Consider the following 72,089-nt stretch of genomic DNA (forward strand, 5'->3'; position numbering starts at 1 on the left):
ACCACGCTCTCGGCGAAGCAAAAGCATTGTGCGCAAAACAAAGAAATCAAATGGCCGGTTTTCTTCGGAATTTATGGCTCCGAAAACGTCCGCATTGATACACGACACTGTGGCCTTTTCTATAGGCGGCCATCCTTTCCTGCCTTTCGCCACTTCCCCAAGCAAAAATGAATTCTCGCGCCGGGGCGGCGCGGCGCGCGTTGCCTTACATAAAGAAAGCCGGCCGCGCCATAAATATCTCGCCGAATTGTCTTTCCATCGGGCGGTCGCTGGCTGCCAGCCCAGCCACGGGAGCGCAATCATAATTTATAATTTCCACGCGTCGCCCAATAATGAAGCATTTATACAAGCGGCTGCATTAAACGACCACAATTCCTGGAGCCCACCCGACCGCTCGCCACTGCATTTACATGAACGGCGGTGGCGGCGGTCGCGGAGCTGGTTCGAATAAACACTGCCAATTAATCACGCGGCATATAATGTGTTGCGCCACAATTAACATTCGCGCAGCTTCTGGCGACATTATTACGGCCCGGACGACGCATCCGCGCCGGGCCCGCGGCCAGACAATGCCCCGCGGGGGGATAAAGTAGTGCCTCCGCCTCTGGCGCTCTGGCGGACGTTCCGACTCTGGTAATGGCCTTCGGCGGCCGCCGCTGAGTGACGCGCCGCAGCGCCGGGGAAGTCCCGGCCGGCTGCCCGCACTGCTGCCAACCTCCACCTGTGTGACAGAGCTCAGCAGCGTGACTTAGGCCGGTATTACACTCTCAAATTTCTTTGTCAAAGAATTGATCAAAGATGTGATCAAATATCCCATCAAATATATTTGACAAAGATCTCTGACGTAGCGCTAGGAGGGGTATTACACGGTCATCATAGTTTTCGTGTCAAAGTTCAAGATGGCTGACAACAACTTGTTACACTCCTGGAAACTGAAATAAGAACACCGTGAATTCATTGTCCCAGGAAGGGGAAACTTTATTGACACATTCCTGGGGCCACATACATCACATGATCACACTGACAGAACCACAGGCACATAGACACAGGCAACAGAGCATGCGCAATGTCGGCACTAGTGCAGTGTATAGCTACCTTTCGCAGCAATGCAGGCTGCTATTCTCCCATGGAGACGATCGTAGAGATGCTGGATGTAGTCCTGTGGAACGGCTTGCCATGCCATTTCCACCTGGCGCCTCAGTTGGACCAGCGTTCGTGCTGGACGTGCAGACCGCGTGAGACGACGCTTCATCCAGTCCCAAACATGCTCAATGGGGGACAGATCGGGAAATCTTGCTGGCCAGGGTAGTTGACTTACACCTTCTAGAGCACGTTGGGTGGCACGGGATACATGCGGACGTGCATTGTCCTGTTGGAACAGCAAGTTCCCTTGCCGGTCTAGGAATGGTAGAACGATTGGTTCGATGACGGTTTGGATGTACCGTGCACTATTCAGTGTCCCCTCGACGATCACCAGAGGTGTACGGCCAGTGTAGGTGATCGCTCCCCACACCATGATGCCGGGTGTTGGCCCTGTGTGCCTCGGTCGTATGCAGTCCTGATTGTGGCGCTCATCTGCACGGCGCCAAACACGCATACGACCATCATTGGCACCAAGGCAGAAGCGACTCTCATCGCTGAAGACGACACGTCTCCATTCGTCCCTCCATTCACGACTGTCGCGACACCACTGGAGGCGGGCTGCACGATGTTGGGGCGTGAGCGGAAGTCGGCCTAACGGTGTGCGTGACCGTAGCCCAGCTTCATGGAGACGGTTGCGAATGGTCCTCGCCGATACCCCAGGAGCAACAGTGTCCCTAATTTGCTGGGAAGTGGCGGTGCGGTCCCCTACGGCACTGCGTAGGATCCTACGGTCTTGGCGTGCATCCGTGCGTCGCTGCGGTCCGGTCCCAGGTCGACGGGCACGTGCACCTTCCGCCGACCACTGGCGACAACATCGATGTACTGTGGAGACCTCACGCCCCACGTGTTGAGCAATTCGGCGGTACGTCCACCCGGCTTGCCTCATGCCCACTATACGCCCTCGCTCAAAGTCCGTCAACTGCACATACGGTTCACGTCCACGCTGTCGCGGCATGCTACCAGTGTTAAAGACTGCGATGGAGCTCCGTATGTCACGGCAAACTGGCTGATACTGACGGCGGCGGTGCACAAATGCTGCGCAGCTAGCGCCATTCGACGGCCAACACCGCGGTTCCTGGTGTGTCCGCTGTGCCGTGCGTGTGATCATTGCTTGTACAGCCCTCTCGCAGTGTCCGGAGCAAGTATGGTGGGTCTGACACACCGGTGTCAATGTGTTCTTTTTTCTATTTCCAGGACTCTATTAACCGCAGCAGTTGCATGTACCACAATTGCACTGTGTGCACGTGCGGAAGAGAAGCGGGGGGGGGGGGGGGGGGGGGGGGGCGAGGAAACATGCCTGGGTGAAGCAAAAAAAAATAATTGTTGAAATGGCTCTGAGCACTATGGGAGTACGGGACTTAACTACCCTAGACCTTAGAACTACTTAATCCTGAGGACATCACACACATCCATGCCCGAGGCAGGATTCGAACCTGTGACCGTAGCGGTCGTGCAGTTCCAAACTGTAGCGCCGAGAACCGCTCGGCCACTCCGGCCTGCCTGGGTGAAGCCGTGGGTTTTACGACGGCATGATAAAAGCATTCAACAAAGCTTCTTACGTGAGCTTATAGTGGAGGACGTCAAGTTGTACATCAATTACTGAAGAATGGATGAGCATACATTTCTGTAGGTGCTCAATGAAGTGTATCCTCATATCACAAAGCTCAATATTCACTTAAGAAGTGCTACATCTGCAGAAGACAGGCTCACTGTAACACTCCGATTCCTAGCTACAGGAGAGGGTTGGGTTGGGCTAGGTTAGGTTAGGTCAGGTCAGGTCTCCAAGCTCCTTAATCTATTTTTGTATTCAGCGTGCCTCGCGTTGTAAAGCGCCTCATCAGCTTCATACATCTCTATTAATTTTGTAGTTGGTGGCACACACCAATTGTATTTACTGGCAATATTTATAAAAGCACTACGGACGACAGAATGCTGCAGCGATGCTAGCGCTACATGTGGTAACACGTCACAGTGCAGTGAACAGAAGACAAGCGACTTCTTTGATCAAATCTACAGCGAGGCCCTAGATTTGATCAAATATTGGACGACATTTGACCAAGTTCCCTATTACACCCACAAATATCTTTGACAAAGATATTGGACAAAGAAATTTTACAAAGAAATTTGATAGTGTAATACCGGCCCTACCAATAATGCTCACAACTTAGTAAACAGTCTGGCCAGGCAACCGAAGACAGCAAAACGAAAGCTGAAATTTTAAATTTAGCATTTGAGAAATCTTTCATTTAGGAGAATCGTACAAACATACCGCCGTTTGAGTTTCGTACAGATTCCCGTATGGAGGACATAGTGATAGACATCCCTGGGGTAGTGAAGCAGCTGAATGGGTTGAAAATAAATAAATCTCCAGGTCGTGATGGGATTCCAATTCGGTTTTACAGAGAGTACTCTACTGCATTGGCTCTTTACTTAGTTTGCATTTATCGCGAATCTCGTACCCAACGTAAAGTCCCGAGCTACTGGAAAAAAGCACAGGTGACGCCTGTGTATAAGAAGGGTAGAAGGACGGCTCCTCAAAATTACAGACCAATATCCTTAACATCGGTTTGTTACAGGATTCTCGAACATATTCTCAGTTCGAATATAATGAATTTCCTTGAGACAGAGAATTTGCTGTCCATGCATCAGCAGGGCTTTAGAAAGCATCGCTCCTGCGAAACGCAACTCGCCCTTTTTTTCATATCATATCTTGCGAACCATGGATGAAGGGTATCAGACGGATGCCATATTCCTTGACTTCCGGAAAGCGTTTGACTTGGTGTGCCCCACTGCAGAATCCTAACTAAAGTACGAGCATATGGGGTTGGTTCCCAAATATGTGAGTGTCTCGAAGACTTCTTAAGTAATAGAACCCAGTACGTTGTCCTTGATGGTGAGTGTTCATCGGTGTGGTGTCACCGCCAGACACCACACTAGGTAGGTGGTAGCCTTTAAATTGGCCGCGGTCCGTTAGTATACCTCGGACCCGCGTGTCGCCATTATCAGTGATTGCAGACCGAGCGCCGCCACACGGCAGGTCAAGTCTAGAGAGACTCCCTAGCACTCGCCCCAGTTGTACAGCCGACTTTGCTACCGATGGTTCACTGTCTACATACGCTCTCATTTGCAGAGAGGACAGTTTAGCATAGCTTTCAGCTACGTCATTTGCCACGACCTAGCAAGGCGCCATATTCAGTCACTATAATTACTTCAAGAATGTATTCTGAACTTATAGTATTGTGAATCATGTACCGCCAAGAGCGACGTTCATCATTAATGGATTAAAGTTAAGTATGAAACTAATTACGTCCGCTTTCTGAATTCTCATTCCTTGTCATGTTCCAGACCTCACGTTAGTATAGTTCTTCCCTCCTCACGCCAGCCTGTGTGAGCTAAACCGCGTGCATTTCGGCCTCCACTCGTAACACGGTGTTGGCTCTTCTGCTAACACAAAAATCGGAGGTTAGGGTATCATCTGGAGTGCCCCAGAGATGTGTGATAGGTCCGCTGTTGTTTTCTATCTACATAAATGATCTTTTGGATAGGGTGGATAGCAACGTGCAGCTGTTTGCTGACGATGCTGTGGTGTACGGGAAGGTCTCGACGTTGAGTGACTGTAGGAGGATACAAGATGACTTGGACAGGATTTGTGATTGGTGTAAATAATGGCAGCTAACTCTAAATATAGATAAATGTAAATTAATGCAGATGAATAGGAAAAAGAATCCTGTAATGTTTGAATACTCCATTAGTAGTGTAGTCACGTCGATTCAAATATTTGGGCGTAACATTGCAGAGCGATATGAAGTGGGACAAGCATGTAATGGTAGTTATGGGGAAGGCGGATAGTCGTCTTCGGTTCATTGCTAGAATTTTGGGAAGATGTGGTTCGTCTGTAGAGGAGACCGCTTATAAAACACTAATACGACCTATTCTTGAGTACTGCTCGAGCGTTTGGGATCCCTATCAGGTCAGATTGAGGGAGGACATAGAAGCAATTCAGAGGCGGGCTGCTAGATTTGTTACTGGTAGGTCTGATAATCACGCGAATGTTACGGAAATGCTTCAGGAACTCGGGTGGAAGTCTCTAGAGGAAAGGAGGCATTCTTTTCGTGAATCGCTGCTGAGGAAATTTAGAGAACCAGCATTTGATGCTGACTGCAGTACGATTTTACTGCCGCCAACTTATATTTCGAGGAAAGACCACAAAGATAAGAGAGATTAGGGCTCGTACAGAGGCCTATAGGCAGTCATTTTTTTCCCTCGTTCTGTTTGGGTGTGGAACAGGGAGAGAAGATGCTAGTTGTGGTACGAGGTACCCTCCGCCACGCACCGTATGATGGATTGCGGGGTATGTATGTAGATGTAGATGTAAAGGTATCAATATATATACGAGGGTTGCACAGAAATTAATGCACCACGTTTTTTCCTCCAACACATTCTTTATTGAAAACAATGAGAATTAGACAAACGAAAGAATGGTGTTTTATTTACACACCCTATTTTTTCACGTAATCTCCATCCTGATCTACGGTCTTCCTCCAGAGCGAAACAAGGCCGTGTATGCCCTGTCGGTACCAATCCTTGTCCTGGTGGCGAAGCCAGGGCTTCACTGTGTGAATCACCTCATCGTCCTCAAATTTTCTTCACAGATGCAGCGCCAACTGCCCAGTCGTAATGCGTCTGTCGTCGCGGAAGACATCATCAGGCAACATGTCAGATATGACAGCCGTGCATGGTCTCCCCGACTGCTACAAATCGCGGAGCTCCGCCGAACCGCCTTCTAATGGCCTCATCCTCCGTGCGCAGCGACTAACTGTACTTCTGTCGACAGCAGGTGCTCCACACACTTTGCCCAATCGTTTCTGAATATTCCTCACAGTTTCTTTCACTGCTGTGAAAAATTCAATGACGCCACGTTGCTTGTAACGTTACATCAGCCACAGACGCCATTTTGAAACTATCCTGCAGCTATTCTTTCTGTCGGATGTGACGAAAACTTGACGCGCCCACTCAGGAGACATCAAATAATACATAGACAATGTTTAGCATTCGTAGCATTGTTTTCGGCTGAGTAGGCAACGGCCTGGCCGCAGTGGATACACTGGTTCCCGTGAGATCACCAAAGTTAAGCGCTGTCGGGCGTGGTCGGCATTTGGATGGGTTACCATCCAGGCCGCTATGCGCTGTTGCCATTTTTCGGGGTGCACTCAGCTTCGTGATGCTAATTGAGGAGCTACTCGATCGGATAGTAGCGGCTTCGGTCAAGAATACCATCATAACGACCAGGATAGCGGTGTGCTGACCCTACGCCCTTCCTATCCGCATCCTCCACTGAGGATGACACGGCGGTCGGATGGTCCTGGTAGGCCACTCGTGGCCTGAAGACGGAGAGTTTGCGGCTGAGAAAAAAAATGCGGTGCATTACTTTCTGGACGACCCTTACATATGATGGGTGATAAGCAATAATTACTTCAGAAGTGAGTAAATACGGTACATTACCAGCTACAGTCAGGGAATGATATCACAATTTTTTCAACAGACTGGCGTATTTATGTAAATAACCTTGACTCATGAAAAATGTATGATCACGTGAACTTAGATATATTCGAAGCTTAAATGGCGTAACAAAAAGTTCCGATAAATGAGAGTTCGATTTAATGGAAGTTTGATCATGGTGGAATCAGGAAAAAGTCGAAATAAGAATCTAATTTAAAAACGGTATTGTAAATTAAATGACATTGTGTTTTCGGTAGTTTTAAAAGAACAACGCCGTTTGCTTGATGCACCTCATTTCTTCTATCCACTGGTTTCACATACGCATCACTGCTGTAGCAGCATGCCCTATAGTGCTTTCAAACGCTCCGTTCTTCCAACGATCTACAGTAAATTACTGCTACAAGATGAGCAAGCCATTTAATGTAATATAGTCAGAACTGAATGGGTATTGCGTCAGTTTCAGTGGTCATTACTCCAGCTAATAATTTTAATCGATTTCTCTCTCCGCGTGTACCTCTGCAGCTGAGCTCCCACCGTGTCACATTGTAATGCGGTCCCTCTTGGCTCAGTTCCCGGCACTAACAGTGATTTCCCCATAATGGGCTGGAACGACTGTAGTCAGCGTCGTAAGGGTAGCTGAGGGAGTTACTTGAAAGTAAGTAGTGGCTACCAGGATCGGGAAGCTGGGAAGCTGGGAAGCTAGTAACGACTAGGGGAGCTGTTGGCTGACCAAATTCCCCCCATACTGCGACCAAATGACGCCATTGGTAGAAGATGGCACGGTGACCGGTCAGCATCGAGTGGTCTTTAGGGCCCGATCACCTAGTTCACTTTCGCATTTGTGACACACTAAAAGAAGAAGTGCAGTATTATCATCTACTGGAAAACCACCGCTCTTTTTTCGTTCTTTCTCTGGAGCCACAGTAAAGTAAAATTTTCGAAAGGATATTTCCGCCATTTCGGCCTTCGGCGATTTTCATGTGTTACAACGTCATTTCAAGTGAACTGAAGCTTACACCTGTGTTCTGGACATCTAAACAATTAGTTGACGTATCTAGATGTGTATTTTTCGACGATGACTTGTGTTTCACATTACTCGGACGATTTCTGACGTTGTAATACTTGGAAATGGCGTAAGAGTGAAATACAGACATTTAAATAAATAAACACATTATATACTGTCAAATAGCGGAAATATCGTTTTCAAAATTCTGGAAAACAGTTTGAGAGAACATCCAATTTGGTATCAGTATGATGTATGAGCGAAAGGGCAAACGACTTTTGTCCATTTCCTGACTTTACGTTAAGATCGGACTTCGTTTGGATTCTTAGCCATTTCAGTAGTAAGATACAACGTTAGAGTCTTTGCTTATTGACTGTTTGAAATTTATTTATTCGTTCTTCACAGTTACAGTTTGGGTATGTAGTAAGAGATACACAATGTGATCAAAAGTATCCGGACAACTGGCTGAAATGACTTACAAGTTCGTGGCGCCCTCTGTCGATAATGCTGGAATTCAGTATGGTGTTGGCCCACCCTTAGCCTTGATGACAGCTTCCACTCTCGCAGGCATTCCTTCAATCAGGTGCTGAGAGGTTTCTTGGAGAATGGCAGCCCATTCTTCACGGAATGCTGCACTAAGGAGAGGTATCGATGTCGGTCGGTGAGGCCTGGTACGAAGTCGGCGTTCCAAAACATCCCAAAGGTGTTCTGTAGGATTCAGGCCAGGACCCTGTGCAGGCCAGTCCATTACAGGAATGTTATTGTCGTGTAACCACTCAGCCACAGGCCGTGCACTATGAACAGGTACTCGATTGTCCTGAAAGATTCTAACGCCATCCACAAATTGGTCTTCAACAGTGAGAAGCAAGAAGGTGCTTAAAACATCAATGTAGGCCTGTGCTGCGATAGTGCCATGCAAAACAACAAGGGGTGCAAGCCCCCTCCATGAAAAACACGACCGCTCCATAACACCACCGCCTCCGAATTTTACTGTTGGCACTACATACGCTGGCAGATCACGTTCACCGGGCATTCCCCACACCCACACCCTGCCATCGGATCGCCACATTGTGTACCGTGATTCGTCACTCCACACAACGTTCTTCCACTGTTCGATCGTCCAATGTTTACGCTCCTTACATCAAGCGAGGCGTCGTTTGGCATTTACCGGCCCGCGGAGCGCTCCATTCTGCGCTCTCAAGATATCTAATGGCTACTGAGGTCGCTGATATGGAGTACCTTGCAGCACAATGCACCTAATATGAAAAACATATTTTTTTGGCGGTGTCTGGATACTTTTGATCACATAGTGTGTAAGATGGCTATAATTTTGCACCTTATAAGCACTCATCGACATACTTTGCCGTGATTTACAAACGGAATTATGTATCATTTGATAGGTTGTACATCGTATATATGAACCATTAAAGAAGACTGACATTGTCACGTATATCTTGTAAATAGTTGTTAATGCTTATTGCATGAAAGGTGACGGAGTGTCTTTATTATCAAATCGGCGTAATGAATGATTGCCTATACTATTAGAGGTTGGAACGCCAGTGGAAATGAAACGGCAGGCGTAACTCAAGCCCTGGGTGGATAAGCGCTCACAGGTGTGTTGGTCCTGCTTGACACAAGAAGTAGCCAAGACGGACGGTCGGGGCATAGGTATGGTACAGAGTCAAATACTTCTGGGAATTCGAGAAATATTGCACTGACTGCGTTGATCCACGGGTTCCAGCACGTCATGTGACAAAAGTGCGAGTTGGGTTTCACGTGATCGATGACAAAACTGCGTTGATCGACATACCTGAGCCCGTTGCTTACCGGAAAAACATCGGACGCTGTAGTTTATAACACCCCAACGACCTTCTTAAAGTCGATTAAGACAGAATATCGTAATATGAAGTAGGGAAGAGTTATCTTGGCAAATACGACATCTTTTCCGATAAGCTAACACCAAGAAGTTTTGATAACAAGAACATTATACATCACTGAGAGTTTTTGTTATGAAAAGAAGAGGAAGAAACCTCAGATTTAATTAATGGACAAATATCCAAGTAATAATTGCAATTAATATCTTAAAAAAGTCCAAGGTGATGTTAGTCAGAGATAACTATTATGTGGAAGAGAGTTGTAAGCGCAACGAAGAAATTCAGTGCGCCTACAATACTCTTGCTGGCTCTCGTCCTGTAAAGACGTGCGAGAACAATTCTTGTCTTAGTTATTGAGAGTACGGAACACGACGAGATTGTTTTGCATTCAGAAGTGTTTCTTGCGTGACGTGATCACGAACTTCGGAAACTGATTTTCTAAGCAGAGACAGGAACTGATAGACACGTTTAACCGTGCATACGGGTTAATTGAACTTTGTTGACGAAACTATTGAATATTGGACTTGACTTTCAAGTATTTGCCGGCCGCGGTGGTGTCGCGGTTCTAGGCGCGCAATCCGGAACCGTGCGACTGCTACGGTCGCAGGTTCGAATCCTGCCTCGGGCATGGATGTGTGTGATGTCCTTAGGTTAATTAGGTTTAAGTAGTTCTAAGTTCTAGGGGACTAATGACCACAGCAGTTGAGTCACATGGTGCTCAGAGCCACGTGAACCATTTTTTTTTCAAGTAGTTGGAACTAAAAGAAGAGTGGATAATATATCAAAGGACTACACTCAATTAGTCTCGAGTAGGACACAATTACACGACATTACAAAGATAATACAATTACGCTGAAGAGTCAAGTTGTAATTGTCAAGAAACTTAATTTTAATAGAACTGACTTTACCAAACAACTGTGTGTGCGTGTGGTGCGAAAGTTATAAAGTATTTAGTGGCGAAGGAACAACAAACTGTTCGTTCCAAGTGAAATATCTAGCGTAGACTACATTATTAAGTGATTTAATCAATGATAGTTAACCAACGACTTTTGAGGAGGGACGTTTTAATCTGGATATCAAAATACCTACTTCATTAATTGAAAAAAGAACTTTTGAACATTTTTTTACGTTACGGGGTAGGTTCACTCAGACGTGATCAAAGAGTATCTGTGGATCTCGCTTCTTACAGGTTCAACAACTCCATAGCAACGAGCCGACAACGTACGAGAAGACTGGTAATTACAATGCTTCCTCGCAATTAGTAGTGTGTACGATGCGGATGAGATAAGATTTAACAACATCTGAATATCCGGCCAATGAATCATTCAGTCTTAAATCAGAAGAAGCATCCATCGTACGAGTTCGCATTTCTGTCTCTTCCGTTCACCAACTGGGACCTACGTCATCGCGCATCGTGTCTCAGCTCCACTGCGGGAGCTGTGGCAGTAGCAGCTCCACGGCGTCGACAATATCAGCACGCGGTTGGAGTGCGGTGACGCCACAAGTTTCGTTGCCTCAGCACCAAACTGTACATTTGCGACCAGAGGTTATCTCGAAACTTTTTCTGAATTCGATGTCCTTACCCTGTTCTGACCCTGCTGCTTTTCTCCGCCCTGAGTGATGGGTGAAATTACGACGTTATTTCGAAAATCCAGCCAGCCTCTGTGGCCGAACGGTTCTAGGCGCTTCAGTCCGTAACCGCGCTGCTGCTACTGCCGCATGTTCAAATCCTGCCTCGGGCATGGATGTGTGTGATGTCCTTAGGTTAGCTGGGTTTAAGTAGTTCTAAGTGTAGGGGGCTGATGACCTCAGATGTTAAGTCCCGTAGTGCTTAGAGCCTTTTCTTTCAGAAATTCGCCCGGCGAGTGTCGCCCTAACCGCCGTCTGCTTCACGTCTGCTGTGCAGCGAGCTACCTTAATTTAAGTATTAACTGTATTTTTCTTACTTGTTACTTCTTCTTCTGCCTGTTTTTGCTTTTAGGAAGCTTTAATAGTCGAGTGCTATTAAGTGTTCCATAGATCTCGTGTTTGTTTTGAGTACAGTCAGAGAGTCCCTTTAGTCAGCCATAGTGCTAGTAGTGCTAGTGTTTGTTTTGAATACAGTCCAGAGACAGGTAGTGCTATTTTCCTTGTTTTCTACAAGAAGTGGTTAGCAATCACAGTTTAGTCAATAATCAACCGCCTTTAGTGAATTAGCAGTCTATTTAAAAGTTTATTAACACTCTATAGTAAATTGATTTCTTAGGATGGATAGGATGTGTGGCTGCTGTGTACGGACGCAGGAGGAGCTGGCCACTCTTCGCGAACAGCTGAGCGTGTTGATGGCCGAGGTCAGCCGTCTTCAGGCTGCTGCCTCGGAGTGTAGCGGCAGTGGGGAGTCTGGTGCGTCGCAAGGTACACCCCAGGTGTTACATGCTTCACCCACTGTCCCTGCTGTCGAGACATCTTCGCGGGTACCGGGCGTGGTTGGGCCACCCTCTCCCCAAGGGGAGTGGCGGGTTCAGCGGCGCACGAGGCGGAGGGTCAATGTGGAGGCTGGCCGTGTGGCATCGCCCGCTCTGCCTGTGAGTGGACATTTGGCTGCTCCTTCAGCAAGGTCCGAGCAGGCACACGGGGGGAGGGGTTTATTAGTTATTGGGAGCTCCAACGTTAGGCGGGTGATGGAGCCCCTTAGGGAAATAGCGGAAAGGTCAGGGAAGAAGGCCAGTGTTCACTCTGTCTGCTTGCCGGGGGGTCTCATCCAAGATGTGGAGGAGGCCCTACCGGCGGCGATAGAGAGCACTTGGTGCACCCGACTGCAAATTGTTGCTCATGTCGGCACCAATGACTCCTGCCGTCTGGGTTCAGAGGTCATCCTCAGTTCGTACAGGCGGTTGGCGGAGTTGGTGAAGGCGGAAAGCCTCGCTCGCGGGGTGGAATCAGAGCTAACTATTTGTAGTATCGTTCCCAGAACCGATCGCGGTCCTCTGGTTTGGAGCCGAGTGGAAGGCTTAAACCAGAGCCTCAGACGATTCTGCGGAGAGCTGGGGTGCAAATTTCTCGACCTCCGCTATCGGGTGGAGAAATGTAGGGTCCCCCTGAATAGGTCAGGCGTGCGCTACACGCCGGAAGCGGCTACGAGGGTAGCGGAGTACGTGTGGAGTGCACATGGGGTTTTTTTAGGTTAGAGAATTCCCTCCCTAGGCCCGACAAGACGCCTCCTGAGACGCGGCAAGGCAGGAATAGGCAAAATGCAACAAGGAATAACAATATTAATGTGCTTATAGTAAACTGCAGGAGCGTCTATAGAAAGGTCCCAGAACTGCTCTCATTAATAAACGGTCACAACGCCCATATAGTACTAGGAACAGAAAGTTGGCTGAAACCAGATGTAAACAGTAATGAAATCCTAAACTCTGATTGGAATGTATACCGCAGAGATAGGCTGGACAGTGAAGGGGGAGGCGTGTTTATAGCGATAAGAAGTGCAATAGTATCGAAGGAAATTGACGGAGATTCGAATTGTGAAATGATTTGGGTGAAGGTCACGGTTAAAGCAGGCTCAGACATGGTAATTGGATGTCTCTATAGGCCCCCGGGCTCAGCAGCTGTTGTGGCTCAGCACCTGAAGAATAAATTTGGAAAATATTTCGAGTAGATTTCCCCACCATGTTATAGTTCTGGGTGGAGATTTTAATTTGCCGGATATAGACTGGGAGACTCAAACGTTCATAACGGGTGGCAGGGACAAAGAATCCAGTGAAATATTTTTAAGTGCTTTATCTGAAAACTACCTTGAGCAGTTAAACAGAAAACCGACTCGTGGCGATAACATATTAGACCTTCTGGTGACAAACAGACCCGAACTATTTGAATCAGTTAATGCAGAACAGGGAATCAGCGATCATAAAGCGGTTACTGCATTTATGATTTCAGCCGTAAATAGAAATATTATAAAAGGTAGGAAGATTTTTATGTTTAGCAAAAGTGACAAAAAGCACATTTCAGAGTACTTGGTGGCTCAACACAAAAGTTTTGTCTCAAGTACAGACAGTGTTGAGGATCAGTGGACAAAGTTCAAAACCATGGTACAATATGCGTTAGATGAGTATGTGCCAAGCAAGATCGTAAGAGATGGGAAAGAGCCACCGTGGTACAACAACCGAGTTAGAAAACTGCTGCGGAAGCAAAGGGAACTTCACAGCAAACATAAACATAGCCAAAGCCTTGCAGACAAACAAAAATTACGCGAAGCGAAATGCAGTGTGAGGAGGGCTATGCGAGAGGCTTTCAATGAATTCGAAAGTAAAGTTCTATGTACTGACTTGGCAGAAAATCCTAAGAAATTTTGGTCCTATGTCAAAGCGGTAGGTGGATCAAAACAAAATGTCCAGACACTCTGTGACCAAAATGGTACTGAAACAGAGGATGACAGACTAAAGGCCGAATTACTAAATGTCTTCTTCCAAAGCTGTTTCACAGAGGAAGACTGCACTGTGCTTCCTTCTCTAGATTGTCGCACAGTTGACAAAATGGTAGATATCGAAGTAGACGACAGAGGGATAGAGAAACAATTAAAATTGCTCAAAAGAGGAAAGGCCGCTGGTCCTGATGGAATACCAGTTCGATTTTACACAGAGTACGCGAAGGAACTTGCCCCCCTTCTTGCAGCGGTGTACCGTAGGTCTCTGGAAGAGCGAAGCGTTCCAAAGGATTGGAAAAGGGCACAGGTCATCCCCGTTTTCAAGAAGGGACGTCGAACAGATGTGCAGAACTATAGACCTATATCTCTAACGTCGATCACTTGTAGAATTTTGGAACACGTATTATGTTCGAGTATAATGTCTTTTCTGGAGACTAGAAATCTACTCTGTAGGAATCAGCATGGGTTTCGAAAAAGACGGTCGTGTGAAACCCAGCTCGCGCTATTCGTCCACGAGACTCAGAGGGCCTTAGACACGGGTTCACAGGTAGATGCCGTGTTTCTTGACTTCCGCAATGCGTTTGACACAGTCCCCCACAGTCGTTTAATGAACAAAGTAAGAGCATACGGACTATCAGATCAATTGTATGATTGGATTGAGGAGTTCCTAGATAACAGAACGCAGCATGTCATTCTCAATGGAGAGAAGTCTTCCGAAGTAAGAGTGATTTCAGGTGTGCCGCAGGGGAGTGTCATAGGACCGTTGCTATTCACAATATACATATATGACCTGGTGGATGACATCGGAAGTTCACTGAGGCTTTTTGCAGATGATGCTGTGGTGTATCGAGAGGTTGCAACAATGGAAAATTGTACTGAAATGCAGGAGGATCTGCAGCGAATTGACGCATGGTGCACGGGATGGCAATTGAATCTCAATGTAGACAAGTGCAATGTGATGCGAATACATAGAAAGATAGGTCCCTTATCATTTAGCTACAAAATAGCAGGGCAGCAACTGGAAGCAGTTAATTCCATAAATTATCTGGGAGTACTCATTATGAGTGATTTAAAATGGAATGATCATATAAAGTTGATCGTCGGTAAAGCAGATGCCAGACTGAGATTCATTGGAAGAATCCACCCTCCGCCACACACCGTCAGGTGGCTTGCGGAGTATGGATGTAGATATAGATGTAGACTAGTTTCGGGATGACGGCCAGTCTGGATGTGGTTTTTAGGCGGTTTCCCACACCCTACTAGGTGAAGATCACGGTGATAACCACGTCTCACCTCAGTTACACGTATTTACAAAAATTTTCGTTCACTCTCACTTGAGTACCACTACTTCCAGAGAGCTGGGTACACATATTACGTCCAAGGGGATAACGGGCTAGCAACAGAAAGGGCAGCCAGCTACACCTTAAGCTAATCATGCCAGAACCGTTCGAAACCATACCGACCCTTCGCAGATGTGTGACAAAGGCAGAAGAAAAAGGGAGCTAATGTTACCCCCTTGGCACTGGAATGTGCAATCTCGCATACTAAAGGAGTGTCAGTAAAAATACTAAGGACATCTCTGAAATGACAATAATCACATCAAGCGGCGCTGTGAGGACCTGGAATCGATCGATGCCTGATTGGATTACATCGTCACCACTGAACCGTGTGCGGCTCGCGTTCTTGCTGTTCTTAACTTTGTGTCTTGTAATAGCGGAAGTGGCGTCTCGTTTCCTTCTTGTGTTAATGGCGCCACTGAGTTTGCTGGTACTGTTTGTCCGCAAATAGCAGCAGCAAAATGGTTCAAATGGCTCTGAGCACTATGGGACTTAACATCTATGGTCATCAGTCCTCCAGAACTTAGAACTACTTAAACGTAACCAACCTAAGGAGATCACACAACACCCCGTCATCACGAGGCAAAGGTAGCAGCATAAGTTGTCGATAGCCAGTACTTTGGTTCTATCTTTGGTGCGACCGGTTGTATTTCTGGGGTTGTCGTGTGTGCCGGGCAGATGGGCTTCGGACAGAGCAGTGAGGAGGTCCTCAGCGCCAGGGCACACCGCGACCACTGGCGGCGAGCAGGCACTGTCGGACCGAGGGGCTGTAGCCGACGACCGAACCCAGGACGTTTGAAGTTGAGTGACCTGTGTCCAGTACTGAAACCTCCACTGTTTGAGATCTCCCTGTTGTTTGTGTGTTGCTGCTCCCAGGGCTGATGAGACCAACCGCAACAAGTGGAGTCTGTCAGGTTGATGCAAGCTATTAATCGCCTTCTACTGTTTGATATTAGTTTGAACTTGGTGTTATTATTGGTGAAGTGCAACCAGCGGTATCTTAGGCCGGTTGCACACACGGCGGATTTTTTCCGCCGCGGGCAGTTGACCGTCGCCACTCGCAGAACTCTAGCGTTTACACACACGACGGTAAAATCTCCGACGTCAGTAGCTTACGTGTTGCAGGCTATTCGCTTTGCGGTGCGCTTGGACATCTAAACGAGTCAGGCAGTTTTTTACTGGCAGTGCTCGTTCACGATCAAACCAGTTCACACAAGTTTACTACTTTATTTGAAGTATTTGTTGCTTTTAAGCACACGTTGTCGTCTGAAATGAACAGAGTGCGAATTATAAGTTTATTGTTATTACGTCGTCGAATGAAAGGGAAAAGATATAATCGATTAATTTGCGTGCATCCAAGTAATGAAAGAAGAAGGGAGGCTGGAGCTTTCTACAGGTTGTTTGAAGAGTTGAGGCAGGATGACACGAAATTCTTCAATTATTTCAGAATGTCGGTGTCTACCTTTGACAGGCTCCATGGGGGTTGAAAGATACTATTCAGCGGAAAAATACCAAAATGAGAAATTGTATTCAGCCTGTAGAAATGCTGGCAGTAACACTGATGTAAGTTTGGGATAATCATATTCAAACTAGTTTTAAAGTAATGGAATTCAATGATAAAATTCCGAAGAAAGATACAAAACATCTAAATTACCAAAACTATAAATAAACAAACACACATTAGTACACAATGTAGTATTAGAAATTGGTGTCCATTGTAGTGGACGAATTCATTATCTATGTCTAGATTACTCACGTCTGCGAGAAGAAAACAGTTAACAACTGTGAACACCACGACTCGACTCTATTCACACTGAACAAAACTGCTGTCGACGGTAGTAAAACCGGTACGTGTGTAAGTGTGCATTTGGTCAAGGGCGCCACTACTTTGGCCGTGGCAGTAGAATTGCCGTCGGCTCCAGTGGCAGCCGGCGGTCACACAGCTACCGCCGACGTCAGATCGCTCGTTTCTTCTTCCGCTTAACGTGCAAGCTCTGACTTACTCCTGTGCACCACTGCGGGAACGGCGGCGACGGTCAATTGACCGCTGCGGAAAAATCCGCCGTGTGTGCAACCTGCCTTACTTCCTAGTGGCCGCTAACGCCCCAGTTACCTACCCTAGAGGTTAGCGTAATTTGCGGCAATGTACTTTTCCTCGTCTTGCCCATGCTGTCCGGCATGGCGTGTAATTTGACAGCTTCCTCGGTTGGGGTATGGATAATTGTTTTCCTTGTCTACCTTGGTTATAGTGGTTCCTTCTGCCTTTTGGTGGTTTAAACACTGGGCTCTGGAGACGCAGTGCTGTCTGACACTTCGCCTTCCACTGAATTATTCCATCGTTGTACTGGTTATCCGGCGTTAGGTGGATTTGGTAAGAAGGTTGATCGGCGTTTAAACCGTCTCCATTTTGAGTTGCACTCCTCAGGTGAACATCAGTCTTGGCTGCCAGTCTCACCGCTTACACAGCTGTAGCCACCTTGCTCAGGTCGATCCAGGGAGCCCTGTCTGTGGATCACTCCGTCTTACTTGGTCAAGTTGTCATAATTGATTAAAATTGACCTTAATGCTTTAACGTGTAATTGCTTTCCTCATTTGTAATTCAGGCCTTAAGTCGTTAATTGTTTGTAAAATTGCTTGTGGCTTTCAGCCGATATATAATTTTCAATTCTGTCTTGATGAGGCCTTCAGCTGTCACTATAGTTTGTTCAGATTATTTTAAAAAAGGGTTTTAGTATTTTTAACGTGTAATTGCCGTCCTCACTTGTAATTCAGGTCTTCAGCCGTTGAGTATCCTGAAATTGCTTGTGGCCTTGAGCCGTTGATTGTGTGTAACATTGCTTGTGGCCTTCAGCCGATAAATAACTTGCAATTCTTTCTTAATATGGCCTTCAGCTGTTACTATAGCTTTTTACAGTTTTTGATTGTTTAAGAAGAAAATATCTTAGTATTTCTTAACGTATAACTGCCTTCCTCACTTGTAATTGAGGCCTTCAGCTGTTGAATACCCTTAAGTTGCTTGTGGCCTTGAGCCGACAAATAATTATGAATTCTTTCTTAGTAAGGCCTTCAGTTGTCAGTGTGGTAAATTCCTTTAAAATGATTGTTGAAAATTATTTCCTCAAATAAAGTGTATGTGTTTACTGTAGCCAACGGTAGCTGATGACGGCTCCATCCACAATCGTTGCTTTATCCTGCCTCTCCCTGACTACCAGGTCACAACCACTTTCTGTTCAAACGAAATACCGAAGCGAATGAGCGCTTACAGACCGCGTGAGCTGACTCCGAAAAGACTGTCTGTCAAGCGCCAGTGTCAGGGTTGAATTGCCCGGATCTCCAGCATTCGACCGTGGAGCGTCTGCATCTCTCCCGTTCGGCAGCAGAGTTGTACATCCGAATCTCTTACCGGTCTGTCGTAGAGTGCCGAGGAACTTTTCTTAATTCTCCTGCCATAGTCCCCACGAAAGAAAATGCGCGCCAAACACTCAGATCGGCCGATCACAACCTGAATCAAATGGTTCAAATGGCTCTGAGTACCATGGGACTTAACATCTGAGGTCATCAGTCCCCTATAACTTAGAACTACTTAAACCTAACTAACCTAAGGGCAGCAAACACATCCATGCCCGAGGCAGGATTCGAACCTGGGACCGTAGTGGTCTCGCGGTTCCAGACTAGAGCTGCTCGGCTACACCGGCCGGCCAACCTGGATCTTCTTGTTGCCTAACAAACCAGATGAAGTTCTTCTTCCGTAATCCTTTCGCCTCGTCTGTATTCGAGAGAAGTATGCGCCAACAATATCAACAGCCAATGAAGCTCGTAAATCGTTTTCCCCCAACGAGAGAAGAGATAATCGTGCACGCGTTCTCCTCATCTTAGATAATTTCAAAACAGCCAGATAGAAGCGACGCTGGGAACGGAAAGCCGCATGTCCCATAACTAACTAACACACACGGGGCTATCACGTCACCTGTCTAATTAAATGGCGGGGAGCTGCTGCTCGCAAAGTCGCTGTGTCAAGAAATTCTCGAGCGTGACTGATTCAAGCGGACCTCAGTCATGTCGCGTCCAGGTGCGTTGCCTTTCAGCAGCCGCCTTAACAATGTTGACGGAGATGTGCGGAGAATTCTTCCTTCTAATGACGCTTTTGTCCCCGAAGCATTACGTGTACAAAGACAAGAGTCTTCTAAATTAACCTGCCAAACTCTGTCTCGCTACACAGTTCAAATTTTCATTGCTTACGTGAAATTGATATTGCCCCTGCCTTGTCGCATAAAGAAGAGGCTGGAATAAGGACGCTACCTACTTGTTTGCTACAATTATTTCTAAGCAAAGAAAGCTTCAAATATGAATTTTTTCTTACCTTGGTCGCGTGTACTTACAGGGTTACTAATTTCGACAGTATTAAGGTGCCATCTTCAGATCCACAGTGTACAGTGAGCCGTGCTGTGGCTCGCGTTGGTGCTGTTTGTAGGTTTCCGCCCTCTGTTGGAGGCGAGACGGTATTGTTTAGTTGGAATGGTTGCGCTTGTTTGTCTTCTTCTCATGTTGACTGGCGCCACTCGGTTTCTCCAGCGTTGCCTGTCCGCTAGTGGCAGCAGCGGCGGTTATCGATATGTAGTAACTGTTGCCCTATCTTTGGGGCGACGTCGTTGTTTTGGCGGGTCGTGTGAGTGGCGAGTTCAGTTGGGGACTCAGTAGAAGCCAGGGCCGCGCAGAGCGCGAACACGCCGGGACTGATGTCAGCACACATGGGCTGCCAGATGGAAGGTCTGTGATCACGAGGGTAATCATTTCCAGTCACTGACCGATTCAGTTGGACCAGAAGACTCAGCTCACTCCACGTAAACACAGCCCACACCGTTATGGCGCCACCACTAACTTGCACAAGCTTTGTTGACGTATTGGGTCCATAGTTTCGTGAGATCTGCGCCACATTCGAAACGTACCATCAACTCTTACAAGCTGAAATCGGCACTCATCTGACCAGGCCACAGCTTTACAGTCGTCTGTCGTCCAACCGGTATAGCCACGAGCCCAGGAGAGTCCAGTGGTTCAAATGGCTTTGAGCACTATGGGACTTAACACCTGAGGTCATCAGTCCCATAGACTTAGAACTACTTAAACCTAACTAACCTAAGGACATCACACACATCCGTGTCCTAGGCAGGCTTCGAACCTGCGACCGTAGCAGCAGCGCGGTTCCGGACTGAAGCGCCTAGAATCGCTCTGCCACAGCGGCCAGCCCCAAGAGTACCGCTGCAGGCGATGTCGCGCAGTTAGCAAAGGCACTCGCATGTGTATCTGTTGCCATAGCCCGTTAACGCCAAATTTTGTTGCGCTATCCTAACAGATACGTTCGTCAAACGCCTCAAATTGATTTTTACGGCCACCTCTGGCAGTGTTGTCTGTTAGCACTAACAATTTTACGCAACTGTTCTCGGTCGTTAAGTGAAGGCTATCGGCCACTGCGTTGTCCACGGTGAAAGGAATGGGTGAAATTTGGTATTATCGGGAGCTTTTGATACTGTGGAAGTAGGAATATTGAATTTCCCAACGACTTATGGAATGTTGTGTGCGTCTAGCTCCAACTACCACTCCGCATTCGAAGTCTGTTAATTCCCGTCATGCGACCATAATCCGTCCAAAAACTTTTTCACATGAATCAGCTGACTGCAAATGACAGGTCCGTCAGCGTAATGCCCTTTTATACTTCATCTACGCGATACTAGCGACATTTGTATTTGTACATATCGCTGTGCCATAACTTCTGTCTCCTCAGTGTATTTATCGATTCCTTGCTAGGCTCAATATGCGCAGTATGTTCGTGGCTGTGTGAGGTGCTAGTATCAGTTTAACACCCCTACGTCAGGGAGTGCAGATTAACATTTGTTTCTGTAATTCTTCTCCATTTTCGGCTTACGACGAAGAACAAGTTCCAATTCATCGAATGCGCCACACATTGCCATCCTTGCGATCATTTTCCTCAGTCGCTGTCCTCTTTGAAAGCGACAGCAGTGTTTAGTGAGCACAGCGAGCACTTTTAAACGCGGCGCGCCTCCTTGTCGGCAACCCGCGCAGCGGCGCGGCGTCTTGGCAACGCGCGACGCCCGGCGACGGCGACGGCGACGGCGACGGCAGCGCCTCCGCGGCGAGCTGATAACCGAGTTACGGCAGCCGCGCGGCCCGCGCGCCACAAAGGCCGCATTGTCATGTTAATAAGCCCCGCACACAATTGCCTTCCATTTACTGCCAGATGTGTGAAACACTGTTCCGCACCGAAGGAGGAAGTGTGATTATCGAAATGTGATAGGTCGCTCCCGGAACTGTACTACGGCGTCCTCGCCTCGCAGCTGCAGCACTCTCGTTCCGTTCTCTGAGTGCAGTAGAAGGCCTCTGATTCGCTTTCTATTCAGTCCGAGTCAGAGGGAGAGACAGGGGCTCAGTTTCTCTGCTTATAGAGATTCTAATACTTGATTACAGTAAGAGACATACCAAACGCCGGTAATTAATGATCATGCCCTGAAATCATGTTATAATAGCTCCACGTAGACACTACTTCATATATACAGGGCGACAATTATTGAACAATTTGAAATAAAATCGTCATGACATCTGAATGGTTTGCGTTAGGACGTTCAAACCGCTCGGTTGGCCGCAGGGCGTGATGGAAATTAGTACGCGCCTGAGCACGCGGTTTAGAGAAGAAGCCCACTTTCATTTGGATGCGTATACATCTACATCCATACTCCGCAAGCCACCTGACGGTGTGTGGCGGAGGGTACCTTGTGTACCTCTATCGATTCTCCCTTCTATTCCAGTCTCGTATTGTTCGTCGAAAGAAAGATTGTCGGTATGCCTCTGTGTGGGCTCTAATCTCTCTGATTTTATCCTCATGATCTCTTCGCGAGATATACGTAGGAGGGAGCAATATACTGCTTGACTCCTCGGTGAAGGTATGTCCTCGAAACTTCAACAAAAGCCCGTACCAAGCTACTGAGCGTCTCTCTTGCAGAGTCTTCCACTGGGGTTTATCTATCATCTCCGTAACGCTTTCGCGATTACTAAATAATCCTGTAACGAAGCGCGCTGCTCTCCGTTGGATCTTCTCTATCTCTTCTGTCACCCTATCTGATACGGATCTCACACCGGTGAGCAGTATTCAAGCAGTGGGCGAACAAGTGTACTGTAACCTACTTCCTCTGCATTTCCTTAGGATTCTTCCAATGAATCTCAGTGTGGCATCTGCTTTACCAACGATTAATTTTATATGCTCATTCTACACTCCTGGAAATTGAAATAAGAACACCGTGAATTCATTGTCCCAGGAAGGGGAAACTTTATTGACACATTCCTGGGGTCAGATACATCACATGATCACACTGACAGAACCACAGGCACATAGACACAGGCAACAGAGCATGCACAATGTCGGCACTAGTACAGTGTATATCCACCTTTCGCAGCAATGCAGGCTGCTATTCTCCCATGGAGACGATCGTAGAGATGCTGGATGTAGTCCTGTGGAACGGCTTGCCATGCCATTTCCACCTGGGGCCTCAGTTGGACCAGCGTTCGTGCTGGACGTGCAGACCGCGTGAGACGACGCTTCATCCAGTCCCAAACATGCTCAATGGGGCACAGATCTGGAGATCTTGCTGGCCAGGGTAGTTGACTTACACCTTCTAGAGCACGTTGGGTGGCACGGGATACATGCGGACGTGCATTGTCCTGTTGGAACAGCAAGTTCCCTTGCCGGTCTAGGAATGGTAGAACGATGGGTTCGATGACGGTTTGGATGTACGGTGAACTATTCAGTGTCCCCTCGACGATCACCAGAGGTGTACGGCCAGTGTAGGAGATCACTCCCCACACCATGATGCCTGGTGTTGGCCCTGTGTGCCTCGGTCGTATGCAGTCCTGATTGTGGCGCTCACCTGCACGGCGCCAAACACGCATACGACCATCATTGGCACCAAGGCAGAAGCGACTCTCATCGCTGAAGACGACACGTCTCCATTCGTCCCTCCATTCACGCCTGTCGCGACACCACTGGAGGCGGGCTGCACGATGTTGGGGCGTGAGCGGAAGACGGCCTAACGGTGTGCGGGACCGTAGCCCAGCTTCATGGAGACGGTTGCGAATGGTCCTCGCCGATACCCCAGGAGCAACAGTGTCCCTAATTTGCTGGAAAGTGGAGGTGCGGTCCCCTATGGCACTGCGTAGGATCCTACGGTCTTGGCGTGCATCCGTGCGTCGCTGCGGTCCGGTCCCAGGTCGACGGGCACGTGTACCTTCCGCCGACCACTGGCGACAACATCGATGTACTGTGGAGACCTCACGCCCCACGTTTGAGCAATTCGGCGGTACGTCCACCCGGCCTCCCGCATGCCCACTATACGCCCTCGCTCAAAGTCCGTGAACTGCACATACGGTTCACGTCCTCGCTGTCGCGGCATGCTACCAGTGTTAAAGACTGCGATGGAGCTCCGTATGCCACGGCAAAGTGGCTGACACTGGCTGCGACGGTGCACAAATGCTGCGCAGCTAGCGCCATTCGACGGCCAACACCGCGGTTCCTGGTGTGTCCGCTGTGCCGTGCGTGTGATCATTGCTTGTACAGCCCTCTCGCAGTGTCCGGAGCAAGTATGGCGGGTCTGACACACCGGTGTCAATGTGTTCTTTTTTTCATTTCCAGGAGTGTATTTCAAATCACTCCTAATGCCTACTCCCAGATAATTTATGGAATTAACTGCTTCCAGTTGCTGACCTGCTATATTGTAGCTAAATGATTAAGGATCTTTCTTTCTATGCATTCGCAGCAGTTCACACTTTTCTACATTGAGATTCAATTGCCAGTCCCTGCACCATGCTTCAGTTCGTTGCAGATCGTGGTGCATTTCATTACAATTTTCCATTGTTACAACCTCTCGATATACTACAGCATCATCCGCAAAAAGCCTCAGTGAACTTCCGATGTTATCCACAAGGTCATTTATATATGCATTGTGCATAGAAACGGTCCATTCTCCAAAAACCAAAACTGGCGAATCTGCGGCACTGAGAATCCGCATTTCGCAATCGAGAAGTCTTTTCACCCTCAACGGACGACTGTGTGGTGCGACCAGTCACGGAATAATCGCTGCGATATTCCTCGATGGCAAGGTGACTACCGAACGGTACGTGAAGGTTTTGGAAGATGATTTCATCCCCGTTATCCGAAGTGACCCTGGTTCGGCAAGATGTGCTTCATGCAAGACGGAGCTCGACCCCATCGAAGCAGGAGAGAGGAGCACTTTGGGGACCGCATTCTGACACTGGGGTGCACAGAGGCCACTGGCATAGGCCTCGATTGGCCGCCATATTCTCCACATATGAACACATACGGCTCCTTTTTGTGGGGCTATATTAAGGACACGTTGTACAGCAATAACCCCGAAACCATTGCTGAACTGAAAACAGCCATTTACGACGTCATCGACAGCATCGACATTCCGACACTTTAGCGGGTCATGCAGAATTTCGCTATTCTTCTGCGCCACATCAACGTCAATGACGGCATTCATATCGAACACGTCATAACCTAAATCCGAATATCCGTAGTGACGTTTAAATGTTGAATAAAGTATGTGAAAGCAGTTGTTCTTAGCTAATCTACGTTTTTTTCATATAGTTTAATAATTGTCACCCTTTATGTTGACAGTACTGTCCAAAAGTACAATAGCACTCAAAGTGGGGCTATATTAAGAACACGTTGTACAGCAATAACCCCGAAACCATTGCTGAACTGAAAACAGCCATGTAGGACGTCATCGACAGCATCGACGTTCCGACACTTTAGCGGGTCATGCAGAATTTCGCTATTCTTCTGCGCCACATCAACGTCAATGGCGGCATTCATATCGAACACGTCATAACCTAAATCCGAATATCCGTAGTGACGTTTAAATGTTGAATAAAGTATGTGAAAGCAGTTGTTCTTAGCTAATCTACGTTTTTTTCATATAGTTTGATAATTGTCACGCTTTATGTTGACAGTACTGTCCAAAAGTACAATAGCACTCAAAGTGGGGCTATATTAAGGACACGTTGTACAGCAATAACCCCGAAACCATTGCTGAACTGAAAACAGCCATTTACGACGTCATGGACAGCATCGACGTTCCGACACTTTAGCGGGTCATGCAGAATTTCGCTATTCTTCTGCGCCACATCAACGTCAATGACGGCATTCATATCGAACACGTCATAACCTAAATCCGAATATCCGTAGTGACGTTTAAATGTTGAATAAAGTATGTGAAAGCAGTTGTTCTTAGCTAATCTACGTTTTTTTCATATAGTTTAATAATTGTCACCCTTTATGTTGACAGTACTGTCCAAAAGTACAATAGCACTCAAAGTGGGGCTATATTAAGGACACGTTGTACAGCAATAACCCCGAAACCATTGCTGAACTGAAAACAGCCATTTACGACGTCATGGACAGCATCGACGTTCCGACACTTTAGCGGGTCATGCAGAATTTCGCTATTCTTCTGCGCCACATCAACGTCAATGACGGCATTCATATCGAACACGTCATAACCTAAATCCGAATATCCGTAGTGACGTTTAAATGTTGAATAAATTATGTGAAAGCAGTTGTTCTTAGCTAATCTACGTGTTTTTCATGTAGTTTAATAATTGTCACGCTTTATGTTGACAGTACTGTCCAAAAAGTACAATGGCACTCAAAGTATTATAGAAAGCAATAATTACAACTGCATATAGATAAGAGTGTAATATAAAAAAACAGTGGATAGTAGAAAAATGTATACTTGCAATCCATTTAGTACAAAACTACACTTACTTAAAAGTTATCTTTCATGAAAACAGCAACCACCGTTACCTAGTTTAAAAGTGATTTGTGACATGTAAGAATAAAACAAAACTACAGCATTTTGAAATCTGAAGAACAAATCAGTATTTCGTTGCATAATAATCGGGTTTGATCTTTGCTGAATGTCTATTTGACATTGAATCCAGAAGCTTGACACATTAAAACAAAAGTACGTAATTGGACCAAACCATTTAAGAACAATTACAGTCAATCGATATCAACAATATTATCAAATCTTTCAGTAAGATCTAATGACAAAATATTATAGTGTTAATTCAAATACATGTTCTCAGGTCTGCAGAAGCTCATTCTTGGGAAGATGACGTATGAAAACTTAAACGTACAACAAATGTTATTCCCTTTTCAAAATATACAGTTTTTGTGTGGCACTTGTTACTATTGATGAAATATTTACAGCCAATGTCAATAAGAGAAGCAAGATAATATTTTACCAGTTGAAGTTACATAACAATCTCTTCTACGATTCCAAGAAAACAGTCTTTAAAAGAGACAATGCACAAACATCTATACAATGTATTTGACTAAAATACAACAAATGATTCATGCTTACCGGAAAGGGAATTCATTAAAAGGAAACAAAAAAACATTTATACAATATATACAAGCTCCTTGATATGTAATCACCACACTCCTTTTCTAAGCAACCAGTGTGAACACGCCTCAAGGCACAAATATACGATGACAGCCTGATGAACAGAGAAGTGATTTTTAAGTAAAACGAGTAACAACTTAAGTCACTAGATTACACTCTGGCAGTGTTGACTAGGCATTTGTGAAAAGTTGCTACAAGATAATAAGATAACTGACCAAGCAACAACAACCCCCCCCCCCCCCCCCATTTTCATCTGATAGTGAAGAAGTTCGCGCTCAACCGTAATGCAGCTTCAAATAATGCGACGAAGAGGAAACGGTAAAAATTTGACCGTCACGCGGGACGCAAAACGTAGGTGGAAGGAAGACGCAAACGATGGGCTGATGAACCTCGCCTACATAAACACAAACGTAACTTGGAAGTATAATTGGAAGTGTAACCCACCAATATACGTGAAACCAGATTTCTCCCGCTCAGGGGCATAAGCTTGCGGGATCCAAATACTGAAGCCAGCGATTTGGTGACCTAGTACACAACGTACTAGGCAAAAAAGGAGTGCTTTGAACTTCCTAAATAATGACACATTAAACAAAGCAAAAAAGCAGTTTACAAAACCCCAATAATTTAAAACACAGCATCAAATAACAACCCTGTGACGGTTACCAAGTAGAAGCTACAAGGGCTGTTCGAAAAGTAAGGTGCGATAGGTCGCAAAATGAAAACCACAGTGAAAATAAAAAAAAATTTATTCGCAACAGTTAGCCACATCTACCAGCTATCTCTCTAAATAGTCGCCGCTCCGACTTAGACATTTATCGTGGCGTTGTACAAACTTTCCAGTAGTCTCTTCACAGAAAGCAGCCGCCTGTGCTTTCTGCCAATTCTCTACCCTGACCGCCTTTCGTTTTCGTGCCAGAATGCCGTCTTCGTAGCTAGCGGTTCATCTGAGAAGAGATGAACAACAGAGGGAGCCAATTAAGGCCTTATTGTGAGTGACCAAACACTTCCTATCAAAAACGCTGCAGGAGCGTCTTCATTGCCCCCTGCAGAATGTGACTGAAAATTGTCTTGAAGAAACGCATGAGATCTATGTTATGTGGGCTGCATAGCTTCAGGCGAAATCTCTCACCAGATCCACATACTTGTCCGGAGACACTGTTGTTTTAGGCATTTCTACGTGATCGCTTTGCGCTCTGAGCAGAAAAGAGTGAAGCGATGGACAGGCACACTGAACACATTGACCAACACATCTGTGCAAAGTTCCATCGGATTTTCACAGTGGTTTCCACTTCGCGCCTAATCGGACCTTACTTTCCGAATACGTCTCGCATTATGTTTTAATACGAGCGACATATTCCTCAAACCGCCTGGCCAGGAACAGGAGCAACAACAGAAGACTGAGCCGAATCCAATATAAAAGCAGCAGGACACAAACACGAGCAGGAAGCTAACCAGTCGCAATTATCTCGATCACAGTGGGGAGCAAGATCAGTCTTTACGAATGCCGCATTATCTCACTCACAGCGGAGAGCAAGATTAGCCTTTACGAATGCCGCATGGTCTCGGCTCCGAAGCAACGAACTGAAAGCAGCTCACCGAGCTGCTGTGCGATGATAAACAGTGGAAAAACGTGGAGCCGCCATGAGACATGTGGATGACGTAGACCCACCGCTCGCCCTATACATGGTTGGCCAAGGGAATAATGTGTCCAAGCCCGTTTCTGGTGCGGGTCCCTCGTGTTCGCAAGCTGCTCAGCCAGACCAACTTAGAAGTAACACAGAGGTTAGAACAAACAGCCGGCACGTTGTCCAGCAGGCCTGGGCTGTCTGTGCTGATTCACGCACTGCCTCTCCCTGGAAAACGGCCACAGCGGCACTCGCTGCAAATGTGCCACTCCCCCTTCACGCCAGAGATTTTGTTCCACGAGACGTGGCGCGACCTATCGATCACGCACCGGTTCAACTGCTTTTTACTAGACAGTCATACAGAAATGAAATGAAATGTGTGGCTAGGGCCTCTCGTCGGGTAGACCACTCAGCTGGTGCAAGTTTTTTTTTAGTTGACGCCACTCCGGTGACTTGCGTTTCGATGGGGATGAGATGATGATGAGGAGAACACAACACTCAGTCCTTGAAAGGAGAAAATCTTCGACCCAACCGGGAATAGAACCCGGGCCGCTTTGCATGGCATTTCGTCAGGTCCTCTTTGCATGGCATTCAGTCGAGCTGACCACTTTCTCTCTTTTTTTTTTTTTTTTTTTTTTTTTTTTTTGCTGATTTCATTTTGTTCGTTACTGTTCCTTGTATTTGTCCGGGGTGGACGTCCCATTCCACCTGTTCAAGTTCATCGTTGATCCCTTCACTCAGTTTTTATTACAGAGGGCAACTAACGCTCTGACCGAACACGCTGAGCTACCGTGCCGGCAACACTCAGCTATCGAAGCGAACCATACAAAAACGAATGTGTAGGACAGGGCGCCCTAGGTGGCCGAGCGGTTCTAGGCGCTACAGTCTGGAACCGCGCGACCGCTACTGTCGCAGGTTCGAATCCTGCCTCGGGCATGGGTGTGTGTGATGTCCTTAGGTTAGTTAGGTTTAAGTAGTTCCAAATTCTAGGGGACTGATGACATCAGAAGTTAAGTCTCATAGTGCTCAGAGCCATTTGAACCATTTTTTCTCTCGGCATGGGTGGTATCGCTCACTGTTGGAAACAGTATGTTGTAACGGGTGGCATGTCTATTTGCTAAGACGAAAGAAACTTTTAGACACTCTCTAAGCAAGAGTAATTTCACCTGCAAAGCGAATTGTAGACCTGGCCAGAGTGGCAGCAAGATCGTGTTTACACCCGAGAAACAGCGAGAGCAGGCAGTTACAGCGTAGACTATAGGATTCTTACAAGAGGGACCCTCGCACGGTACATGTCTACCGCCTATGTGCACAATACAGAAGCTCTCCACTAACCGGCACTTCGTTTGATAATAGTGCTCACACACCGGGACAACATTTATTCACAGTGTTGCGAATGTGAAGCTATGTTCGGTCTGCATAAACCACTGTCCTCTTTATTTACGATCTACTCTTGTTTCGAAACTATATAATCCCGTTCGCACATGATGTCTCGTTTATTCTGGCAACGTTATAAACTGAATCTCGTACACAGAACAATATGTCTCAGACTTACTTTGTTAGCCTTCAAGTCCAGTCTCGCGCAGTAAGAGTTGTGGAATTTTCTGAAACTTACTTCTTTGCATTGTCCGTTAGTGCTCAGAGCCATTTGAACCAGGAAAGCTCTTTCAAGGACAGACATGCGAAGCTTAGCAGTCGCCTCTGAAGTTCAGAATAAGACAGTACCAGCTGACATAAAAGCTTTCTGCATGTTGCCCTGCGACATATTGTGAAAGTAATGTCACTGACTATAAACGACGTTTCGACCACGGTTTCAGTGGCCTCCGCTGACCCCAACTGTGCACTGTGTCGCTCAGGAACCGTTATACATTGCGCAGCACTAGTGAAGGATCACGTTTTCGATAGCCCGTAATTGTCTCCCATTGTAATGCATAAGTTTTAAATTTGGCTCAAAGATGCCTGCGATCTTCCTCTGTAATGTTGCCCTGCAACGTCGCACTCGGGCTCGGCTATGCTGCAAACGACAGGGTGTCGACACATACGAAAAAAAGGGCAGGGATCAGTAGTTGAGGTGATGTGTAAAGTGCGTTAATGCCGTCACATTGGCACCAAATCTCACCACAGTTCCGCCCATCGCCGCAGTGGACGTGTCACAAAATGGGGAGGTCAGCACGGTTTCTCTTACCCACATTTCCCCACTTGTTTTGACGCCTGTACGATGGAGATCAGAGCCACGATATCCAGCACTGAAATCACGCAGTTTTATTATGAGTGGCCGAGGAAAACGTTTCAGACACACAGCCGCTCACAATAGACACGGAAAGACCTGAGGAATGGCATAATTGGCGTGAATGAACTACTTCGCAGGTTTTCTCTGGAAAGGCACATGGGGACCATAGAGTGACCGTTTGTCGCTTCAGTCACGCATGCGTTAATGCTGCACTCCTCTGTGAGCTTGCCACATGTGAAAGCAAAACCGGAGAACTAAAAAAACAAAAGCTACATTTGCTGCTTCGAATCACGTTCACATTTAATCGAATGGTTTTTGAACAGTCCCTAGTGGTTCCAACCTGTACACAAGGGGAAAAATTGAGGGCGCGCTGCACTCTAAAAGGGTGCGATTACGTTTAATGCGGTTGCAGCTCCGCAACGTGCTTAGAGAAGGGTTGAAACGTCCGAGGGTGCCAGAGGTGTCAAAGGTTGTTACAACCATCTTCCTGTTGCTCGTCGCACTGCGAACTGCCGTTTTCGACCGCGAAGTGTGGGGGAATCAACGGTTGGGGAAAAAGGATGGTTTCATTGACACCCTTTATTCCACCCCCTGCGACCGTTTCGTGCCGTGTCAGGAATGTTCTTCTCGGACGCCATAAAAAAATCACGCGTTTTCAACGCTGGGTTTCGTGGTTCAGACCCCCATAGCAGAGGCGTTAAAAGAACGAGCGAAATGTGAGTAAGAGAGGCTGTGACGACCTCCCCATTGTATGTCACGACCACGGCTGGGCAGAACTATGGTGTAATTTGGTGCCATTGTGAGATCATTGACTCATCTCATACGTCTCACCATCTTCTAGGCTTCACATGTGTCGACACCTTGCTGTTTGAAGCTCCATCGAGCCCAAGAGTAACATCGCAGGGAAGGTTGTACGCACATTTGAGCCAAATTTCAAACTTCTGGGTTGCAATGATAGACAATTACGGGGTCTGGAAATGCATTCCTTTAATTCTGTTGAGCCGTGCACTTCTGTTGAGTAGACATTGCGAAACTATTTTAGAAAACCGTTGATATCAACTATCTGCTTTGCTCGAAGGAATGTGAAACTTTGTTAAATTTTGTGTTTCACACCGCTTACACGAAAGTAAACGAATAAAATCAACGACGTAAAAAATCATTACGTGATGCCAAATTCAGTATGGGGTATCACGAAACATAGACTGATTCAATAGGATTTAGCCGGATAGTCAAGATTATACCTCCTTCAAGAATGAACGCAGTAACTTGGGGCAAATATATTATTTCACTTAGGACTAGACTGCCTTATTAAAAAAAAAATTCATCTGGTTTTACAAGGCTGTATCTTTTATACCAGGGGTCTCCAAACTACGGCCCGCAGGGCCGAAACCGACCCGCCAGGGCCGACAAACCGGCCCGCGTTAGCTGGCAACACATCCTCGGTATTCGGCCCGCCAAATATTTGAGGTGGTACCTACACTGCCAACAATTGAGTTTCGAGGCCTGTCGCGACCAATACACCGCGACATTGGCTCAGCTACTCGCTACAAGACCACACAACTAAACTTATTATTGCGCCGCTTGAAATAACAATGCGTTGACATACTCTACCTCTGTTACGTCTTGCAGTAATAGTGTTGCTAACAATGATTTTGGGATTTCGTTAACTTTGCAGGACGCTTTCGTGAAGAATGTGCAGTGACATACTTTTTTGTCGGTGAAATTCGCCAGAATAAAATACGCCAGAATTTCGGTCAGGTACGTCCACCAATCAAAATTATGTAATTAAATAAAAATCGTAGTTCGTTTCATTGCTAGCTATTCCCACAACCATAGATTTTTGTGATTTCATCTTTCGTTTAATCTTACATTACGGTGATCATGGAGTGCTAGGGTGCTTTAATCCCACTAGGTAGATCTTGGCCCTTATGACTTCGTGGACAAGTCAATGTGGCCCGCGGGCTAAAAAGTTTGGAGACCCCTGTTTTATACCACACACACGCAGATCCCGCCCCCATAGGGAACATTTTACATTTTGCAAGTAAAAACGTTATGTGCACTCTCCGCCGGATTCACAACAAATATCCAGCCAGACAAAGGTTAAACTCGTTTCATACTTTGGTTACAACATTCACCGCCATTGGTATGTGGCGTTGCATTTCACCCAAAGTTGTTGGAAGGGATGGCAGGTAGCCGAGTGTTCCCGCAAGCCCCCATATAAAAATGTTAAATGCCGTGAGGTCAAGCGACCTTGAAATCTGATGGTTCAATGCGAAATCTGTACGTCCCCCTTACGACCAGTCTAACGTCGAACAAAACGATACCGCACGCTTGTGACTTAGCTGTACCTGTTGATACGGATGACACATAACGCCTTCTGTTGCTGTGGTATCATAATCTCGCTAGACGTCCGATGGGCTATGAACGAGCGAGAGACCGAGCTACTTGCTCTAGGGTGGCAGCTTAGTGTTGACGCCAAAGTATCACAAATGTCTAAACTTTGCTTCATTCTGGACAGATGAATGTATTGTAGATGAATGTATTGTAGTTCAACACATACATCTACGTCTGCTAACTTCTCGTGTGTGATGGAGATACTTCGTGTGCCACTGTTACTGGAACTTCAGACGTTATCCACTGGATCGTTTGTATATATCGCGTGAAAACTTATGGACGGGGTACGCTCGAACTTATTTTTAAGTAAGAAGACTTATCTCCGTAACGAATGACACATTGAGTTCAAGATCGCAAGAGTCTCTGTTGGGATGATTGCTTAAGATGTGAAGACGTCTGTTGTATAACAGTTCCTCGTATTTTATCCAGTCTCTGAAAACTCGTCCATGGTGTTGCCCTATATCCCAACTCAGCTGTACAGATCCATTCATCATCGTATCCTCTACGAGATACTGAAAACTCAGATAAAAAAATAGATGATTAAGGGGAAGTGACAATGAAGAATTAAGCTTCATCTACTACAAAACCCCCACTAATTCCTTTCGGTGGGAACCATAACTGCCGGTCGGTATGGCCGAGCGGTTCTAGGAGCTTCAGTCCGGAACCGCGCTGCTGCTACGGTCGCAGGTTCGAATCCTGCCTAAGGCATGGATGTGTGTGATGTTCAAAAAATGTTCAAATGTCTGTGAAATCTTATGGGACTTAACTGCTTCGGTCATCAGTCCCTAAGCTTACAAACTACTTAAATTAAATTATCCTAAGGACAAACACACACACCCATGCCCGAGGGAGGACTCGAACCTCCGCCGGGACCAGCCGCACAGTCCATGACTGCAGCGCCCAAGACCACTGGGCTAATCCCGCGCGGCGTGTGTGACGTCCTTAGGTTAGTTAGGTTTAAGTAGTTCTAAGTCTAGGGGGCTGCTGACCTCAGATGTTAAGTCCCATAGTGCTTAGTGCAGTGACCCTTGAAAACCTCGTAACACAAGCAGAATGGGAAACTAAATACAAGACCATGTTACCGTTAAAACAAGAGTTACACATACTCCGCATTTTCATCTGAATAACATCCTTTTTTATCCTAATACCGAAGTACACATTCAATCGTACGTCTCCATAAAAAAATTGTTGAGGTTTTCGTACCCATTTGTTGACATATTGAGTGTTGGCTTTTGTCTCGGGATCTTCAACTGACGGCAGTTTAATGATTTGTCTGATGATTCACGAGCACTGTCTATTGTTAAAGGTGCATCTTCCATTCCCCAATATGAAGGGTAAATATTTTATGCTTATCCATTACGGATATATAAATATTTATTTGTTAGTGCCAACCATTGTCTTGGTGATACGCTAGAAAAATCATCAAACAGACACTAGTTGAATATCGCAAGACAAAAGCCAACAGGCAATACAACATGTCCCCTTTGTCTGTCACAAGCGCCATTAACGGAAGCAAAGACACTGCCTTTATTTCAAAGGAAAATTTAAGCTTTTTGACACAAATATTGCTTCCCGTCGTAGTTGTAAGGACACAGAGAGCGACGTAAGCCGACGGGGAAATTCTAGAATCAGAGGAGTGCAACCACAGTGCAACATACCCTCGTCGTGCAGACACGAACATTCTTTAATTGGCCATATTTCAGAAGGGAGCGCCGCTTAATCCCGCACAGTTTCTGCGCGAGCTGAACGCGGAATCGTTCGTGCGTCCAAAATGACGCTTTCTCGCCCGCAATGAAAACGCGGCCGCATTCTTAATGTGCCATTTAGCACGCCGCCCGCAAGACAAACTGCCGCGTCGGCGCCGCCGCCACCGCAGACGCTGCCGCTGTGGCCCTGGGCAGAGCGCATCCATCTACCCAGTCCCGCCGGGCCACGTGCATCGCCGTCGCTCCAGCACACGGCGTGCGCCGTTTCATTGCCAAGCCACACCATTCGTAAAGTAACTTCCTAATACTGTTGCGTTGCCTAACTGGTACCGTCTGTTAAGAAGGACCTTCTTTAGGCTCTGCATATCATAATGCTGAAACTGTGGTGAGAAGTTTTTGAATAAAATGTTTATTACACTGCATTTGAGGTTGGTTATTTCAATATACAAAACGTTTCTATACATTCATGATTTAATGAACTGATAAAATAAAAAACAAAACAAAATGAAATCTTTGAACTGTTCGGTACGGTTTGTTGACATTGCTACAGCGTGGTTACGTAAATGTGAGGACTGTTATTGATGTTGCTGTTTCGTAGACAATGGTAACGAAGGGTGCGCTACGGAGTGGTGTAGCTGCTGTCGTCGTAGAGAAACTGGACAGGAGTAGGAATGATAGCGAACACGGAACTACACTACTGGTCATGAAAAATTGCTACACCACGAAGATGACGTGCTACAGACGCGAAATTTAACCGACAGGAAGGAGATGCTGTGATATGCAAATGACTAGCTTTTCAGAGCATTCACACAAGATTGGCAATGGTGGTGACACCTACAACGTGCCGACTTGAGGAAAGTTTCCAACTGATTTCTCGTACACAAACAGCAGTTGACCGGCGTTGCCTGGTGACACGTTGTTGTGATGCCTCGTGGAAGGAGGAGAAATGCGTAGCATCACGTTTCCGACTTTGACAAAGGTCGGATCGTAGCCTATCGCTATTGCGGTTTATCGTATCGCGACGTTGCTGCTAGCGTTGGTCGAGATCCAATGACTGTTAGCAGAATATGGAATCGGTGGGTTCAGGAGGGTAATACGGAACGCCGTACTGGATCCCAACGGTCTCGTATCACTAGCAGTCGAGATGACGGGCATCTTATCCGCATGGCTGTAACGGATCGTGCAGCTACGTCTCGATCCCTGAGTCAACAGATGGGGATGTTTGCAAGACAACAACTTTCTGCACGAACAGTTCGACGACGTTTGCAGCAGCATGGACTATCAGCTCGGAGACCATGGCTGCGGTTACCCTTGACGCTCCATCATAGACAGGAGGACCTGCGATGGTGTACTCAACAACGAACCTGGGTGCACCAATGCCAAAACGTCATTTTTCGGGTGAATCCAAGGTCTGTTTAGAGCATCACGATGGTCGCATCCCTGTTTGGCGACATCGCGGTGAACGCCCATTGGAAGCGTGTATTCGTCATCGCCATACTGGCGTATCACCCGGCGTGATGGTATGAGGTGCCATTGGTTACACGTATCGGTCGCCTCTTGTTCGCATTGACGGCACTTTGAACAGTTGACGTTTCATTTCAGATGTGTTACCACCCGTGGCTCTGCCCTTCATTCGATCCCTGCGAAACCCTACATTTCAGCAGAGTAATGCACGACCGCATGTAGCAGGTCCTGTGCGGGCCTTTCTGGATACAGACAATGTTGGACTGCTACCCTGGCCATTACATTCTCCAGGTCTCTCACTAATTGGAAACGTCTGGTCAATGGTGGCCGAGCAACTGGCTTGTCACAATACGCCAGTCACTACTCTTGATGAACTGTGGTACCGTGTTGCAGCTGCATGGGCAGCTGTACCGGTACACGCCATCCAAGCTCTGTTCGACTCTTTGCCCAGGCGTATCAAGGCCGTTATTACGGCCAGGGGTGGTTGTTCTGGGTACTGATTTGTCAGGATCTATGCACCCAAATTGCGTGAAAATGTAATCACATCTCAGTTCTAGTATAATATATTTGTCCAATGAATACCCGTTTATCATCTGCATTTCTTCTTGGTTCAAAAAATGGTTCAAATGGCTCTGAGCACTATGGGACTTAACATCTGTGGTCATCACTCCCCTAGAACTTATAACTACTTAAACCTAACTAACTTAAGGACATCACACACAACCATGCCCGAGGCAGGATTCGAACCTGCGACCGTAGCGGTCGCGCGGTTCCGGACTGTGCGCCTAGAACCGCTAGACCACCGCGGCCGGCTTTCTTCTTGGTGTAGCAATTTTAATGGCCAGTAGTGTAGAATATACAGAACTTCTGCTTAGCTTGTAGGATTCTCCGAGCTCTGCGAAGAAACTTTACAGAAGAACAAACAGTTATAATGTCCAGTTATTACAAGAGGGAAACTGAAGGGTGTTACACAGTGTGAGGCTACCACTGCTCAAGCACCAGTGAACTGTCGTAGGCTGACTGTGAGGGCTGTCCAAGACTGTGACTGACGCTGGGCCGTGTAGGTGCCTCCGGCCATCCTATGTCGCGGCGGCAGAGGGCGCTCGCTATCGGAGCCGGTGAAGACGTGGCTCAGCGGTCGCGCAGCACTGTATCCGCTGGGTCCCCACGCAACTGCTATCGGCGTCCATCGGAAAAGTGGGCTTCCGTTGCCAACAGTGAAACGCCAGTGAGGGTGGACAGAATCCATGATATGGCGGTTATGAATTGGCAATCTCAATACCAACTTCATTATTAAGTTGGAAGTTTCATTTCTGCTCTATACTGTTCCACGACTTGCTAAATTATCTACTGATTGAGGCCCTGTTACCAATCAACTGGTAATTCTGGAATACAGCAAAAACAAATTAAATAATGGTGGAACAGTACATGTGTGTACTGACGGTTCACAGCGTCCAACGCGCACAATATTTCGCCTTCGAAGTTGACGTTGGCGTGCTAAATGCCACAAACATGTCGCTAACATATGTTTGATCGCCGAAATATTGTGCCCCTTGAACACTATGAACCGGCAGTGCACCCGTGGACTGCTCCATCAACAAATACGCCGAGAGAAACTGAAGAATCGCAAATTAAATAATGCATAAGATGGTCCGCACAAGGCTTTACTACCTGGAAAAGAAAGAAGTATGTTCTGCTGCACCGGCCGATGTGGCCGAGCGGTTCTAGGCGCTACAGTCTGGAACCGCGTGACCGCTACGGTCTCAGGTTCGAATCCTGCCTCGGGCAAGGATATGTGTGATGTCCTTAGGTTAGTTAGGTTTAAGTAGTTCTAAGTTCTAGGGGACTGGTGACCTCAGCAGTTAAGCCCCATAGTGCTCACAGCCATTTGAACCAATTTGTGATGCCGCTCTTCGCACCAGAGCGTCGAATCTACTATCTTAACTCCTCCCTCTGCAGCTGAGGTCGCTAATTTATTTACTTGTAAACATTACAAAATGACCCCGTCCTCATCTTCGAAATAGTGGAGAGTTGTTTGCTACTAAAAACTATTAACAAAGCTGCAGGGATGGTCTGCTTGTCTTTTTCTTTGTATCTCTCACTGCTGTTATATATCCTTTCTTTTACATTGGTGTACTATTAATTAAAAGAAACACATGTGATACATAAAATAAATTTTGGAAAAGCAGAAAAAGTTTTACTTGTTCTTAAGAAGAAAATAACAGACGACAGCAAGAGATTTAGTTCACGCAGAAAAAGATGTCCCTTTTCCTGACTGTTTCAGGTGGGAGGGCTACGATAAGCATTTCTAGCCTGCCTCAGCTGAATTAGTTCGCTAACGCACGCCTGTGCAGTGGCACTTCACTCAGAAGTAGGCCATTTGGAACACTGGTAGAGTATGAAATTTGCACTGCCAGAGTTTGGCTGTGAAGGGGAGGGGAGGTGAGGTGATGGCGTAAACTTCTTCATCGCCAACCCTTGCGTCAATGTTCGAGATGCTTCCACGTGGCTCAGACCCGCGACACCTTGCCAGTGGTCATCGTATGATGGCTGTATTTAAACTCCCAAGTCCAATCTACCGAACTGTCAGTTTAATAAGCCACAGCTGCAAAATACTAACACGAATTCTGTACAGATGAATGGAAATACTGGTAGAAGCCGACGTCGGGGAAGATCAGTTTGGATTCCGTAGAAATACTGTAACACGTGACGCAATACTGACCCTACGACTTATCTTAGGAAGGGAAACCTACGTTTCTAGCATTTGTAGACTTAGAGAAAGCTTTTGACAATGTTGACTGGAATTCTCTCTTTCCAATTCTGAATGTGGCAGGGGTAAAATACAGCGAGCGAAAGGCTATTTACAATTTTTACAGAAACTAGATGGCAGTTATAAGAGTCGAGGGACATGAAAGGGAAGCAATGGTTGGGAAGAGAGAGAGACAGGGTTGTAGCCTCTCCCCGATGTTATTCAGTCTGTATATTAAACAAGCTGTAAAGGAAACAAAAGTCAATTCGGAGTAGGCATTAGAATCCATGGAGAAGAAATAAAAAAGGTTATTAGATTAGGAAATGAGACACTTAAATTAGTAAAGGAGTTTTGCTATTTGGGGAGCAAAATAACTGATGACGCTCGAAGTAGAGATGATATAAAATGTAGACAGGCAATGGCAAGGACAGTCTTTCTGAAAAAGAGAAATTAGTTAACATCGAATATAGATTTAAGTGTCAGGAAGTCATTTCTGAAAGTATTTGTATGGAGTGTAGCCATGTATGGAAGTGAAACATGGACGATAAATAGTTTGGACAAGAAGAGAATAGAATCTTCCGAAATGTGGTGCTACAGAAGAATGCTGAAGATTAGATGGGTATATCACATAACTAACAAGGAGATATTGAATAGAATTGGTGAGAAGTGAAATTTACGGCACAACTTGACTATAAGAAGGGATCGGTTGGTAGGACATGTTCTGAGGCATCAAGGGATCACCAATTTAGTATTGGAGGGCAGCGTGGAGGGTAAAAGTCGTAGAGGGAAACCAAGAAACGAATAAACTAAGCAGATTCAGAAGGATGTAGGTTGCAGTAGGTTGTTCAAAAATGGTTCAAATGGCTCTGAGCACTATGCGACTTAACTTCTAAGGTCATCAGTCGCCTAGAACTTGGAGCTAATTAAACCTAACTAACCTAAGGTCATCAAACACACCCCGAGGCAGGATTCGAACCTGCGACCGTAGCGGTCGCTCGGCTCCAGACTGTAACGCCTAGAACAGCACGGCCACTCCGGCCGGCAGTAGATTGTTGTTGGGTTGTTTTTGGAGGAGGAGCCCAGACAGCGAGATCATCGGTCTCATAGTATTAGGAAAGGACGGGGAAGGAAGTCGGCTGTGCACTTTAAAAGGAACCATCCCGGCATTGGCCTGGAGTGATTTAGGGAAATCACGGAAAACCTAAATCAAGATGGCCGGACGCGGGATTGAACCGTCGTCCTCCCGAATGCGAGTCCAGTGTGCTTGCCACTGCGCCGCCTCGCTCGTTTTGAAGTAGGTACCGGGAGATGAAGAAGCTTGCCCAGGATAGAGTAGCATGGAGAGCTGCATCAAACCAGTCTCAGGACTGAAGACCGCAACAACAACAACAAGTCCACTTAACGAGATCATCGGCATGACTGGGTTACGTTACATCACAGTATGTGCGTCAGTCGACGCCGCAAGGTCGACAACGTTCTACTGACGAGATCGTAATTGGTACAGCTGGGCACGCTGACCTGGACGGCGTCAGACGTATGACGCAGTTGTCGCAGCCGCCGCCAAGCTATGAACCGACGACCGCTCTGCCCCGTGCTGCTGGAGTCTTCTAATGGTCCCGAGTTTGACTGTGGGCACCGCCGCCGCCTGCTACGCCCTTGGGACGCCACACTTCTATCGTTAAAAGGCGCCACTGGCTGACTCCTGCCTGAGGAACAGCTGTGTCCAGTGCTCCGCCTACCACATCCAGCATCCGCCGAGCCGTCAACTTGTAAGCAGCCTGCTTTTCAGCCGTGTGAGGACGCCGCGGGCCCTTTCCTAGGCCTGCTGCGGGCTCTGCCCCGAGTACGAATATTACAACACCAGGCCGTGCCCTGAACGAGGGCCGCACACCGATAGTCTCTACGAGGCAACCTACAAGTCCTCCAATCTCCCTCGCCATCTTTCGAACCCAGGACGCCACTGGTGGGAGTCGAACGCCACCTGACAAACTCCGAGACGACTCTCACCACCCAGCAGCGGTCATTGCACCCGCGACCCACTGCAGTAGACTTAAAATATCTCTTTCACTACTGACGAGGAGAACACAGCATGTCCCGTAACCCGATTTCCCAGAAACGTCACTCAGTGCCTTTTAGTGCAAGCTGAGCTTAGCGTAACCGATGGTAGAGTGACTAGCGTCGCTGCCTTTCACTTTCGTGCCCCGTATTCGAATCCTGATTATTGTCATTATTTATTTAATTTTATTTCTTTCATATATCTATAATTGTCCATAGAAGGTTACTACTTGAATGTATCATATCAAGTTAGGGGATACAGGGGCGTTTTATTGAATGTAAAATTACAATTGGATTTCACAGTAAGTGTGATACATTTATTACATAATATAAACAGAAGAAATATTGAATTTAATCGATGAAAGGAGAAAATATAAAAATACAGTAAATGAAGCAGGCAAAAAGGAATACAAACGTCTCAAAAATAAGCTCGACAGGAAGTGCAAAATGGCTAAGCAGGGATGACTAAAGGAGAAATGTAAGGATGTAGATCCTTATCTCACTAGGGGTAACATAGATACTGCCTACACGAAAAATAAAGAGACCTTTGGAGAAAACAGATCCACTTGCATGAATATCAAGAGCTCAGATGGAAACCCAGTTCTAAGCAAAGAAGGGAAAGCAGGAAGGTGGAAGGAGCATACCCTCCAATGCTAAATTTGTGATCCCTTGATACCTCAGAACATGTCCTATTAACCGGTCCCTTCTTCTCGTCAAGTTGTGCCACAAACTCCTCTTCCCCCAATTCTATTCAATACCTCCTCATTAGTTATGTGATCTACCCATCTAATCTTCAGCATTCTTCTGTAGCACCACATTTCGAAAGCTTCTATTCTCTTCCTGTACAAACTATTTATTGTCCATGTTTCACTTCCATACATGGCTACACTCCATACAAATACCTTCAGAAACGACTTCCTGACACTTAAATCTATAGTCGATGTTAACAAATTTCTCTTCTTCAGAAACGCTTTCCTTGGCATTGCTAGTCTACTTTTTATATCTTCTCTACCTCGACTATCATCAGATATTTTTCTCCCCAAATAGCAAAGATCCTTTACTACTTTAAGTGCCTCATTTCCTAATCTAATTCCCTCAGCATCACCCGACATAATTCGATTACATCCCGTTATCCTCGTTTTGCTTTTGTTGATGTTCATCTTATATCCTCCTTTCAAGACACTGTCCATTCCATTCAACTGCTCTTCCAAGTCCTTTGCTGTCTCTGACAGAATAACAATGTCAACGGCGAATCTCAAAGTTTTTTATTTCTTCTCCATGGATTTTAATACCTACTCCGAATTTTTCTTTTGTTTCCTTTACTGCTTGCTCAATATACAGATTGAATAACATCGGGGAGAGGCTGCAACCCAATCTCACTCACTTCCCAACCACTGCTTCCCTTTTATGCCCCTCGACTCTTATAACTTCCATCTGGTTTCTGTACAAATTGTAAATAGCCTTTCGCTCCCTGTATTTTACCCCTGCCACATTTACACTCCTGAAAATTGAAATAAGAACACCGTGAATTCATTGTCCCAGGAAAGGGAAACTTTATTGACACATTCCTGGGGTCAGATACATCACATGATCACACTGACAGAACCACAGGCACATAGACACAGGCAACAGAGCATGCACAATGTCGGCACTAGTACAGTGTATATCCACCTTTCGCAGCAATGCAGGCTGCTATTCTCCCATGGAGACGATCGTAGAGATGCTGGATGTAGTCCTGTGGAACGGCTTGCCATGCCATTTCCACCTGGCGCCTCAGTTGGACCAGCGTTCGTGCTGGACGTGCAGACCGCGTGAGTCGACACTTCATCCAGTCCCAAAGATGCTCAATAGGGGACAGATCCGGAGATCTTGCTGGCCAGGGTGGTTGACTTACACCTTCTAGAGCACGTTGGGTGGCACGGGATACATGTGGACGTGCATGAATATCAAGAGCTCAGATGGAAACCCAGTTCTAAGCAAAGAAGGGAAAGCAGGAAGGTGGAAGGAGCATATAGAGGGTCTATACAAAGGCGATGTACTTGAGGACAATATTATGGAAATGGAAGAGGATGTAGATGAAGATGAAATGGGAGATATGATACTGCGTGAAGACTTTGACAGAGAGAGCACTGAAAGACCTAAGCCGAAACAAGACCGCGGGAGTAGACAACTGTTCATTAGAACCACTAACAGCCTTGGGAGAGACAATCCTGACAAAACTCTACCACCTGGTGAGCAAGATGTATGAGACAGGCGAAATACCCTCAGACTTCAAGAAGAATATAATAATTCCGATCCCAGGTGTTGACACATGTGAAAATAACCTAACTATCAGTTTAAAAAGTGCCGGCTGCAAAGTACTAACGCGAATTCTTTACAGACGAGTGGAAAAACTGGTAGAAGGCGTCCTCGGGAAAGATCAGTTTGGATTCCGTAGAAATAGTGAAACACATGAGGCAACACAGACCCTACGACTTATCTTAGAACATAGATTAAGGAAAGGCAAACCTACGTTTCTAGCATTTGTAGACTTAGAGAAAGCTTTTGACAATGTTGACTGGCATACTCTCCTTCAAACTCTGAAGGTGGCAGGGGTAAAACACAGGGAGCGAAAGGCTTTTCACAATTTGTACAGAAACCAGATGGCAGTTATAAGAGTCGAGGGGCATGAAAGGGAAGCAGTGGTTGGGAAGGGAGTGAGATAGGGTTGTAGCCTCTCCCCGATGTTATTCAATCTGTATGTTGAGCAAGCAGTAAAGGAAACAAAAGAAAAATTCGGAGTAGGTATTAAAATCCATGGAGCAGAAATAAAAACTTTGAGGTTCGCCGATGATATTGTAATTCTGTCAGAGACAGCAAAGGACTTGGAAGAGCAGGTGAACTGAATGGACAGTGTCTTGAAAGGAGGATATAAGATGAACATCAACAAAATCATAACGAGGATAATTGAATGTAGTCGAGTTAAGTCGGGAGATACTGAGGGAATTAGATTAGGAAATGAGATGCTTAAAGTAATAAGGGAGTTCTGCTATTTGGGGAACAAAATAACTGATGATGGTCGAAGTAGAGAGGATATAAAATGTAGACTGGCAATGGCAAGGAAAGCGTTTCTGAAGAAGAGAATTTTGTTAACTTCGAGTATAGATTTAAGCGTCAGGAAGTCGTTTCTGAAAGTATTTGTATGGAGTGTAGCCGTGTATGAAAGTGAAACATGGATGATAAATAGTTTGGACAAGAAGAGAATAGAAGCTTTAGAAATGTGCTACTACAGAAAATACTGAAGATTAGATGGTTAGATCACATAGCTAATGAAGAGGTATTGAATAGAATTGGTGAGAAGAGGTGTTTGTGGCACAGCTTGACTAGAAGAAGGGATCGATTGGTTGGACATGTTCTGAGGCATCAAGGGTCACTAATTTAGTATTGGAGGGCAGCGTGGAGGGTAAAAATGCAACATAGCAACGTAACACGTTACAATCCTAAAAGAGTAAATAAGTAGGTAAATAAATGTACATATCTGTCATGCACTATACTGAAAATCTTTGCGAAGTTGCGAAGCAGTAGTGTTGCAGAGTTTTAAGATATCAAGACTGCCTTAAGTTTACCGGCTCTCAAGAATATGTGCACGCTTTCTGGATTCATTCTCGCAAGTCTAGGCACTTCTACAAACAAAACATATGCGATGGACTTTCTTTATTACTCAGCATATTAATTTCTCATAGTCTTCTTTCTGTTTCAATAATAAATCTGTAGGTGGGGATTTACTACGATTTTTCGGGAAAGATTAGTATCTTACCTGTGTAAAGTTGTAAGTGAAGCCATCTGCGTAAGGCATGTGCTGAGGCTAACGGCAGAGGGAGCAACGATTACTGGGAATTTTGTTTTGTCACTCTTGATACACACATAATAATGAAACGCTTAATCATTGCATGCTAATTAAACCATTGTTCAGCACAATTAATATTTCATGACGGGTCCGTTACGTACGGCAGTTATTAATGATAGTCGGTTTGCTAATATTTATTTTGTTCGTCATTTGCATTTTCAACCCATCTCCTGTTTGAATATAGATACAATCATAAAACAAACAAACATTCAGATTAGCTGTGTGCATTTGTGTGAACGCTCACGTTCCGTTAGCCGAATCTAAAGTGGTGATCTGGAAACAATGAGAGTTTTCCAGTCATTTAATTAGGTGATAATGCAGCCACTGATAATTACGAATTTTACACGCGTGGGAGACAACAGAGGTTCGAATAATATGTTAATCAAGTGATTCCGACACTGCTAACACTCCCCATCCTAATTTCGTTACGAGACAAGATCTCACCTGTATTCCTTTCTTTAACAAATGAACTTCAGTCAACTAAGATTTGTAATTGGCTTGGACCTTCTCTTAAAGATTACCGTCAATTCACAACGCAAAAAAAGGAAAAAAGGCAATATGTCCCCAAAACGTTCTTTGTATTTTGCGACTTTTTTCTCTCAGTAAGCAAAGCATAGTTGCTGGGGTGAAGCTTTCCAGTTTCTAGTCTATTTCAGCTCGTCTTATCGTGTTGTCGCTTCTATGTCTCACCGCATCTTCTTGATATTAGCTAGATTTAGAAAATACATGCAGTAGAAGCATACGGCAGGGCATTAAGGAATGAGAGATAGTGCCGCAAATAATGTGTGCAGTTTTAGCATAACACAATAACTTTCTGTGATGTCGTCATGCTAATCCGTCACAGATTCTTGCGTCGATGAGTGAGTCTACTTTGTCGTGTCAAACCGCAGCTCAGTGAGCATTCCGGAGAGCTTCCTGTTATGCATGGCCTGAAAAATCTTGCTTTAAATTTATACTGGATAATGAAGTTCTACATAATATCTAAACGCGTTGCGTCTCTGTGATGAGAAATTAACTATTTATTCCAGAAATTGTAATATACTCTCGCGCTTTCTTCAGAAAACACTGACCTGTGAACACTTACAAGAATTGGAACTTAGAAAAGCATAATACATTTTTTCTTTCGTCTTCAGGCTCAGTGGAAATGGGACATCTGCATCTTGTGTATGTTTTTATAGCGTTTCGTACTTCACTCGGTAAAAACGGAACCCTAGTTAGATCAGTTTGTTGCCCGTCTGTCTGCCAGTCAAACTGTTCACAACCCTTTTTCTCAGGAAAGGGCTGATGTATCAAGTTGAAATTTAGGTGTTATACTAAGGTCTACAGTTCCTTGGCGATGTAAAAAGAGTGAAGTATCTAAGACATTGCAAGCAAAAGATACGGCCATTTATGTCACATACTTTAATAGTTCAAACTCACTGATCAAACCCTACAGGGCACCTCCTGTTGACCTAGAATCATGAAATTTGCCAAGAAGCAAATTTTAGCATTACAACTAAAGGGAAAAAACCGGCAATTGTCAATTTTTAGTTATATCACACGAAAAAATTGTCATTTTTTACCCGACGATTTCTTAAGACCCCCTTTTCTCAGGACCGAATACATGTATCAATTTGAAATTTAGATCATATACTGTCCTATGGTAGTGTAAAAATGATAAGCTTCTAAGTTAGTGCAATCAAAGATACGGCCATTTACTAAGTGGAATCCAAAATTTTCGGGACTGGGGTTGCCATCTGGAAAGTGGGAGTAGTAGAGCATTGCACCGCTAGGTGGCGAGAGCTGCATATCTGATGGGTCAGTACGCGGAGTGGCATTCAGCTGGGAGGACCTGTTGCGTGTCCACAGTGATTTCTGAAATGCTCTGTGTTTGGTGCGTGGCGATTTTACGATGGATCCGCGAACAGAACAGCCCATGTGTATCAAATTCTGTGCGAATCTCGGGAAAAGTGCTACAGAAACCGTTGCAATGATTCAACAAGTGTTTAGGGGACAGACCATGAGCCGGTGCGTGTGTTTGAGTGGCATGCTCGGTTTAGCGCCGGCCGTACAGACGTTGAAGATGATGCTCACAGTGGAACGCCCGTTAGCGGCACAACGCCAGACCTTGTTGTCATACTTCAGCAATTGATTCGTGCGGATCGACGTAGAACCATTCAAGACCTTGCGGAGGAAGTGGGTATTGGTTAATGGGACATGTCAACGAATGTTGACTGACGAACTGGGCATGCATCATGTCGCCGCAAGATTTGTATCAAGGATCTTGATTGCCGATCAGAAGGCACAGCATGTTGAAGTGTGCATGGACCTGCATCTGATGATCCAACCTTCTTGTCACGGGTTATCACCAGCGACGAGAGCTGGATTTACTGTTACGACTCAGAGAAAAAGCAACAATCGTCCCAGTGGAAGAGCCCGGGCTCTCCAAGACCCAAAAGAAGCGAGACAGGTGAATAACGAAGTGAAGAGCATGTCATCGTTTTCTATGATACCAAGGAAATTGTGCACAAAGAATTGGTCCCACCCAACCAAACAGTGAATTCCGCATATAACTGCGACGTTTTCCGATGGCTCTGTGAAAACGTGCGGCGACGACGGCCCAAACTTTGGCGTCAAGGGAACTGGCTGCTGCATCACGACAAAGCGCCCTGTCACATGTCTTTGCTCACAAGGACCTTTTTGGCAAAAAAACAACATGGCGGTTGTACCCCACCCACAGTACTCGCCAGATATGCAACCTTGCGACTTCACGTTGTTCCCAAAACTGAAACTCAGGTTGAAAGGCAGTCGGTTCGGCACTCTAGAGAGGATTCAAGAAGCATCGCTGGTGGTGATAAACACCCTCAAAGAAGAGGACTTTTGACCAGCAGCAGAAGCGCTGGGACCGGTGTGTATGTGCGGAATGGTAACTACTTCGAGGGTGATCGTGACCATCAGTCCAAAGGTAAGGTTTTCAACAGATGGCACCACCAGTCCCGAAAATTTTGGATAGCACCTCATGTGTCACGTATTTTGATACTCATTACAACCTCTAGGATTAAAACAATGAGGCAGAACCATGAAATTTGACAAGAAGCAAGATTTTACAGTACAAATAAAGGAAAAATCAGAAAATTGATAATTTATATTTATATCACACGAAAAAATATTGTTTATTATTTGTTATAGACTCCAAACATGACATTAAAATATTATCGAAAGTCTTGCAATCTGGGGACAGATAAACTGCCAGTATCAATGTCACTAATAGTCAAAAATCGTCGATTTCCTCGGTCCACGGAATGGATAAACTGTCTATACACATAACTAACTTTGTACGGAACCCTCAGTGTGCGAGTCATACTTGCACCTGACCAATTTTATTTCTCTATTCATCTCATTTAGGCTGGCTATGTTATTTAGACAGATACCATTGTAGTAGATGAGAAAATGTAAATGTCTTATTATTAATTCGAATTTTCTTTCAAGGTGTGTGTGAAAATATGGGAAACGGGGAATCTTTCGTACTATAGAAGTGCGACAACAGTTACCCTCAGGACATATATACTTTTTCTGTTTTTGTTGTTCTGGAGATATCTTCTGCGATCTCACTGTGGTCCTAAATAGCAACTCGTGTGGTTGAAGTAACTGTGGTTTCATAAAGTCCTTGTCCTCTCCCAGCGAAGTCGTAAACAGGTCTGCTGCGGTGCCCGAATAGCCCAAACGATGTGCAGCGCATACGATTTCACTGCGACTATGCAATTAGACAACTGTTGTTCTAGGAAACATTTTGTTTATGCGTGTAAAATTGTTTCCAAAAGTGTCGGAATTATCACTTTGTTTGCAGAGGAACTTGAACGATCCAAACTTCTGCTCAGCTGATTTAAACTCCGAGGTTCCAATTGCAATTAGAAAGAGTAGAGGGTGGACCAGCAGACAGAAATTACACTGAGGGAACAAAAAGTCATGGGATAGCAAAATGCACATATACAGATGGCGGTAGTATCGCGTACACAAGGTAGAATAGGACAGTGCTTTGGCGGAGCTTTCATTTGTACTCAGGTGATTCATGCGAAAAGGTGTCCGACGTGATTGTGGCCGCACGACGGAAATTTACAGATTTTCAGCGCCGAATGATAGTCAGAGCTAGACACATGAGACATTCCATTTCGGAAATCGTTAGGCTCTTCCATATTTCGAAATCCACAGTGTCAAGAGTGTGCTTAGGATACCAAATTTAGGCATTACCTCTGACTACGGGCAACGCAGTGACTGACGGCCATCACTTAACCACCCAGTGCAGCAGTATATGCGTACAGTTGTGTGAGATGGCAAGGACTACGCCCCTTACATGAAGTCATTAAAGATCACCTCACTCACGTTGAGCGAACAGTAGGGCTGAACAAAAATGACTGACAAGGCACAATGCATCTTGTAGAGGGTATAGTATGGACGTATTGGAATAATTAATATCGGGTGATGGTTTTAAAGTAATTCGCACGACATGAAAACTTTGTGGAAACGAGTCGATTTACTGGAGGCTAGTTTACCCCAGGGAAGCGCCCAAAATTGACCGTGGCCGCCGGGGGAGCGGCTAAGGGAAGCGACAATAGGCAGCTTAGGGTGGCTCAAGCTCTGAGAAAGCGGTAACGGGTTGTGGCCTCCAGCCGCCTTAAGATGAGTGACGGTGAGTGGGCGGTTGACCCCGACTCCATGCTGGTGTACTGGGAAACAGACGGAGAAGCTGTACGCCTGTTGATAAATGTCCTGTTTTCTGTGAAACATGCGAGAAAGCCGCGCAAACCTACGGTGGAGTGGTCAACAGACGTCAAAATATGCGTGTTCGTAACTATAGCAACTTCACGCTGAATTCACAGTCCGCAGAGCTTGAAGTAAATCAGGTGAAGACTGACAGAATGAAATACGCCGCCCTCCGATGGGAATGTAGGACCAAGGAATTTGAAGTACTCTCCCAGGAGTCAGGATTCCGGAAAACTTGGTGTTTGTGCAGACGCTAACTTTGATAGGTGGACTGGGAGGATCCAAATAGCAGAAGTTGAGAGGAAGGGAAATTTTGTGGGAATTTGTTCACTTCCCAGAGCAGGCATTGGTCGGCGCTGGGAAGCGACACATAATTAACGCGACTTGCACTGCAATTGGCGTAAGTGATTTTGCTGGAGGGGAAACCGAGGCGAAGAGTGGACTGTGAGAAATCTCCATACAGGTCTTCTGTTCCCAGCTTGACTAGAGTGCGGATGTGGCGGTCTTGACTCAACTTGAATGAGAAAGAGTGAGCATCTCTGCAGTTTAGGACTTAGCAAAGGGAACGATTGCTTGGAGATAGGAAGTTTTGGTGCAGCTATGTGCTGAGTAAGATAACTAGGAGTGAATAGACGAGCTCAGCCTTGCAGCACCACGAGGTCAGCTGACGTCCACACAACGACGACGCTCCGCCACACTGTATTCGATGATATTGCGCCCACTCCTGCCACTGATTAATTTGTTGGATCACGTCGGCAAAGTTTCCATGAGGGTTTCATGGGCCGTGTATTGTAGAATTCTTCTCGCACTTCGCATTACGCTGGGTCAGTCGATAGGAATTACTTTTGAGTTATTGCGCTTTACTCCACGCAGACGCAATTTATTACCACTGCCCGATAGGAGAGTCTTGTAATGTGATGATTGAAGGTCGGGAGTTAAAATAAATTTGTGCTAATCGACTGCATCTGTTTTCAATCAAGTAGTTGAAATCCCAAGTCACTTTCTTAATTAATTTGAGGTTCGACATTTGCATCTGGTGTTCAATACCTGAATATAGCATCAATGTTCACCCCTTTTTAATTAAAAGTGATCAATTCTGAATAAATTAATGTCAACACTGCCACCTCAGTTCAATCAGGAGTTACAGGAGCATATTATTTTTTTGCGTTATCCGATATTGCGACAGTTTTGCACTCTCTGTTGATCTGTTAGTCAATTAGTTGGGGTGAACACACGCCAAAACCATCTAAGTGACGGGTGGGGTGTTACAGTTGTTATTGCAAACAGACAATCAAAATTGCATGAAATAACCGCAGAAATCAATAAGGCATGTACGACGAATGTATCCGTTAGGACAGTGCGACGAAATTTGGCATTTATGGGCTAAGCGCATCTCCTGGGCTCGTGATCATATCAGTTGGACCCTAGACGATTGGAAAACCGTGACCTGGTCACATTAGTCCCGATTTCAAATGTAAGAGCTGATGTTAGGGTTCGAGCGTGGCGTACGCCCCACGAAGCCATGAACCCAAGTTGCAACAAGGCACTGTGCAAGTCGATGGTGACTCCATAATGGTGTAGGCTGTGTTTATATGGAATATGCTGGGTCCTTTGGTCCAACTTCACCGATCATTGACTGGAAATGGTTCTGTTCAGCTGCTTGGAAACCATAGGCAGCCAATCATCGACTTCATGTACGCAAACATGACACTGGGCCACTTTTTCGTGACTGGTTTGAAGAATATTCTGGACAATTCGAGCGTATGATTTGGCCACCCAGATCGTCTGACATGAATCCCATAGAGCTTTTATGGGACATAATCGAGAGGTCAGTTCGTGTAAAAAGTTCTGCATCGGCAACACTTTCGCAAATTTTGGACAGAGGACTTCCAACGACCCATCGACTTGTTGACTCCACGCCACGTAAGTTGCTGCGCTACGAAGGGCAGAAGGAAGTCCGACACGATATTAGGAGGTATCCTGCGGAAGGTAGACTAAGTTTATCTATTTATTCGAATGGCTAGGGCCCCCCGTCAGGCAGACCCTTCGCCGGGTGCCGGTCTTTCAATTTGACGCCACTTCGGCGATCTGCAGTCGATGAGGATGACAGGATGATGATGAGGACAGCACTCCCTGGCCGGAGAAAATTCCCCGACCCAGCCGGGAATCGAACCCGGGCCCAGAGGAATAACAATCCGTCACGCTGACCATTCAGCTACCGGGGGCGGACAAAGGAAAGTAAAGGTCCGGTACAAAAAGCTTGTATGCCACGATATCGTGAGTACACAGCAAATACACTATTTTTGTACTACTTCCAGAACATCAAGTAATTACAGCATTTGGTAACGACTGCATGATGGTGTTCCATATTGGGTGTGTAATTACTACTATTTACATTTTAGAGTTCATGAAGTTTCCACCTGCGTTGGTATAAATCCTCTGATCCTTCGATCAACGTAGAACTTCTAGCCGGAATACTCTGGCAGTGTTGGAGCCTTGGAATACATATTTCCCCCTCGAAAGATACATTTATCACTGCAGCGGTTCTTAGAGTTTCCCTCGCAAAATATATTTGCATACCAAAAATTCAAAGAACTGAACGTGGAAAGGAAATTTGGTCAAATAATAAATGCACTCTCAACTGATCATGATAAGAAAACACGAAGTTTACCCACCTGACTTCAACAGCAGATTTCAGATATTTTCTTTGCTGTATCAAGGAAGAGATTCTGGACTCACAGAATGATTGGTTCAAATGGCTCTCAGCACTATGGGACTAAACTTCTAAGGTCATCAGTCCCCTAGAACTAAGAACTACTTAAACCTAACTAACCTAAGGACATCACACACATCCATGCCTGTGGCAGGATTCGAACCTGCGACCGTAGCGGTCTCGCAGTTCCAGACTGTAGCGCCTAGAACCGCTCGGTCACACAGGCCGGCACACAGAATGATTGTGACGTTGTGTTTCCTTACTGAAAGTCACAAGAACGAAGTGTACAGTGCCGGCAGCAAGTTGTTGGGTGGTTTTTGTCACAAAAAAAAAAGGTTCAAATGGCTCTGAGCACTATGGGACCCAACTGCTGTGGTCATCAGTCCCCTAGAACTTAGAACTACTTAAACCTAACTAACCTAAGGACGTCACACACATCCATGCCCGAGGCAGGATTCGAACCTGCGACCGTAGCAGTTTCTTCTTTATATTAAGTATTATTTTTGAAAACTATTACGCATTATATTTTGAATTGCTAACGGTTACTACTTTCTGTTACGATAGGGACTGTTTGTACTTAATGATTGTTGGCAGTTTTCTTATAACTTAACTTATTTAAGGTACATAATAGCGTCATACATTGCACATCTGTTAAATGTGGTAATATTTTCCATTTTGCGATAAATATAAACGTCGACGCTTTGAAAGTTTTTGGTCACCGCTGCATAGCTATTTATGTATTTCCTTCTTCATCCGAACACTGACATGTTTTCTTACTGAAAGTTGCAAGGACGAAGTGTACAGTGACGGCAGCAAGTTGTTGAGTGGTCACTCTGATGCTTGTAGTCCGCCCTCAACAATTTTCGCCCAGAATGAGATTTTCACTCTGCACCGGAGTGTGCGCTGATATGAAACTTCTGGCAGATTAAAACTGTGTGCCCGACCGAGACTCGAACTCGGGACCTTTGCCTTTCGCGGGCAAGTGCTCTACCATCTGAGCTACCGAAGCACGACTCACGCCCGGTACTCACAGCTTTACTTCTGCCAGTATCCGTCTCCTACCTTCCAAACTTTACAGAAGTTCCCGCCCATTTCGCGTTCGGGAACTGAAAACAACTAGTTTTCTTTTTAATGCATATTTGTGACTATGAACTGGTTTTATGTAGATCGTAGTGCTTCATAAGAGTGGCAAGTGGCATGGAAACAACGAATTACCCTTTTTGTCAGTGTACTGGTAACGAAAGACAGCTAATAACATCTGAAGGTAATATCTGCAAATATTCGAGGTCATGATCAGGCCACTGAAAACCTACAAGTGTCACGCCTGGATAGTAACGAGTAATGATAATCAACAGCTCAGAATATTAGAAGGTGGGATGCTGTTCAAAGTGGATGGAGTTGTTCACACTAATGGTACATGGAGATCCTCAATAAATTTTGACTTGGACCGCTTATTCAGGGAGCTCATATAGTAAGATTAACAAAAAGTGTGAGAATAATCTGGTTTGTAAATGTTTTTAGAGTGGATGCTGTTAGAACGACAAAAAGTGGATGGAAGCGAACTGGAAGAAGACAGTGGATAGTGTAATATTAGTATCTGTTTCGTTAGCTTAAATAATCTAACCATGCAGGCTCATAAAAGCCATAGAATTTGTGTAAAATTTTCTTAGTTCCTCGCTGAGCAGCGGCCACCTGATATTTCAAAGAATACCTTACGCGCCATGGCGCGGAATACGAATTGTTGATAAATTGTATAGATAGCGATATTTTGTGTTTCTTATTTTTTGACAGCTGAAGAATTGTAATCCTCTTCTGTTACCACAGTCCTGATATGTTTTTTAAAGACGGCGGACGAGTATATGGCGTGGTCCGCAATCACTAATTTGTTGTTATAAAATATTACTATTGTTCAGTGCTATGTAAGAATTTATGTGTGCACCTAAGATGAAATATCGAAGATGTTGCAATAGTGACTAAGGTCATTAAATAAGTTATTGTGCTCTCCAATGCAGTAGTGTCTGCTAATTACTTAAGTATTTCTGTGCTATCCATCTGCTATTAATAGCAACAAAAATAACGGTGTTTTTATAGATTTCATACAGCTACCAGGGACCGACTGCATGTCGCAAACGTCGTAGTTAAGGCAGAAGGCGAATTGGTTGGTATTTTACCTTGTTTGTGATTTAAATGTGTGGTGTATAGCAAAGAAGATATCCAGATCTGTCCGGTCCCTTAGGTTTCTCTGTTGGTAGTTGCTATGTCTCATATCCGGTCGTGATCGAACATGATCACGACACAAATAAATTAAGTGGAAATGCGAACTCTGTTCTTAATCTTGAGAACGCTACTCCTTCTGCAAACGATTTCAGGTGAAATATAAACTATCACTTACAGTACTTAAGTTTTTTGAAAAGTCTTTGCTCTTCCCCCCTAAGAAGCGATGCAAAACTCACAATAGATTTCTGAATCCTCATAAGAGAATAATAATTTGATCAAAATATAAATATCTTTTGTGAAAAAGGAATACACCACAATAGACGATGTGGAAGAGGATCTAAAAATATCTTAGAAGAAGGCGATGAATAGCACCGGAGAGAAAGGGATGGAGTAATCATGGTAAAAAGAATCCACGTAAGATTTTAATGCCATGATGAGGAGAAAAAGAAGAAGCAGGAGAAAACAATGTAAATTATTCGAAAATATGAGAGTTGTCGATTTTTGCATGGAGCTATGTTCTTCGAGCTTGAGTGGTACCTATGAGAAAAATAGCACCCAGATTAATGGTGGACATTACGGACACATGACCTGAGTTTGTCAGCTGGACAGTATTCACTGATGGGTTTCATAGTTGTGTCGCAGTTTCTGATATCGGGTGTGACCTGTGTTCCGCCATTAAGCAGGATTGCATCAGTTGCTTTGCCTATTTCATGAGCTGTTGTGTATCGGCACTTCCTCTTTGAAGATGATAGTAAGGGCTTTGCCGATGTGATCGAGAGGTGTCGGTAAAGTTCGGACCCAGAGTGTAACCGTACAGAGGCAAGGCGGGTCGACAGTGAGCCGCCTGCTTGGCGGCGAGGCGCTGCGTGGCGGGCGGCTGTTGCCGGGCCAGCCCACATTAACAAGGGCTGGTAATTAGCGGCACCTGGCCCCGCTGCCGATCTGACTCACGCTCGCCCGCTGCCTACTGTCTGCCGCGGGGAGCAGAAATTTATGGCCAGCAGGCGCTGACCCATCTGCTCCTACGTCGCCGCGTGAAGGAGCAGCCACTTCGTCACCTTTGTAATGGTCCGAGTCCACGCGATTCCCACTGTCTTCTGTCACATGCTGCCCTTAGCTCTAAGGCTTTCTGCTCGGTGTAAATGTTATTCACAACAGGTATACGACTTGTCTAATGTGGCTTACTCGAGTGGCTGGGGGGGGGTTAGTAACATGTTCTGCTAAAAGTGACGTGAGAAGTCCGATTCCTACAAGACGACACTAAAGGCAGTTAATAAAGGCAAAATTTGTTAATTACTGCCATTAGTATGTTCTGTAAATAGTATTAGTTAAAAACAGTCTTAGTTGCAATTTTAGCTTTCTTTATTTTTCAACGACGAGTTTCGCCTTATTTAGGCATATTCAGGTTATCTACATAGAAAACAGAGAACAAATACATCTATTTAAGAATCGCGATCGCGTTGTGCAGACTTGGATAACCTATAAGCATGTATAAACAGATCAAATACCTTAATTTGGTATTTATTAGAAGAATCCTTTAGTCACTGTAGCCAAAGGGCATCATTGAATATATCAGGCCAACTCAGTAAAAACTAGGCATATAAAATAGTAAAATCATTACCTTTTCTAGATGGACGGGAGAGGCACCAAGCTCTGAATAATGCGTTCCCGTTCACAGGAGCGAATAACAGAGTAAGATGGGGGTCAGGTAGTAAGAGTAATGTTGTTGAAAAATAAAAAGTAAAATTGCAACCAATACTGTTTCTAACTAATACTGTTAAGCACTGGTTTGCAGTATGCTACATATGTATTGGAAGAAGTTCTGTAAATAAATATCAAAGGAACACATCCATTACAGAATGATAAATTAGGGCTTACATAATCAAGAAGAGGAAGATCAGGATACGGAAGAAGAAAAGGAGATACAGGGTTGCCACTTAACCTTTTGTAGTTCTGCAGTCCTCAGGTGAGGGTATTGTTACGGTATGTTGATAATTTTTAGCTTTTTGCTTCACTATGGTGCTGTAGTAATTTAAAATTCTACTTCAACATGTCATGGATGTTGATTTACATGTTGTGGTTTCGTTTCTTTGTTATCACTGTTGTGCTTCTTATAACTGCCATTTCAAAATTTTGTTTTCAGACTTCACAGCATTGGGAACTGAACATTCGTTTTGATGTTATGTTTTGGTTGGTGTTGCTCACTGTTGAATGCTATAGTCAACTATCGAATGTTATTGCCAACTATCAAATGTTATTGCCAACTATCGAATTTGTTATGTGATATCTATTTTGTTGTTTGTTTATGTGTGTGTGTGTGTGTGTGTTTGTGTGTGTGTCTGTGTTTATGGGTTTAGGGCTTCTGAGTTTTCCTGCATTCAGAGTATAATAGATGTTCAAATGGCTCTGAGCACTATGGGACTCAACTGCTGTGGTCATCAGTCCCCTAGAACTTAGAACTACTTAAACCTAACTAACCTAAGGACATCACACACATCCATGCCCGAGGCAGGACTCGAACCTGCGACCGTAGCAGTCGCACGGTTCCGGACTGCGCGCCTAGAACCGCGAGACCACCGCGGCCGGCATAATAATAGATGTGTTGTGTTTGTTTTGTATTTGTGTTTTGATTTTTGATTCAGTCTGTGCACTACATGTGTGTCGTGCCCACTCTTTCTAGTTATTTGTATGATTTTGCTCACTTCTTCTTAGTAGTTTCTCTTGTTGAGCGGAATCCTCTTTATTCCATATAACACGAGTATTACTGCTGCGAGCTTCTGGTTGCGGGGATGATCAGTTGTGGAATGTATTATTGTCTCTGTGCCCGTTGCTTTCCTGAAAAATTTAAACGAATATTTGCCATTTTCTTTTACTATCGTTTTTGTTGTTGCGACTTTTTTCTCGTAAGTATGGTTCGCAGTCGGATCATTTTGGACCTCGCTGAACTTAATGTTTCTGGTTGTGCTATAAAAACTCCTCATGCTGGAGAGCCTAATCTGTTTCTGATATATACTCCACGTCTTATCGAAAATATACTTGCTCTCTACTTCGGATTTCAATGAACATTACTAGAATGGTTCAAATGGCTCTGAGCACTATGGGACTTAACTTCTGAGGTCAGCAGTCCCCTAGAACGTAGAACTACTTAAACCTAATTAAGCTAAGGACGTCACACACATCCATGCCCGAGGCAGGATTCGAACCTGCGACCGTACCGGTCGCGCGGTTCCAGACTGTAGTGCCTAGAACCGGTCGGCTCATTACTAGAATGATGTGACGGTGATTGTATTCTGGAGGACGGGTATTCAAATTCTCTTCCAGTCATCCACGTGAAAAATATTAAAGTGGTTCTTCTAAATTGGTTACATGTTCGTGAAAAACGCGCACGTTTGAAAGATGCACCAAATCCACATATTTGAAGACACGGCAATGAAATTTTGTACCATACTTCACACGAAATTAACACGTTTACTTGTTAGTTCCATGGATTATATACATTTAACTTCTTTATGGAATTAAAAAAATTTCTTTCAAAAAATAATATATGTACGTTTTCTCAGATACTATTGAGCAGATTTCTAGAAATTCTTCTCTGTTTAACCTCTCTGCATATAGTAAGCTTCCCTCGAGAAGTTTTTTGAATATATCGAATATGCGAATTTCAATAATTTTAGATATTTTTCTGCAATTATCATACAAAATTCATGCAAATTGCCCGTATCTCAGCTTGCACACAGAATTTCAAAATTTAGTCTTGAGGCAACATTGATTTGGTTTACAGAAATAAGTGCACAAAACTTTGTAATTGTAGGCTTCATACATTCTGAGAAAGAGATACATTTTCTGGAATGCAATTTAAAATTGAACCTTAAGTTGTTTCTTATGTTGCCTCTTTAGCAGTCCTAGATTTGTACTCTGGATCCTCTTTTCCTTCACGATTAGCCTTTTGGTTACTTGTTTACTGCCTTTTTTTTTTAATAAGATCTTCAACTGACTCTTCCGCTGCAGAGAGGCGCTGTAAATCTATTTTTCTGAAGTTGTTTTGAGCGACATTTCCTATCGTAAAGCCCATTCTCCCCAATACCTTCATCCTCCCTACGTTCTCATCATTAGATACAAGAACTACATCATAAGTTGCAATTCTCACAACTGTAGCAGATGGAAATGTTGTTTTAGGGCATATTTCCACATGAATGAATCAGAATCTCATTTGGATTCTGGGTTTTGCCCTGAACACACTTTTTTAGAAGCTCAGGATCGGCCAGAAACCTATAAGTAGGCTTGAAAATATCCAGCATATAATTTGGAAGCCCCTTCTTCTGAATGTAGGGTCGTTATTTCTCTGAACCTGTACATATTTAAGCCAGCTAAGATCATTTACAGAAGAATAGAAAAACTGGTAGAAGTCGACCTCGGGGAAGATCATTGTTGATTCCGTAAAGTTGTGGGAACACGCAAGGCAATACTGACCTACGACTTCACATAGAAGATGCGTTAAGGAAAGACAAACCTGCTTTTATGGCATTTGTATACTTTGCAAAAGCTTTTGACAGTGTTGACTGTAACACTCTCCTTCAAATTCCAATGGTGACAGGGGTAAAATACAGGGAGCGAAAGGCTATTTACAAGCTGTACAGGAACCAGATGACAGTTATAAGAGTCGAGGGGCACGAAAGGGAAGCACTGGTTGGAAAGGGCGTGAGACAGGGTTGTAGCCTATCCCAGATGTTATTCAATCCGTATACTGAGCAAGCAGTAAAGAAGTAGGAAATTAAAGCCCAGGAAAAAGAAATAAAAACTTGGAGGTTTGCTGATGACATTGTTAATTCTGTCACAGACAGCAGACGACCTGGAAGAGCAGCTGAACGGGATGGACAGTGTTTTCAAAGGAGGATATAAGATGAAAGTCAACAAAAGCAAAACGAGGATAATGGAATGTAGTCGAATTAAATCAGATGATACTGAGGGAATTAGATTAGGAAATGGGACACTTAAAGTAGAAAAGGAGTTTTTCTGTTTGGGAAACAAAATAGCAGATTGTAGTCGAAGTAGGGAGGATGTAAAATGTAGACTGGCAATGCCAAGACAAGTGTTTGTGAAGAAGAGAAACTTGTTTAACATTGAATATAGATTTAAGTGTGACGAAGTCCTTTCTGAAAGTATTTGTATGGATTCTAGCTATGTAAGGAAGTGAAACATGGGCGATGAACAGTTCAGACAAGAAGAGAATAGAAGCTTCCGAACTGTGTTGCTACAGAAGAATGCTAAGAATTAATGGGTCGATCACGTAATTAAGGAGAAGGTGCTGGATAGATTTGGGGAGAAGAGAAATTTGTGGTACTACCTGACTAAAGAAGGGATCGGCTGGTAGGGCACATTATGAGGCATCAAGGGATCATCAATTTAGTACTGGAGGGAAGCGTGGGTGATAAAAATCGTAGAGGGAGACCAAGGGATGAATACAGTAAGCAGATTCAGAGGGTTGTAGGTAGCAGTTATTACACGGAGATGAAGAGGGTTTCATATGATAGAGCAGCATGGTGAGTTGAATCAAACCAGTCTTTGGACTGAAGACCACAGATACAACAATGGGCACAGATGATGAATGGGACGCTCATCTATATTTTTCAGGCGCTTTGGATGCGATTTCATCACGAAACCTTTAGCGAACTTATTGTTCATGAGGTCTAATAATAAATAAAAGAAATTGAAATTTGTCATTTTTCAGTCAACCTATAAACGTCCCCCTCCCTTACGGAAAATGCCGGGACGTTTCCTTTCAAAAGACCACAGCCGCTTTCTTGCCCCCTCCTTTCCCAACCCGAGCTGGTGCTGCACTTGGCGTTGACAGGACGTGAAACCGAACCTTCCTACCTTGGCATTTTTTTTTTTGTCAGACGCCTCCCTTCTCGAGCTTGTTTTTCCTGCTTGTAAAGTGTTTGTTTTCATCTATTATACTGAGCATCTAGATGTTTTGTGCAACAGGCCTCTACTCCAGTTTGGAAAGTGTTGTATAGGACTAATTTTCCAGGTACTTTTAGTTTCTTATTTTTCAGTTTCCCAAGTATCTGAATTTTTCAGTATTAATTGCCTCTCTGCAGCGAAGCGTATGGTGATTTGTAACTTTCTGGTTGATTAAAAGTGTGTGCCGGCCCGGAATTCGATCCAGAGACCTTTATATTTCGTGGGGAATGGCGGGTAGCGAATCGTGCTTCGATATTTCACTCGACTGAACAGTTGCTCGCGAAAGGGGATGGGGCGAGATTCGAATCCCCGAGAGGTACACAGTTTTAATACGTCAGGAAGTGTCCTTCCTGCAGAGTTGTTAAATCACAGAATATGTCGAAGAAAGTTGACTATGTCTGCATTATCTGAACTTGTTTCGATATCGTTGTTCTCATCATTTTGTGCAGCTCTGTTTTCAAGGCAGCAGAATCATATTACTTCTTTTCATTTTGGTTTTAGGTTACTGCTATTCTTGTTTTCATCTTCATTTATTATCTTACACTTAAATCCTATACATTCCACCCCCAATATCCATTCAGTTTCTTCGCCCTTCTTTTCTTTCGTACATCCTAGGAAGTTGTATTTGGTATGGTTTCTCTTCATATCTTATTTCCTGTTCTGGACTTTCCCTTCAGTTATTGTTGTGTTCCTTTTAACGTACAAGTAAAAATAGTTGGCGTAGTCAAAAGTCGAACGCAGTCTCAGATTCGACATTTAGCTCCGTCCGTAAACTGTGAATCACACTATTTTATTGGGTGAGACCGTAGGTAAGATGGTTTGCTGTTGTGCTGTATCGATATACTAACGAAGCACTGAATTTATAATTCTATTGTGTTGATACCTATGATGAGCGCTTGTACGCGCTATATATATATATATATATATATATATATATATATATATATATATATATATATATATATATATATGTGTGTGTGTGTGTGTGTGTGTGTGTTGTTACGTATGAATACAAAAGAAATGTACGTAGCCAGCTGTTTTCTAATAGCACCAAAGAGTCCACTTACATTAATATCCCTATTCATCGGATTAACCAACAACGAAAATGTTACATACTGTCTCTCTATAAAAGAGTGTAGAAGGTTTCAAATTAAACATACCGCGTCAGGCGCAATTGATGATATTTTGCTTCTAATACAGACTTGCTACCGACACATCGTTCGACATCGCACTCCTCTTCTGGTTTTACAAAAATGTACTTCAAGGGACGTGTGTTATCAATAGTGTTTGTGTCTCAGATTCCAATATACTGTTGTTTCACTACAACTTCCCATTACTGAAGAACATCCTCATGAACTAAGAGTGTAATCAGCCTTGTAAAAACTTTTGTTAGCCATACGACGGGGACAAACGACTTCTGAAAGAGTCCTTGGAAGTTGGTACCAGTTGATATTGTCATTCCTAGACTGTTATTTCGACCAAATTCCCAATAGTATGTCTAGAAGTTAGTGCTGTCGCGGTTAAATACAGACTCCAGGTGGGTCCCTCACTACGCCATCATGGAAACTGTAGATCTTAGTACAATAATGGATATCGACCATCCATGGGTTCGCATAGACAGACTAGCAATTTTCTTTAGAGACCATGCTCACAGTTTTTTGACTAGAACCTGAAAATGTTGCTGGAACTCGCGCGACTCATCGACGGTAGTGTTCGGGAAGCTTAGGTGGTGAAATTGCGCCACATAAAGGCTAGAGAAACTGGAAAACTGATAGCGATTATTGTGAATTTTAAAACAATGGAAGACGATCGCGGTATTTAGATAATCATATCCTGTAAATACCGGCATAAGGCGCTACAAAAATAATGCTTTCTTGGACGATCGGTTCTTCCCTATCGGATTCTTCTGGAATCTTGTGGTCAACAGCTTAGTAATCATTCGCTTAACAACGGCCAATGCTGCGTATACGGAAGACTGAACACGTCATGAAAATAGGTCATTGTTTTTCTAGTGCAAGTCATGTGCTTGAACACAGACGATGATAAAGTATTATTTCAAATGCAGCTTATGCTGATATTTGCAAGCTATCACTCTATACATTTATGGATGTCTTTTAGCAGCCTGTAAAATATGGCATCAGCTTGAAAGTTGAGGCAGCTCGATGGATGAGAACACACAAACCTAGCGAATGTAAGGTAATGTTTAATCGCTGAAAGCAGTGAAGTTACTATGCGACGAAAGAGCTTGAGTTTTGTGGATGAAACGAAAAAAAAAAACACTCCTCTAGTTAGGAAGTACATTATTGTGTTGTAAGATACGGAAGATAATTCGATTATCCGATACTCCGAAACTGCGTCAGAGGGTCGAAAGAGTGCTGAAACAGCAAATCGGTGAAGGATGATTTATCCAACCAGAGCACGGCTTTGATGGATTCTGTGGATTTGAATGGCATAGTAGTCAAGTAAAACGGCGTTTGTCTATTCCTATTTAATATTAAAGCAGGATAATGAAAAAAACTGGTAACTGGTGTAAGAGAGGCGAGTGGCGAGGACAGGCTGCTATCCAGTTCACCTTCATCTCAGCAGTTCAAACTTTCCCTGTCTCCGCTGTCAATCACAATGTTATTTTAGTAGCTATGCTTGCATGCCTCTTGCTCCAGTTGAATGCACGCCAAGTACAAGGAACGACAGAGTAGCTAGTAAGTTTGTCGACTATTTAGGACGGTTAGTACTACAGTCAACACAACAAAAAGTTTTATCTTTGTCCTGGTAATCACTTACTGTGCTACTGATCAATTCCTCGAGTACAAATGTTAAGAAATGACGGACTCACCACGAGTTTCATTGTGGACCATGACAAGAGGTTGTCGTATCCGTGAGTCCAATAAGACGCGAAAAGCTTACGTCACACTGAAAGAGCTAACCGTTGAACAAGTGTGGCGAGTCATTGCCGAAAACGAAGGAGCGACAGCGGAGAGAAAGCGCTGGGACAGGTGCAGGTCGAAACGACGGGGAGGGGGGCGAAGCCTGGAGCCTGGCAAGGGGCAGCCCGTGTCCAGGCGGAGGCAGCAGCGCCGCCGTTCCTGCCGAGGGCGGTGGGACTGAGCCCCGGCAGCCAGCAGGCACCGACAAGTTCCAGAGCTTCAACTCGTTATAGAGGGACAATCTGACGTGACCCGACACCTTAACTGTTAGACAACCCTACACACTGCCACACAGCGTTTCGTTGCAGGTTGAACGGATAAACAGTCTAACATTCTGCGTGGTGTCTGTTTCTTCTAAGTCGTGTCTCCCTACCGCTTTCGCACAACGACGCTCTGAGCGTGTGTTTTAGGGAATTGACTAACTTATAGCTGGGACCTGTTGCTGATAAGGAGACGCCAGACCACACACGACATGTAGAATTCAGAAGAGTTCAGTGAGACTAGCGATGGTATACTCAAATACTTAATAATTTCAGCGTCAGTTCCACTGCACTCCCTGCAAAAGAATCTTAATACTAACTAAATTTAGTGGAAGGGGTTCAAGGCTTTCCTATTTTTAGTTATCTGGTGAAATAACGTCGAAAAATCAGTTGCGTTTACCATTGGAATTTTTATTCTATTCACAAAACATTGTTTATATATTGTGCTATTGATAAAAGGAAATATTTTAATACAGCATGATAAAAACCAACTGCGTTCAACAAAAATGTGAACGAATATTCCCTGAATGGGTTTCCAAGTTCTATAATGGATCGAAGGATGACCTATGCCATAATCTAGGTTTAAATTAAGTTTCATAAAAAAGAAAAGTATCAAAAATGGTTCTACAGTGACCCTCAATTATTTTTAACTACTTATTTAACTTGTCATAAATTACAGTGGCTGATGTGGCTTCTCAATAATTATATAACAGAAAAATCATCGCGTTTCAGATTTTGCCTTCAAGCAGCAAATGTGAATACCACTAAGTTTAGTTGACAATCGACACTAGTATTACGCAAAAAGGGGATGTAACAGATGAGAGTTCTGCAGTTCTGAGTGAAGCCTTATACGCTCTTATGCGGCACCACATGCGTTCATTACCTTCTCGGTGGTTAGGCAGCGTCAGGGACGGCTGGCGGCGCAGCTCCACACACCCAGCCAGCCGTCTCGGTAGCAACTCTCTCGAACTTATCCCTACTACTGTTTACCGAAGTTGGTTTAAGAAAAAGGTATCTGGCTGTGTTTTCAACTGACCACTTAGTGTCTCAATGTTAACCGTAAGCTCAGCCTACAAAAAATCTGTCTAACCAGTGAGAAACGTTATACTTTTCGTGGTGGGGCAATGTTTTTAATGTTCGCTACGCAACACAGACGCGTATAGTCTCACGCTAAAACTTGCAGCTGGTGTGGACCTTTTAGTGTTATCGTAAGATCTATACTGTTCTTCCGGAGGGCTCTATCTTTTAACGTGGGCTGGGGATGGACCTCTTGGCGGTCGGCCGGAGATGCGGGTGTCCCATTGTCCCGCTGTTATCATAGGGCCTTCTAGCCTACACAGCTCTGCTCTCGGCTTCAGTTCCCGTTTCTCCCCTCGCAGCTGTGTCTATTTCATGGTGGGAAGGTATGACATGCATTTAGGCGTTCTTGTGTTACTCTGTGGTATTACATTTGCTCACTCGTTTATCGTATTACTATGGTTAATTTAATGTCAGGATTTATTCGGAGCTATGTGACATATTGCTGGATTTGCTATCATGTCAGGGTTTTCATGGAAGATGCTGGATTTGCCTGACACTTTACAACAGTCTTGCTTTAGCAGCTTGTTCGACAACCCACACACATTGGAAATTTTATAGGCTTCCTAATTACGAACAGGCGTGACCTTGCCGTGTGCGTCCGTATATACACGATCACGGTATCAACATGGCCACAATGGTTACTGAAGTTAGTATATGCATCACAAAGATAAGCCCAGTATTAAAGTTGGAAATGGTTTATAAGCATGTGTCTGGCTCTAACTTACACAATGAATGAACATCATTCATTTCCAGTTTGTTCGCCCCCGGTAGCTGAGTTGTCAGCGTGACAGAATGTCAATCCTAAGGGCCCGGGTTCGATTCCCGGCTGAGTCGGAGATTTTCTCCGCTCAGGGACTGGGGGTTGTGTTCTCCCAATCATCAGCATTTCATTCCCATCGACGCGTAAGTTGCCGAAGTGGCGTCAAATCTAAAGACTTGCACCCGGCGAACGGGCTACCTGACGGGAGGGCCTAGTCACACGACATTTCTTCTTTCCAGTTTGATTGATGCAGGAAAATTATGAGAGAAGTTTAAAATGAGTGTTAATCACAGTCTGGAGAAATACGAGTGTATTCCGAGCAACTGGATTAAGGTCGGAAACAACCACCGTGGTTTAATAACATAATTCGGAAAGAGCTTAGAAAACAGAGATTATTGCACTCTCTGTTCAAAAAAGACCGTAGAAATGTCGGAAGACAAAAGCTGTTTCAGCTGTAAATAGTCACTTTCAATGCTAAAATACGAGGAATTACAGAATCAGAATTGAGTTTCATAAAACAATAAGTGAAAACCCACTTTATCCAATACAAATTATCCATTTTAGCCGCCATATCATCTGAGTGAGTTATAATCCAACAAATTCCCAAAAGTGCATGTCACCATATGACGTTATTGGTGTAGAGGCAGGAAGAAACTGAGGTTGTTGTTTACAACAAGTACAGCAGCCTCAGATTGTGCCATGTAATACACGTAAAGCACCCTATATCAAAAAAATACCTATCCCAGTTTCATTCCAATATAGTAGTTTAAAAGCCTTTTTTAAATAAATAAAATCAGCAATTATATTTGCATATCATCTTTAAAATACGTCGAGAAATGTTGATTTACAGTGTATTTATATATAAGTGGTGAATCGGTCCACCAAGTCTCACCCAACAGATCATTAATAGGTTCATAAAACAATCCTATACCAATTTGAAATTTATCGAAAGGTAAAATCTGGCGTTGTCTCTTGTATCATAGTGATTAAGTGATCCATTAAATAATCAATATTAAAGAAATCTGATGTTAACAGACATTCGTAAAAACAATTTGTATAATTTTTATGTGTCTTTTATATTACTTATGTAGTGGATCACTTAATCACTACGACACAAGCGACTACGCTACAATTTAGCTTTTGACGAGTTTCAAATTTTTATGGAACTATATTTGATCAAGACGATCGTCAAAAATTTTTTTACTTTTTATTTCTAATGCGCTTTTGATCTTTTGCATAAGATTTGGAGGATCACTTCACCACTAAGCATGTACCAACATATTATAAATAAGCATTTATTGATGTATTTTAAAGGTGATACGCTAATACACTTGCTGATTTTATTTATTAAATAAATGTGTTTTAAACTATTATACGGGAACGAAATTTGTTAGTAATTTTTGTAGTACAGAGAGCATTACTTATACTATATGACGCAAACTGAGGCTGCTGTAGACCTAGACCCCAGTAAAGTCATATGATGAGATGTACTGCTGCGAGTTGTTGGATGGTAACTCACTAAAGTGTATATTGACTACAACTGATCATTGCTACTGGAAAACGAGTTATTTTACTGATTCTGCAATTTTCTTGTATTTTAGCACTGGTTGCTTATATCTGAAATATGGATGTGCAAGTATAACAAAAGCAGCCTTTGTGACTGTGATTCGTTGCTGTGTTCCTATCCTTGCTTAATTAATCTTCAGTTGCTGCGGGCATCGGTCCCTTATGGAGTCAAAGTTGGTTAAGTTTTAAAGTGGTCTGGAGGAGATTCGACCTCGTGCCCCAGTTAGGGCGTCATGCTGGGTGGCCTCAAATATGCGATAAAAATGTAGATAAAAAATTCTTAAGACTGTAGGGTCTCTCTGAAAATTATATGGATATGGCACCCATTATGGTAGCTGGCCTCGGAATATCTCGATGAGTCCACAATGTCCACTTTGTAAGACAGCAACTGTACTCATGTTTTCGCGAGAGATGTTGATTTCATTTTTCAGCACCGCAGTGGGTAATACTCTGGATTTGTGTTCAGGAAGACTGAGAATAAATTTCAGATTCCACCTTCCAGATTTGCTCTTTCGAAGGTACAATAAATGACATTCGCCAAATAGCAGAATGATTCCTTCAATAAAACTATGCCCCATTTGATTCTCATTTTCTCTCTGTGGTCCAGTTGACCTCGTTGTCGATGAGACAGCATAAACAGCATCTTTCCTACTCTCATTGATACAGCTGTTACCACTCCTACCTGTGTTAATTTCTGTCTCATAACTATAAATTTCTGTTACCTTGTATCCTGCCCTTACTACAAACCAAGCCGTCTTCTTTAAATGGTTCAAATGGCTCTGAGCACTACGGGACTTAACTTCTGAGGTCATCAGTCCCCTAGAACTTAGAACTACTTAAACCTAACTAACCTAAGGACATCTCACACATCCATGCCCGAGGTAGTATTCGAACCTGCGACCGTAGCGGTAGCGCGGTTCCAGACTGTAGCGCCTAGAACCGCTCGGCCACTCCGCCTTGGAGTCGGGCAGCTATACAGAATGCAAAGTTGACGTAATAATGAATGTCTTATCATAAAATGTTAAACTATGTTTATACAGTGCGAATAAACGCCAAGTGAGGCGAAAAAAATTTACATTTGTAGTTCAGCTGACGGGTGAAAGTAGCAATTACAGGTACTTCAAAGACAAAATCTTTATTACCTGCTTCAGGAAGTCGTATCCAACGGCAATTTACAAAGAAAGTCAAAAAGCAGAAAACATCAGAATTGATGCACACTATCTGTATAGCTATATGTTCAGCAATGCTCGAACTTCATCCTACAGAAATCTTTTAGGCTGTCACCAGAGAAATATTATTTTTGTTGTGTTTCTTGTTGGCGCTAGTCAGTTGGTTTCTGTCCGCTGTTTGTTTAATGATGTTTCTGACATTTCACCAACTCAAGAGGCTAGCATTGGCAAAGATCGCCCTCATCTCCACACCTAAATTGCAGGGGGCGGTCCGGTCCCTTTTTATGTCGAGACCATTTCTGCGAGTGCATGATTTCGCATCTTATATATACACTAGAGACTTTACTACAACATTGTGATTACATACTTTGGCAATGAAGTCTTTTTCATGTTTTTGCTACAGCAGAAATATTTGTGGCTTGTATTTACGGTCTTCACTAAGAGCACGTGTTTAGCTCTGACGTTTCGTGCTTCACTAATACGAGCACAAATGTGCGTTCCTTGTCATTTTACATGTTCTGCTGCAAACTCTCACGAAGCGCCGCCTGGGCGCCTTTTGTTTGTGTCGTTGAGTGGGTGTGTTGTTCTGTTTTCTTTTGTGTATACAAAAAGGTACGGTCAAACTTTCAGGAAACATTCCTCACACACAAATAAAGAAAAGATGTTATGTGGACATGTGTCCGGAAAGCTCATTTTAGTCTCCTCCACCTACGCTCAATGGAGCACGTTATCATGATTTCATATGGGATACTCTACCTGTGCTGCTAGAACATGTGCCTTTACAAGTACGACACAACATGTGGTTCATGCAGGATGGAGCTCCTGCACATTTCAGCCGAAGTGTTCGTACGCTTCTCAACAACAGATTCGGTGACCGATGGATTGGTAGAGACGTACCAATTCCATGGCTTCCACGCTCTCCTGACCTCAACCCTTTTGACTTTCATTTATGGGGGCATTTGAAAGCTCTTGTCTACGCAACCCCGGTACCAAAAGTAGAGACTCGTCGTGCTCGTATTGTGGACGGGTGTGATACAATACGCCATTCTCCAGGACTGCATCAGCGCATCAGGGATTCCATGCGACGGAGGGTGGATGCATGTATCCTCGCTAACGGAGGACATTTTGAACATTTCCTGTAACAAAGTGTTTGAAGTCACGCTGGTACGGTCTGTTGCTGTGTGTTTCCATTCCATGATTAATGTGATTTGAAGAGAAGTAATAAAATGAGCTCTAACATGGAAAGTAAGCATTTTCTTTCTTTGTGTGTGAGGAATATTTCCTGAAAGTTTGGCCGTACCTTTTTGTAACACCCTCTTTAGTGTTAAGGCCATTAAAGTTGCCTCGACGATAAAAGAAGCAAAAAGCACTTGTCAGATTCTTAAAGTGTCTTTGATTTGGTGCAAAGCTGTTTCCCACACCAAAAAAATCAAAGTATCAACGAATGCATATGTAGAGAAAGATCGTATGTATAAAATGTGCTTTTCAAACAGTGAAAAATTCCATTATTGCCTGTTAAGTTCAAGTTTTAGTCATCATGTCCGTGTCTGTTATATTTTTATGACGATTCTAATTTTAGTGGGGTATTAAAAACTTTCTTTTTTGAGTCACTTTATACTATGACTGCAGCTCTACGGCTTGAAATTGGTACTGCAATTCGTGTATAGTTAATTAATTGCAACACTTTCGAAAGTTTACTCTGTATAATACGATGGCTGTTCATTTTTTCTCGGCCAATTTAGACTGAAAAAATGCGAAACTTGTTGTAGGACATCGTGGGAAATTCCCTATTCGGCCCCTATAGTTTCATGAAGTTGTGATAGGTGGTAGCGTTGTACGTAGGTTTAAAAGCGGCGTCTGTAACGGAGATGCGTTCGAAGCAGAGATCTGTCACTGCGTTTGTTTTGGCGGAAAACCAGAGCATCGCAGATATTCATAAGAGCTTACAGAATGTCTACGGAGACCTGGCAGCGAACAAAAGCACGGTGAGTCGTTGGGCGAGGCGTCTGTCGTCATCGCAGCAAGGTCGCGCAAACCTGTTGCAACTTCCGCGTGCTGGCCGGCCGCACACAGGTGTGACTCTTGCAGTATTAGAACGCGCGGACACTCAACATCCGAGGCGATGGAAGGAACACAATCGAACACTTCTCTGCGCAACTGGACGTCTGTTCGTACTGCTGCACTCTCATCCACCAGTCGGGGTGCTCAAAGCTTTATGCCCACTGGATTCCTCGCTGCTTAACAGCAGACCATAAAGAGCAACCAAGGATCGTCTGTGCGGAATTCCTTGCGCGTTACGAGACTGACCGCGAAAATGTTTTGTCAGATATCGTTCCAGGCTATGAAACATGGGTTCATCTCTTCGAGTCAGAAACAAAACGGCAATGCATGGAATGATGACATATCACTTCTCCTCTGATGGAAAAGTTAAAACCGTTATCAGCCGGTAAAGTTGTGCTGACGGTCTTCTGGGACTCTGAAGGTCTTATTCTGTTTGATGTCCTCCCTCAGGGTGCAACGACCAACTGGGAAGTGTATTATGCTACCCTCAGTACAATCAAGAAACGAGTTCAGCGTGGCCGTCCGAAGTAGCCGAGCGGTTCTAGGCGCTACAGTCTGGAGCCGCGCAACCGCTACAGTCGCAGGTTCGAATCCTGCCTCGGGCATGGATGTGTGTGATTTCCTTAGGTTAGTTAAGTTTAAGTAGTTCTAAGTTCTAGGGGACTGATGACCTGAGAAGTTAAATCCCATAGTGCTCAGAGCCATTTGAACCATTTCAGCCGAGCGGTCTAAGGCGCAGCAGTCTTGGACTGTGCGGCTGGTCCCAGCGGAGGTTCGAGTCCTCCCTCGGGCATGGGTGTGTGTTTGTCCTTAGGATAATTTAGGTTAAGTAGTGTGTAAACTTAGGGCCTGATGACCTTCCCAGTTAAGCTCCATAAGATTTCCCACACATTTGAACATTTTTGAAGCATTTCAGCGTGTTCATCGCCATCTTCTCTTTCTCCATGACAACTCAAGCCCTCACACAAGTATGCGCAAACAGGTGGAGCAGTCAAAACTTCACTGGACTGTTATTCCCCATTCAAATTACAGCCCGGATCTCGTACTTACGGGCTTCCATCTGTTTGGTCCAGTAAGATGGCGTAAGGACAACACATTCGACGGAGATTATGATGAAAAACAGCGTTTTGTAACCAAAAGAGTGGGGAATCGTACGGTGTAATGGAATCTCGAATAAAAGTAACCTGCTTCGAGAAAAAAAGTGTCGCTTTACGTATCGAACGCCTCTCATAAAAACAGTCTATTAATGTTTAGATCCCGTAAACGTCTAATTGTTTTACAAATTCATTTCCGCGTTGATTTTAATTGCATGATGTAATCTGGCTGCAAAAAAAACTGTTAGTGAGATAGCCTGGACATGCAATATTTATTTTTGTGAACCTAATTCCATAGACTTTGTGTTAAAAAGTCTGTTGTGGTACGACGTGTACAACTGAAGAAATAGTTTCCGAAACATGCCATTAATGTACAACATGACGGAGAGCTCTGGTTGTATGTGTCGATCATTATATAGTTACGTTCTGTGGGGAGTTGATTAAATTAAACAAGAAACCAACAGTTGGTGGTTCTGAATTGTAAATTAATATTGCTCGCTTTTATTTTTTACACTAATTGTTAAAAAACGAAACTAATAAAGATCCTGCAACCTTGCTTAATCACGTTAGACTTTTGTCGAACCTTGACGTAAATTCTGTACTAGTTTCTTTACTTTACTTGTGACACTAGGCACGTTTCCTTCGTTCTCCATGTTCTGCCCCGAATGTTAATGTCATTCGT

This window comes from Schistocerca gregaria, chromosome 2, assembly GCF_023897955.1.
Source record: "Schistocerca gregaria isolate iqSchGreg1 chromosome 2, iqSchGreg1.2, whole genome shotgun sequence".
In the NCBI taxonomy this organism is placed as follows: domain Eukaryota; kingdom Metazoa; phylum Arthropoda; class Insecta; order Orthoptera; family Acrididae; genus Schistocerca; species Schistocerca gregaria.